Here is a 72,089-nt window from a genome sequence, read left to right as displayed (position 1 = left end):
AAATTTAATTTAATGAACAACTTTCCATCCAAATTCTAACCATTTGCTTCTGGTGAGTGATATAGATTAACAAAGTTTCCCTTTATAAATAAGATGTGGGTCCTGAATAATGACTGTTGTTGTTCAGCTCACCAAATGCTGGTAAAACTGTATAAAATAAATTAAAGTGTAAAACAAGAAATAAAACATGAACCTTAACATGTAACTCTAAGTGTAAAAGACACTACATTCAAGTTTTTTTCGTGAGCATTTTGTGTCAGCCACACTGTAGATGAATCAAATATACAATGCAGCTTTTGTCACAGTTATTCTTACTTACATTATTTTATATATCCCTGTAAAAAATAAAATTAAATATTGGGTCACAGTTCGCAATAATTTTCCAAGAACATAAGAAAGGTGATGAATGAGAAGAAGCTATTCTGCCCATCTAGCTAATTTGGTTGCTAGTAGCTAAATAATCCCAGTACCCTGTATCTCATCCAGCTGTTTCTTTGAAAAAAGACAAGATCTCAGCTTCAACAACATGGCTGGGTAGCTTTTTCCAGATATCCTCAACCCTCTGTGTAAGAAGTGCCTTCTGTTCTTTTTTAATGTTATGTTTTTAGAACTCCCTTGTAGTTTCCATTTTTGTTCTCTGGTTCATGTTTCATTGTTGATTCTGAAGAAATCCAGTATTTCCATTAACATCTGTGACACTGACATGGACTGAAGAAATGGAAATTTAGAACATCTATTCTGTTGAATCAATTCAACACTTGTAAAAAATACATAGCAAGGTTTTATGAAAGAAATAAAAACATTATGGTAGTATTGAGTGAAACCCCTGTAAAAGTAGTGTGCTTTTCGGTCTCCTTTACAAAAGTTTCTTGTACAAGGAAAGTAAAAAAAAGACATACTGTGTTTGCAAGAGAACATAAGAACGTAGTAGGACATACAAAAAAAATGCTATCCAATTGTTCTATTGTGTAGTTTATTTTTAATGCAATTAGTCATTTGGACTTATCTGTGCGGCTTGGAGGGTTTCCTCAGGTTATTTGGCAATAGTAGTGCAGGAAAATGGGATGCTTAGAAACAAGATGGATCATTTTGCAGTGCAGAAACATGTGACATTCTCGGCTACTGCTCATGGTGAAGGATTTACATTCCAGCAAGATAACGACAGAAACAATCTTCTAATTTGTCCATGATGTTTAAACTGGAAAGAATCTCAAAGAGTGATGAAAGTCTTAACTTGGCTCCCTTAGGTATCTGACCGTAATAGTATAGCTGGTCCCAGAGTCCATGCAAAAAGTTTACAAAACCCAGTATTATATGTTTCAAGTTTCAGTGACAAGCTATAGAAGGAATGCAGTAACATCTCCAAGTATGTAATCACTTGACTTAAGAGAATCATTTCCAGATTAGCCATCACAGCACTGAAGAGATGTATGGTTATAAGCATCGTTTTAAGGGGAGTGTGCGATCATCTTCATGTAGTATGTGAAAGGACCTTATGTTATGTTGTCCAAAATGGAGGAATTTTTACTGTTCCCTTATGGTTAGTTTGAATTTTAACATAATTAGAGGGAAATCCAGTTATACTTTCTAAGTGCCCATTTCTGTGCAGTTTATTGTGCAGCTCAGATATTTTTGGTTTGAGATACACACTGATAGTCACATGATGACAGGTTTACTTGTCTACTATTAGACACTGGGTCATGTGGAAATGTATTATCAAATCTCAAAGCAACATGCAACAGCATACAATGATTTGGTGCTATTCTACTTCAAACCTTTCACATCAGGTTACCCCTCCTTTGGTTAGCTATCATACCTACTCATACTCTAAGCATTCTTAACCCTCCTAACAGTTTGTTAGGACATATTAATGGTGTTTGGATTATTATCTTTCATTTTTTATGTTAGGTATTTCAATGTCAGTAGATCACAGTACAACAGTAATTCTGAAGAATTACGTACTGATGCAAAACACAATATATGTGTGAAACTAATAAGCATATTAGTAAGTTTATCTGGAGTAAGAAAATATTGCAACATAACTACCAATTATTTTGGATTTACAAGGACTGTCTAAAATTAGATTTTGTACATTTAGTTTTTTTTAGTGTGTATTTCATCACTAGTATGAGCTCTATTTTCATCTTGGTTCAGTTTTTACATTTTAAATGTTTTTTTTTTTTTATTGCCTATTCAGTACTTAATAGCCAAAGAACCAAAACCTGCGTGCATCATTAAATGCAGAATAAACAGTAAAATTCACTTATATTTTTTTAACATATTTTGGTTTTTACCAGACTATAAAAATAGGATAACTTACAACATAAACTTACTGTTAATGAATTGCTGTTGAAAGACTTGCTGCTCTTTACAAAATGTAATGAACGGTAAAGCAGGATGAAGTTTCTTTGCATTTGTTTTGATTTAAATTATCTGGACATATTAAAAAAATTACCATTATATCGGCAACTGTCATGGGAAATTAATCTTTGCAAATCTATGACATAGACTTAGCACATTTAAAATAGATTGGGGGGTTTGTAACATTACACCTGACTTACCTAATAAAGTGTTTATTAAGCAGCAGAACAGACACCAATTAAAAAAACAACAACTTTTAATGGAAATCAAACATAATGGCTAGAAAAGGTTCCCAACCCATATTTAAACCGAACGTTTTAGTACACTAGATGTACAGTGTGGCACTGTTATCACAACTCCAAACAATGGCATTTTAGTATTAAATATTCAAATTTAAACAAAGCAGTTCATCCATGCACCTGTAAATTTAAACTATATAATGTAGAAAGCAAAATAACCAAAAATAAATAATTCAGAAGAAATGCTCTATTAAGCCAAACTTTTGGTGTAATCATGAAACTATGATCTAGTGCAAGATCTAGAAAATGAAAACTTTTTTTTGTCACCTTCACCCCGATGCATGCAGGTTATGTAACCAGCAATTATAGTATAAGGTTTAGATGTGCTCATAAACAAAGCATTCGTTTATCTTCTCATTACTATTTCTCAGTTGTCATAAAGACAGCTCAACATGTGTTTTCCACATCTTGTAAATTGTATACTCTTTCCTTTAAACAATGTGGCCTGTGCACATTTAATTTGTTTCTTACTTAATGGCAGAATATTTTAGTGTAGACATGCATGAATGAAAACACCAAAGAAAGGTTGTAGGCCTGTCAGAGATTCAGTTAAATTATACACTGTTTTATGTTTATGTTGTTTTAAGTTTGCATCTGTGCTTAACAGGGGTTAAGTAATAGCGAATGTGAATCTACACATTGTTATGCTTTTTTACCTCATTTATCCTTCCATGACAGTTTTAGGAAGCTCAAAAACTTCATTATGGCACACAACTATTAAAGATAACACACATCAGTGTCTCGTATCTTCACTATACCCTCATCACAGTCTAAAGCATATGGAGCAAATGAAAAATTATCCTCTGTTTAGATTGTGACAGGGCACATAGGGTATAGGTTAACTTTGGAAGTAATCTAAATAAATTTGAATTAAACGTTTGCCTACTCTGAAATTTTGAATAATTTTTGCCTAATACTGAAGTGTAGCAACACTTTAATATAATAGACATTTAATTGTATGTTTTTCCTATCAATCTTAATTAGAAGGCCAAACAATGACAGACCTAAGAGTAGCAAAGCTTTCCATCTTCTTGATTACACCAAGGCATTTTCATAGGGTAACTACAAGCAGCTGCTTGCACTTCAACAGTAAAATGTAAATCTAAACACTGCCTGTTTATGTAGCTAAAGCTTCTAATCATGCAAACATATAATCCACTGACACAGAGTATATTTAAGAGTTTGATTTAAAGGCAAATCTCTTCAATTAGACCTCTCAGTAAGCTGAATTGCAGACTCCCTGTATTTTTTATTAACCCCTTCTGAAAAATAAATAATACAAGTAATTTTTCACTGTTGTTATCATGTTGATGCTGATGAATTCTGAATTTACTAAACGGTGATTCACAGGATGATTGCAGGATTGGCTGAACTGCAAATCAGACAGATTTACATGGGACTGTATATGATGTGATATGACCAATGCTGCAAGTGAAATGGAGAAAACCAAACTTGCACTTAATAAAAGGTTATATCATACCTTTTTTGTTGTGGTATGGGTGGAGATGAGTAGAGTACAGAGTACCTCGGTTTAAACATTTCTGCTTTGCAAGCTGACGTTAGGTAATGGTCAGACATGACTAATATTTTCATCTGCTGTTTATCTGTCACTTAATGTTTGGGCCTAGAGCTGACTTTCAGGACAATCATGTTCACTTGAGTTATTAGTTTGAGTTCATGGTGGAGGAGACCAAAATCTTTTCTTCAAAAGTTCCTGTAGTGAAATAATCGATCAACCACGTAAAATACTTAATTAAATACTTGATTCCATTTAAATCTGCAGATTAATTTGACTAGTCCAACACACAGTTTAAAAACCTGTATATGACCCAATGAAGAGTTAATGCTGTCATGCAGTAAAAAAGATTCAGGTTACTGTTTATATGATTTTCATGGTAGAACTTTCATAACATAGATTGAGAAAACAATTATGGATGTTCGTAGTTAAATGGAATGGTAACTATTTCATTCTTACTCAGTTTATCAGAGCACCTACTAGATAGGACATCTGTTCATCCGTTGCTTGATTCTTTCCAATCAGTCAAGACAGAGTAAGGAAAACCAAGGTGAGACAGCCATTAGCAAACTATCATCAAAATACAGCAATATAGAATACATAAAAAGGATTTCAATGAGTAAGGGGTTTACACATAAGGATTAGGAGATTCTGACAATGTCACCTTCACACATCAAAACAGAAAAGAATGTTATCTCAATTTAAACAATGTTTGCAAACTGCAGCATTTTCTAACAACTACAAATTGTATCTATTGTTTTAGGTACAGTACATGTCTAGACACATAAGAGAAAATACCCATTGGAGATCAGGAACCTGAATTTAAAAAGGCAATAGTAATCATTATTTTATTATTAGCCTTACATTTGTAACAGAGCCTTCTTATTATTAAATCAATTACCAATACCATCTATGTTTCAATTTCATTATTTCAATTTGTAAAAAGGTAATAGTGATTATATATATATTGGATATTTTATGATTCAGAAATTGCTGTTCCAATATTTGCAGGCTACTGTTATATTGGACATTATTGTCAATCAATGAGAATGAATAGAGTGCAGGATAGTGAGACATGTTATGGTACGTGCATAGTACTGTAATTAATATCACATTTCCAAGTGACATAACTAGAATATTTGTTTAAAAGTTCTTGACATCGCTTATTATATAATGGGTAGAACAAGTAGAAATCTTTAATGTAAGAAGGGTCACAATTTATGTATATATTATATAATATTCATAAGATAATGTGCAGTGTAACCCATGTTTTATCAGGGTACAACACAGCTATAATAAGAGAGATTAAAAAAGAATTGTAGGAAGAGTTTAGACAATGATTTGATGATTATGGCAGTGTTTTTTAAATTAAAGTACAATACAATTAAAATATAAATATATAAACACATTTAAATGGATTATATTACAGTATGTATAGAAGAAGTGACTTCTGTATGGAATTGTCATGGTCTTTACATGCTTATAGTGGGTTTCCTCCAGTTCATATGGTTTTCCTTCACTTTCCAAAGATTTTCTGGCTTAGTTATTTAGTTTTACTAAATTCTCTTTCGTTATTATGTGTGTGAGTGAGAATGCCCTGTGATTTACTGATGTCCAGGGTGTCATCAGGAGCCATGCATTTCTATGATAGACTTTTAGGTTTCCTGCAACTTTATTAAGAATGGGTGGCTTTTTGATAAGAATAGATGGATAAGTAACCAGTGTATGATGTAGTGCCAAAGGTAAAACTGCATACTGCACCTTAATTAACATAAAACATTGCAGTGTGTGTAAAAAGTGGTCAGTCTCAGTGCCTTGTCTCGTTTTATTTTTAAGAAAGAGGTATATACAGTAGTTGTATGGTCATCTCAGAATCTTTTGAAACATTTCACTATGTGGCTAGATGGTTGCATCAGCTCTATGTAACAAATTACAAATTTGAAACAGCTTCCATCCCAACATTAAAACTGAACTCATTATTGGTTGCACATGTCAAAAATATATTATTAGTTAAGGGCTAGTGCTAGTGCACACTGCAATTACAGATGCAAGTAACATCAATGATGTCACTAGTGTTTAGCTAATTGCAAACTAATTAGAAACTGTTTTGCTTAGATTGAACAAAATCAATTAATCAGATAACACAGTCCACCAGGTAATGTTTTCTAAATAAATTGTAGTCAGTTTATGTTTTATGAACTGTCTTTGTGAACAATCCTCTATGTTTGTTTATCATGTGTAACACACACCTACAGTATAACTGTAATATTGCAGAAGTATTCAGAATGAACAGTGAAACAGAATTCAGAGGTCACATGTGGAAATTATGTGGAAGTGCATTTAGAATTGAGAATAGGAGGCACTGTGCAATATGGAACGCACTTCTAAGCCATGTTGTTGAAGCTGATATCTGCTAACTATCAAATAGCCTTAATGGAGTGAATGGCCTTCACTGTTTTGCAACTGTTCTTATGTTTTGTAAAATAAGAAAAACAAATGGGAGTATCCTGCCAAATGCAAGTATTATTTTGAAAATGCAGAAAAGCAGAAGTTTTCTTCAGCAGTATTGACATAGCTTGATTCAAACATGTTGTCTCATTCTGATGAGGAACTTTCTTATGCTCATAACAGGTCATCCTAGAGCACAAATATCCAATAAGGATTACATTGACATAGGCTCTCAGTCTGCAAGAAAGACAAATCAACACCAGCCACAGACAAGTAATTTTAATAGAAAAGTGAAGCACAGCATTTCAGATTTTCTGAAAAATGTATCTCAGTTCAGTTGGTATTTAATGGCACATTGCTTGAATGAACTCTGTCAGTTGATTCAACTGACAGGAAACATAACTGTCAGAAAACATAACTTTAAGAAAGCCAGCAGTGTAAAAGCTTTAACTCAGAGGTCATATGTAAATCCTTAAAAGTAGGTTAAACAAGTTAAAGGACATGTCACATTGGGATTTCTTCTTCTAATTGTGATATCTATGTGATCACTGGAAAAGCATACAGTTTGGACAGTCTTGACAGCTGAAATGAAAGTAAATTAATTTTTGTAGCTGCAGTAGCTAACCTCTTCCATTCTTGTCCCATTTTGTTGAATAACTAATGTTGTGAAAGATAAATCAAAAGCTAAAATGTGTTGATTGCATAAATATTCACTCACTTTGCTAAAATAAAGTAGTTCAGATGCACAAAATGATTTCAAAAAGTAACACAATTGTGCAATAGTAGTGGATTGGCATGATTTCCCTCAGTCAGGAAGGGCATTTCAATTGAAGATGTAGACACAGATCAGGGATCAGAAGAAGGCCAATGAATATCCCTTTTGAGCATGGTGAAATTTATCATGAATTTTTCAACAAAGCATTTAAGTAATACAGTACATGGTAAAATATTTTTAGATCAAACAAGAGAAAATCTGACTTTTTTGGTCTAAAATGCAAAACGAACAGTCAACATCATTGCTACTGTGAAGCGTGGTGGTGACAGTATTACGTTATTGCATTGCATCTTTTCAGGAGAAACTGGGAAGCTTGTCATAATTTGGGGGAAAATGGATAGAGCAAAGTTGGAAAATAGGAAGATCTTTTTATTCTGGTAAAAGCCTAAAACTGCACTTTCAGTGGATTGGGCTACCTGATAAAAAGCTATAAGGTAACTGAAATTGTAGAAACGGACATTTTTATTTTATGTTTTGGTATTTAGTATTTTCTAAGTTGAGATCTGTTTATATGCTGTAAAATTCTGCACCAGAAACAAAGAAGCCATTTGGACCAGGCTGTAATTTTCCTGACTATAGGAGTAACCAGTACTATATATTATAAGTAGTTCAGGTGGGTAGCTGCGTAAGGTGTTAAGACACCTGAAGAAGGCTCCATGGCCGAAACGTTGTGTTTTCTTTCTTCTCTCTCAGCATAGAATAAACCTATTACTTGCTCCTATAGTTGCTAGGTAAGGTGATGTCAGGCCCTGGTTTCTAACTTTTACCATTATTTGTTTACCCTACTACATTTATCCTATTTCCTATCCTAAGTATGTGGTGTTTGTGCTTATCCCAGAAGAATAATATTTTAATATTAACTTTTAACAATACATAGTCAAATGAAGGATAATTTTACTAAAGTTTTAGAAAGCACTAATAAGAGCCTGTTTAGAATGCAGCATTGGATGTTAGTCATTTCACAAAAAAAATATTGCTCTTTTGAAATCCATCCTGAGGAGAGCAAAAAAATACAATTCTAGGCTTAAATATATGTCAGACACTAATGAGATAAAAATGCGGAAGCTTTTTAGTCTTGACCAAAGAAGATTATAAAGGGAACATATTCTGATTTTTTCATCATCCTCAAAGGCAACCCAATAGGCTTTTTCAAAGTGAAAAACCTGAAGACACATTTGGAAGCTAAAGGGAAGTGTAATTAAAACTGAGGAGAAGAGACACAAAGGCTTATGGGAGTCCTGTGCAAACTACCCAATGATGTTGTGGAAATTAATAAACTAGAGTTAAATGGGATTTGTTTATAACCTTTGTTATGTTTTTTTTTTTCCTGAAATATCTTTCTTCATAACATTTTTGTTTTATTTTCATTCATATTTAATACATTAACACATACCCTATACCTCTCCATATGGGAAAGTCTGAATGTAGTCACAAAATGGCTTCTCTATTTGTATTTTGTGATTTGAAAATTTGCAAAATGTAAACATTATTTCTTGTCTGATTTAATATGTGTTTTTTTTACATGGTATGCAACAGTATTTCCCAACCCTGGTTGTGAACACTGTGCCTGCTGCTGTTCATTCCAGCTGAATTCTTGGATTGCAGGAGGATAAAACACCATAAAAACAGTTTACACACAAGAAAGTCCACATCACTCAAGCAATGAAATCCTAGCACAATTTCAATACCAGGAGCTTCTCCCTGGCACCCTAGCAACAAAAGTGAAATGTGTTACCTGGCAACAAATCCCAAATGGAACCTGGACTCTCCAATGAATTCTCCCAGCACTTAAGATGAAGAGACTGAGACTGATTTGATACTTTAAACTGTAAAAACAAATTATGTCAAGTCATATGTGATAATGGTCAGATGTACATATAAAGAAAGAAATGGAAGTGAATGCAGATGCAGCATTGTCTGTAAGCTCTGGAAAACTGTACCGAAATAGTTTAAGCAAGTCAAAACCATTTAATTTTTTTTTCAGAATATACAAAGTGCAGCCATGATTTACTGGGGAAAATACTTTGCCTCAAAACATAGTCTGTAAATGTAAATTTATACCCTTCTAATTTCCTGTGGTATACATTAGACCCTCATGGGATGAAACTGGATTCAGCAGCTGAATGTAGGCTGATCATGAGTGGACCGTGCATCTGATCCAATAGGGCAGGGGTGCAAAAATATGCCACTTTTTTCAGTGAAAAATTGGGGCTGCTTAAGAGAATTAGGTATGAGCTATTTGTGTCAGAAAGAGCTGTTTCCAAACTCTATTAAGTCAATCCAGTCCACTGTATGTTGAGAGATGCTGTTTCAGCTATTTTAATAAGAGATGAAACACTATGGTATAATACCTAATAGTACATGAATGTACCTGAATAGTACAAGAATGAGCTTTGCCCAGGATCTATATGCCCAAACCATATGGAGGAGTGCAGGTTGTAAAGTAACCAATGGCAAGAGTTTGATCAATACCAGATACCAATATTTATCCAGGATCTGCATTGTTGAAGACATGCATTTCTGAAAGAGAAAACTGAAGCTATTCATAAACCTCTTTTACAGCCATTAGCTTTTTTAGCAGTGATTGTAAAAGGAAAAAAAACGTTTTGTTACAAAAGTATGCAAACTGCATAGTGACCCCATAGGGATGACATGGTACAATGATTTTGATCATTCAGATAAGTATGTGCTGTTTTCTCTTTTGTGTTCTTTCTGTCACTCATTAACAGTTCAGGTCCCACCCAGAGCATACACTGACTGTGTCAATTGATAGGTGCCTAGGCAAACCATGTGAAAATTGCTGTTGCTAAATTCATCACATTTCCAGTTCTGGTCCACAGCTGATATATCTGTCTTGACTGTGTGTGACTTGATGAGACCCTAGGCAACCAATCTGTGACAACTGTTACCGCTGAACTAACTAAAACAAGAAGACAGGTGATCCTTAATAAAATGAGTCGCCGAACAAACACAAGGAGAGAATGGATCTTTCTGTAAAGCCTCTGCAGACCTGGAAGCAGGCACTTTTTCTTTTGTTAATTTTTCTTTCCCTGGGACAAGTTACTTTGGCATTACCCCAGACTAAAGAACTGAGACTTAAGTAGAGTAGTGCTAGGATCCACAAGGGAGGTTTCTCTTACAGACTGGTTTTTGGCTTTATTGGGATAAGCCTGTCGTTAATTTTAAAGATAATCATGAGGCCACTTCCTGCTTTGCAAATTGCACCTGGTTTAATGTTAGTCTTATATTCGTATTTGTGCTGTTCAATCTGGTTTCGCTACATAAGCATGTGTTTGTGTTGTAACTCATGCAAATCGTGAACAATCTTGGTGACCTTGTCATGTATGTTTTCATTAGAAGAACAAATACTAGTTTGACTGTTGAGAATAAAGCTTGTGGGTTTGAATGTTGTGTCTTTTCTGTCATTGATACTGTGAACTGACAACTATACTTTGAGTCACCCTAGTGCTAAAATACTAGGTTGTGTAGTCAGAATACACTTCCTCTTTAATCTTTTAAGGCTGTAGAATTGCTGCCATATGATTAACTGTTATGAGAAGTTCGATTCTTAATCTCTCAATTTTGAAAAAAGGGTGACAGAATTGTCATAAGACATATAAGCAATCAGTAGGTAATGAATGGCAAAACCTTAAACAGATTCTGCGTAAAGCACAGAAAAAATTTATCCCAATGCATCGTAAATCCAAAGTTATTAAAATGTTATCCCACAAGGTTTAACAAATCAACTAAGAAAAAAAAACAAGATAAAAGAGATCTCTTTGTAAAATGATTAAAAAAAACAGGATCCAGATGGAGAGAAATATTTAAGGATTATAAGCACACGTAAAACAGGATATTTGAAAAGCCGAGAGAAATTGAAGGGAATATTGTAATGTAAACTAAAATAATAAAAAGTTGTTCAGTGCTTCAATGACAAAAGAACCATTGAGGGTAAAGTTAAATATACATTAGGACAATGAGGAGATACTGTACTTCAAGACAATGAAAAGAAAAGGATTGATGCAACAAATGTGTGTTCAATAAAGAACAAGTCAGCAACATGTGGCCTGCAGTGGAATGACAAGATTTTATATTCAATTAGTACTAAAAGCAGAAGTGTTTCAGGTACTTGAAGGGCCTGATGGTATCTTACCAATTGTATTCGGGGAAACAAAAGATGTTATTCAAAAGCCATTGACATAACTCTTCTAGAAGCTGTTCAAGACAGACATAGAACTCATGGACTGACACATTACTAATGTGGTGCCCATCCATAGTAAGGGGGACATAACTGAACCAAGCAATTATACACCAATACGTCTGACTTCTATTCAATGCAAAGTTATAATTACAATGATTAGAACTCAATTAGAAAAAAGTTCCCAGGGGATGGCCAACATGTACTTATAAGAGATAGTTCTAGCCTAGCTGACTTGTTAGAGTTCTTTGAACAAGTACAACAATAATGGATTTACTCAGAGCGTATGACTCAGTTTAGAATTTCAGAAGACTTCTGATGAAGTTCCTCATAAAAGATTAATTCTCAAATAACAGGCCACAAACATTAAGGGAACAGTGTTTGAATTACAAATTGGCTAATAAATATTAAAATAGATAGTACATATAAGAAGTGACTTCTCAGTACTCTGGAAAGATGGATTGAGATTAAATATGGAAAAACATGAAATAACAACCATTTTCAACCATGTTCACATTCTGGTTAATTCATGCTTGTAATGGATATCTTGCATTTCCTGATTTCACTTCACTTTATGAGGATGGGCTTGAACATTCTATTGCAAACCAACCTGATGAGCTGTCCTCATAAACATTCTAATAATCACGAAGAGCCCATTTTAAAGTACCATATCCAACTTAATTAGCATTCATATCATAGGGATGACCCGTCATTACAGACATTTAATAAAAAAGTATCCCACCTTGCCATGTATTTTTATGTTTAGCTGTACAAATGTGAAATTAGTTCCCATGAAAGAAGGTGCCTAGTGTTCAGACAAAAATATCTTTGTTCATAATTTCAGAGGCAGCAGTTTAAAATTGTACACACTAAGACTATTTTCCAGTTTTTTTCTAAATATGCTCAAACATTTTAAAGATGCAACTTATAACAGTATTTACAACAATAAATGATTAACTTGTTTCAATTTGACTTGTTTAAACATACTGTATGTTACATCTATAGCAAATGTTAGATCTCACATTCACTTTTTCCAATTCCAGTCTCCTCCTAAGTGTAAAATAACAAAAAGCATAACACATGTGGTAAGTAATGTGTGCTTATGCAGATTTGATATTGGAAGACATACTGTAAAAAGGCACATGGATATGCAAGTTCTAAACACAGTGCAGTAACGAAAGAGGGAGAGAACTATCCATCATTACTAGATTTTAGCAACTAACAGGAAGTACTTGTGATCAACACACACAAATCCAGGTTTTTGGCAAACTCTGTTGCTTTCTGATGAACACGGTTTTTTGTCTCATTTGGCAATTGAGCAAGGTATGGATAAACAAAAAAATGATGCTGATCTCTATGCAAAGATACAACATAAGTTTGGTATAATGGTTGAGATTGTCATTAATGTCAAATTTAGCTGATAATTTCAGAAAACCCCAGCTTGTTTGGAAAGCGAGCGCCATAGGCTGCTTCAGTAACACCAATGACAATATAATCCTCTCAAGCTTTGATCTGTGAGTGCTTGTGCTCTAATGGTAAAGGATGATTTTAAACAATCTTGAATTAATATTACACACTGTTCCACTGTATTGCCATATCTTAACTAAACTGAGATTTTGTTCTACATTATTTATTTACATAGTCTTAAGTTTCTCCTAGTGTGGTAGCTGCCTAGAAAATGTTGATTGGCAGACAGTTTAGCTCTAAAACAACTACCATCCATTAACAATCATGATAAGATGTGTTGTAGAACTAGGCCTAAATAAAGATAAAGCAGGTTAAAGGAAAATAATGTGATTAATACATTTTACCTGAATTATAGTAATGTATTAATTGGTTATCCATTGCCGTCAGGGTTTAATGTCTTCTATGAACCAAAATCTGATGATAAGATTAAAAAAAAGATCTCCATACTGTCTAACAGGTTGAGTTTTCTGAGGAGATATCTGGCTGAATGCTGCAGAATCCTGTCTTAGTAAGCGCTCTTTGATACTTTCACTTCCAGAATTTCCTCATTCTGACACCTTGGGGTCTTAATGTTCTGTAGTCCTTCCTAGCATTGTAGTAAAATACTTTACAAAGGGAATGTGTTCTTCAGTAAATAAATTTCATTGTCTTGGACAGGATTATTTTATTTCTTTTGATTTTATTTTTAAACCTGGGGAATTTGGCATCCTTATCTAAACACACAGAGAATAATCAAGCCCCATGATATCCCTTCTACTACTACAAAAATGGGGTGGTGAAAATTCCAGTTATTTGCAATTCCCATTGGGGGATACTACAAAGGCATATATCAACAAGAACAAACCATTTTTGATGTATTCATTTGCTAAATATCCATCAGTGGTTGCGATCAATGCCAATGTGTCTCAAGATTGACAAGATATTATTATTGTAGTGCCAAGGGGGAAATGAACAAAGAAATGTCCTGATCCTTCCTTAACAATGAGGCCCTATTCTCTTACAAGGCACCTGGGTTCCTACGTCTCTTCACCAATGGGTTTCTATTATGTTTGAAGAGAGTTAATGATATATATCTACACACATATACATATATGTGTGTGTACATGTGTATGTGAGTATACATAAGCAGGTTTATTTTCCAACCAAGAGCACTTTTTAATTTCCCTTTGCTCACTCTCATGTATTGCAGTGTTATTTGAACTGAACAAATGATGCCATAATGTTCAACCACAATATGTTGAGATGTCTTTCTTTCCCTTCCCCTTTTTCTTTTATTCCTTTGTATTTTAAAGGCCTCTTTTCTGTTATACCAGTTCCAACAGACAGAACAAAAGTTTCACTTGTGAAAAGCAAAGATTAGTACTTTTTGCTCCAGGGTCTGCATGCAACACCTGTCTCATTTTAAATGTGAGCAATGTGAAGGATTAAAATACAGAGAAATAAAGAATGAAACTGAACCCCAAGCTCCGTCTGCATTATGCCTTGAGTTTATTTTAAGTAGATAATGTGCCCTAATAATAGTTTGCTATTAAAAAAATGTACTGAAGTCTTCTTTGTTTATATTTTTTTGTAGTGGCCATGGTTTCAACTGAATAAATAAATGTATTAAGTATTATTTTATTAAAACATCTGCAACATCTGCTAACATCTCTGAGCTGCCTATTTTTAATGCTTCCAAATATTACTGTCCTTACGAGTTGAAATACTGTTTATTGTTTTAAAAATTGTAAGTATAGTCAACAAATACTTGTAGTCAAAACAGTATGGACCAGGAGAAAACTAAACTTAAGGGATCTAAAATAGCACTAATGTTTTCATTCTAGATAGTTTATGTCATTTCAGTGTTTTCTCCTGTAATTCTGTATTAACTGCTATAATTAATTCTATGTGCTGTTTTCTTTAATTTGTATTATATACAAAATACAGATTATATCACACTGTATTATTATGGAACACAAACAACATAAAGTGACATTGTAATCGTGTATTGAAACATTAAACATCTAGAGCTCCTTTAACACAAACAAGGGATATATTTTTAGCATAATATGTATAATTTTGGATTCACTTTTTTGCATGTTCCAGTCTTCCAGCACTTTTTGATTTTAAGATGTCTGTTTTTTTTTAAAAAAAGAAAACAATAATCTATATTTTTAACACTTTTCAACATATGTGCTTACAAAAATAATATTAAAAATTATATTTTATTTGAGACTTTATAATTGTAAAAATTAGTGTAGGATCATTAGAGAGGCTTTTCATTCATATAGGATTGTGGATGTCCTTTGATGGTGATTTTTGCTGTTATTTTAGTTTTGTTTTCTGGTTTAATCTTTTTAATTTATGAAGAGTCTAAGGTATTGCAAATACTTTATTTTTCCAAATTCCAATTTGAACTCTTACAGTCTCACTCTTAGACCCCATTCAAGAATGAAAGAGATTTAGAGCAGATTGGTTTCTTTTGGTTTCATTAACATTCCAGAGCCTCCTTCAGTTGATGGAATCATGTTTGACTGTGGAGTTTGGAGAACAGAACTCAGCATTTCTAGCCACCTACTGAAAATGGTCCAGGATGAATCAGATTAAAGCAAACAAATATTCCTCCCTTTTCATGGCTATTTTCTGGCCAGTTATGTTCATTCACAGTCATAAAGATTTATTTCAAAGCAGTAAATGAATAGTTCAATTCAAAGCAATCAATTAATAACAGTGTTTGAAAAACAAAAACTATTCTTTTCATTGGCTTATTACATAGTCTGTATAGATCTTTACAAATCATTCTGTCACCATAATGTTCACAGGTATTAATAATACTTATACTTCTGTAAGAAGATCAAAAGCTAAGAATTATTTTTCCATTATATCCATAATTACATAAGATGCTAAAAATAAACTTAAAAGTATTAACCATCTTTTGTAACAGATGCATAGAAATGTTTTTTATTACTTAACCAACAGATTCACTTTCAAAAACAAAATGAACTTTTTCAGAAGAGTAACACCCAGAATAGAGCTGAAGTACAGTAATTTTACTGTGTTACTCTTAAAAGTCCAAATATGTTCTCACATATGGAACATCTGGTCAAAGAGGAATTTCATCCAAAGTGTTTTAGTATTTCCTCATAATTAATTTCACATGTATTTAACAAGAGCTACTGGCTTTACAGGCCTAGTCTACAAAAAGCCTTCTGTGTTCCATCTGAAGAAAAGTGATCTATAGCTCCTGATTAAAATATAATCCTTCTTTGTCACCTGGGCCCACAAAAACTACTCTTTTTTTCTGTGAAGAAATTTATATCTCAGAATGTCTGAAGAAATAGCCACTATTCATGATGTAATCGAAAAAAGAAAAAAAATGAGTTCATGTTTAGGGCAGACATAATTTTATTTTTCATGTTTTGTCAGAACTACAGACTACTGCTGAAACACTTTGTGATGTACAGCAAATATTCTTAGAAAAATTTATTTATATAATGTTAAGCAAATAAAGAAAACTAAAACCCCTTGTATTTACTTTTATATTCCATGTAACTCTAGAGAGGTTTAGCGATGGATTTCTCTCAAGGCCTCAATGTATAACTGAGCAGATTGTAGATGGCTTTTCCAGTGTTGAGTTACAAATCTTTCTGTGAGCCTTACTTCACTAAATAAGTACAAACTGCCTGCAGATGCAAGAAATAAAATAAAATTAGTAAATTAATTTCACACATCATAGTTCTCCCCAATAATAAGGGTTTGGAACAATAGTTAGTCATGTACCACTAAATAGACATAAAATAAATTAAGTACTTAACTGATACACATTTAAAATGTATCTTGATTATACAATTGCCAAGATTTGCATATCAACACAATGTTTTTTTTTCAATTTTTTTTCAAGTGAATTTGTGGATGCAAACCAAAACTTTTTTTTCAAACAACTCTACATATATAATATAATGCCATACTTGATCATCTTCCAATAAACAAAGTATAAAAAAACATTCTTAAACTACACGAGGACACAATTGAAATAAGCACATTTTATTACCAAGGGGATAAAATATCTTAACAAACACATTGGAAAACATTTATGACATGCTGAACTGGAAAAAGGTCTAGGATTAATGGAAACCTTTACGTCACTTTTAATTCACTAATGATATAATTACATTTAACAACAAATCCAGAGGAAATATGAATATAAACTATATCCCAAGAAACTAAAAAAAATAAAAAAGTAAGATCTGTAAGTAAGAAGTAAAATCTGTAAATTCTTAGGAGTTAGCTGGATAAGGACACTCAATGGCAGATATTAGTAGAATAGTCTTGAGGATGCCTTCTCCCAGCTGTGAATAAAAGTTGAAAATTATAAATGGTAATGATGCTTACAATAACTGAGTGATATAATGAATGATTTTTTCTAATAATAGTTAGGGACAGGGTTAGTGACACTCCATTATACAACTGCAGTAAAGTAGCTTATCAAATTACACAGCACATTTCTTTTAAAACACACTGCTTACAATGTAGATTATAACCAATTACACATTAAAGCTTCCTAACAAAAAGTGTCTAGAAATTTATTAAATTCAGTCTTTAAGTGAAATAAACAGTTTACCTAGAAGTGGTGAAAATACTACAGTGGACTAAAAAACAAAAGTAATACTGGTGTAGCAAAGTAATACATCTTGGTACTGTAACTTTCAAATAATAACATGGGAAACCTTTTTGATAATTTAAACTTTATTTTGCAACACAAGTTTCTGTGTTTATCTCGTACAACCTTTTCTTGGTAGAGAGCTGAAAGGCCAAAAGTGATTCAGTTTGGATGTGGAGGCACATAAAAAGATGACAGAAGAATCAGTTATGCTGCTTTGACATACATGTCTTGGACCAAGATGTGTATTTTTCCTTCTTTCAACAGTTTCAAAGATATTTTTTTTGTCTCATACCACAATACAGAGATTAAACACTGCACATATGTAATTGTCATTAAACATAAACCTACAAGGCATGCATCTACGTCTTCCTTCTTTTGTATTTAGGGAATGATGGGGCTAACCTGGAGACAGGAGCATTTCAAATAGCAGAATAGCTTTTATGTAGAAAGGCAGAAGCATACTACTGTCTGATGTATGTTTCCTTTCTTGGCAAACTGCCTTTCATATTTACGCCGAAAGGTTTCCTAGGAATATAAAACATAACAAAGTTCCTGTTATTACTTGCACTGCAGTCATTTTAAAGTTTTGCCTTGAATCACATACACACTGAGATTAAAGTCTGATGTTATCAGATTGATCATTAGGAAACACTTTCACATTGATTGCTATACATTAAAAGATTTTCTACTCATCGAAGGTGTAGAATAAAGTGTGCAGGACCACCAAGTTAAGTCATAATATTATGCCAAACCACATAAATCACTAACAAGAATGTTTTCATAGTCGTACTTCTTTTACTTGACAATTCTTTCATCTTTATCACTGTTTCAGAAGCTTGAAAACATGAAACATATTGCTACCACAAATTGGATCCTGCACCAGAACTATACACAAAAGGAGCAGCAAAATATTTTTGACACAATTGTATTGCTATTACAAAGACAGGTGTTTTTTTGTAGGACTTTGATGCCAAAATAAACATACATAACATATACAGTAAGTAAATCATCAAAGATTCTTTTACAATTATGTTTTACTTTAATTTCACCATGAAAGTCACAAGGAAAAGGAACTGTATAAATACATTTTAGTAACCTTTTAAAAGAAAATGAATTACATTCCTGTCTAATGTAAAATATTTTATGGCCAAATTTCCTGATCTATGCTTATTGTACTACTTGATTTCAGAATCTGTTCTTCTTTTTTGTTTTCTGGTTACTTCTTATCCCTTAATGGTCATAATCTGAGTTACAATAACACATAAAATGTATAAAATAATTACTTCAATATCCCAATATAGGTGTCTAATGGGTTTATGAAGGTTTTTTTTCCAGTGTATTATTATTAGTAACAAGAAGGGATACACCTTAAACACTTTACTAGACTGTTGCAATACATTGTCAATTTAGATCAATTAGAAACATTTACTTTACTTGCATGTCTTTAGAAGTTATAAGGAAACCAGAGGCCCTGGACATAAACCCATGCAAGCATGCAAAGAACCTGAGTTGTCAGAAAGATACTCCTGTGAAATTCCAACACAGGGTCAACATCACAGTTTCTAGCTTTCATCAGCTATGCACAGTTATTCATCAGTCAGTTGTTGTTAACAACAACTCTCAAGACCCCACACTTTACAAAGCTAATGTTGCCTAAGAACATAGTCTCAGTCTTATCAAAGTTTAGGTCACAAACCGTTGTCAATGGATCTAATGTATCTTTATCTTAATATCATACAGAAAGAAACCAGAGCAGTATTATCTAATGAGGTCTTATCTAATGAGGTCTTAACCAGCATAACATTGAAACCAACTCATTGATGAGTCAGAATAATTTGACAAAAATGCAAGATGTGAATCCAAAAAAGGAAAGATCATAGCACATAACCTTGTGGAACACCCTAGGCAAGTAGGAAAACAGCAGATTAATGGTCCCTGTTAACCAAATAGGACCCAAACAATGAAAGTACAGTAAGTACCACTGATTCCTAGATAATTTTTCCTTTTAGGGTGTGATGATTGATAGTATCTACAGTTGCACTTCAGTCCAGAAGTAGAAAAATTTTAAGTGACCCAGATATAGAAGCCATCTGTAAATCATGAGCTATCTTAAGAAGGGCTGTTTCAGTACTGTGTCTCTGTCTAAACTCATACTGATTCAAAGAGGTTGTTAAATGGAAGATGAGCTTATAACTGACATTGACATTCCTGAATTGGCAAATTGGAAATAGGATAGTAGTTATTAAGTACAGTGGGGTCCAGGCCAGTTTGTTATCGCAAGTATGATAACAGAACACTTTAAGGCAGGAGTGTGAGATTAAATTCTTGGAGAGCCCAGTGTCTTCTTATTTTTGCTCCACCAAATCTCTCAATGACATAGTTGGTCTAATTATTTAACTGCATAAACATAATAATTCTAGCCTGACTCCAAGGTGTTTTATAGCCAACTATAACTTTAATGAAGTGAAGGATTTAAGTAATCATCTTTAAAAGACCTTATGAAAAACTCTATATTTAAGAAAATAATTTGGGTAGTTGTTTATTTGACTGAGGTTGGAACAAATACCAGAAGATACTAGGCTTTCCAAGGAATTGATTTTGTCAAGCTTGTTTTAAGATTACAAGAAGACCAGATACATTTATGAGCTTAGTAAAACAAAATGGATAACGAGCAGAGACACTAGCTTTGAGCAGAGGTCTAGGCACAGGGTCCAAGATTTCATTTTAACTTCCAAATCAGATACATAGCATCAACAACAATAAAATGAAAGAATCAGACCAATGAAAGCAAGAAAGCCCAGTGTCTGCAGGAGATGTCAGAAACTGGCTGTTTAATATGTATTTTGTTATAAGAGAACAGCATGATTGTGTTACATTTTAAGAAGAAAGTGGAAAAGCAGACTTATAACCTGGTTTGAGTATTTTATTATGGTGGAGCAAAGGACTGTTAGGTGTTGCTTAAGCAAAATGTTTTTGTGATCTCCTGCACTAACCTAATTGAATTAACCAAATTCAGTCTATAGAATGTAATTTACTTTTAATAGGACATGGAGAGATTATTCCAATAGTTGTTGAATCTGCTCTCTATTAGCTCAGAGACTCCACAGCAATAAATGTTTTACAGATTTTCCTAACAGAGGGGGTCAAATCAGGGGGCTGTTTTTATTAGATTCCATGAAGATAAACTCAAAAATCCTCAGTTCATTCACCTAGTCTTTCACTTGTGGAGGAGACAGTACTGGAGGTATATCCCTCTCAGACCTAAAGTTATCAGTTCCAAAACTGCCAATTTGGTTATGATGGAGCACTGCACTTATTATATTAAGACTGTTGTTATATTCCTATGATTGAAAAAAAAAAAAAAAGATCAACCTATTACTCAAAAATGCTCGGACATCAAACTGTATACCTAACTGCTATCACACAACTGGAGGTTTGCAAGATGAAAGTGGTGCACCAATGACAGACAGACAATATTAAAAGATGTCTAGCATGCTTGCTGCATCCTTCAAATGATACATGTGGCTACAGATGTTACTTCCCCTTGAGTCATTGTTTCATTCAGTGCTGAGAAATCTTTTGACTTGATTAAATGGGAATATCTATGTTCAGTTTGAGATTGGTTGAAATGATTGTTTCACGTTTGCATACCTGCCTTTATTTTTGCAATGGAGAAAGTTGACCAACCTTTGATTGTGTCATTGGTCAAACACCTCAAATAAATATCTTGGTATTGTGTAGGTATTGTATAATATTACTTTTTAAGAACTATCGTAATTAACAGTAATTAACATAGTTAAACAAGAGGACATGGCCTCGAACAGATGAACACAATTTCCAAACCTCTTCAAGCTTGGTCTTTAAAAATAAAAATGAATATGTTTCCTTGACTGGTTCTATTTACAAAATACATTTAGCTTCCAAAATCCTAATCATCAAAGATCAAAGCTGTGAATCTGTGCTGATGATAGATTGTGATATGTAGGGATCAGATCAGATGCAGCAGCATGCATAGCACAGCTGCCAAGGAATATGTAATGATTAACCCCTAACTCTTCCTTATTGTTATATGCAGATGATATTTCCCAATCCCTGCCACATCTGCTATCTCTTTTGAGTCTGTCCTAAGGTATGAAATTAATTGACTTCAGTCTGCATTGTTACTGTTATATTTTGCAATGTGAGTCAACCTACATTTGATTCTGCTATGGATCAAATACTTAAAATACCTTATCATTGAGATTTACCCTTTTTTACAGGCCATTACAATAAATCATTTGAGTAATATTTTTAAGTCAGGTAGCCACTGACTTGAAGCATCTGATGCATTTCCCAGTTCTCTTGTTGCCATTATGAGAATGAATGTCTTTTCTCTATTGAATTTCTTTTTGCTTACAATTTCTCTTTCTCCAACCACATTTTCTGCCATTTTATGTCTTCTACTTGGTTTTTCAGTTACAGTCACCAAAAATACAGGATCATATGGTTTAATCCTGACCCCCCTTATCATGACATCCAATTTATGAAAGTCCCATCTCTCCATAAAGACGTCAACATTTTTTAACATTCTGGCCCAATAATTACACAATTAGTTACAGCTTGGTGTTTGGTGAAACTTACAATGTCCCAGAAAATATGACATTTTCACTTTCCTGATTTCCATAATAAACTCCTTACAACCTTTACCTTTTAGTTGCTTCAGTATGAAATTGTAAATGGCTTCACATTTTAGTACAATTTTTTAAATGATCGAATACTCAGTCCAGGACATGCAATCTTAATATGAGCTAACTAGCTGTACTTCCTTTTAACTTGCATCTTCATTCTGCAGTATAGTGTCTCCTGGGAGCTGAGGTTGTGCACACACCCAGTGCATAGTCTACTGGAAGTCAGTGACAAAACAAATAGATTGGCCTCCCTTATTTACTCTATTGCCTTCCTTTACAGGCTTAATAAAAAAAAATCAGCAGCTGTCACTATTTGGAGTAGGGATTTAAATATAACAGATGAAGTCATTTCCTGGGACAACATTTGGGGTAATATAAATTCACCTTCCAAAAATCCAAACCGTTGTGTTAATCCACAATTTCTTCAGTGTTCTTGACCCCTAATAGATGATTTCATATAAAGGTCATTGTCACACATCTGGTACCTTCTCTCACATTTTAGGAGTGTACGGATGTTCTTAAATTTTGGAATCTTTTTCTCTGTCTATTATTCTTAAAATGAATATTCTGTGCTATTTTTGCTAAATTATGTTTCTGCTCCTGTCTTCTTGCAGCAGCAGAAATAGATATGCTTCTTGACTGGTGTCATCATAATGAAAAAGATTGCATTAGGATACCTTCCCAGAGCGTGACTGAATCCTGGCCATCTTTATATACTGTAGTTTATAGAGATCATTCTACTGCTCACATCCATGGGCTGGGGTGGGGTTGTGGGGTTGTGGTATGATGGACGATGTGTCAACAAAAACAAACCATGTTTTACTACCTGCATGCAAAAGCTTGCACTTTTGTAAATTAAACACCATTGACAAGTTTATTTTGAAATGTCATTTACATCTTCTAGACAACAAGGGGAAGCAATTAAAAAGACAAACAAAATGATAGGGGATATCGTTAAAAGCATCAGTATTAAATCAAGGGATTTTATGTTAAAAATTGTACAATGCACTAGTAAGGCCTCATTTAGAATATAAAGGATTCTGATCACCATATTATAGAAAATATATCACTGCTCTGGAATATGTCCAAAGAAGAGCAACCAGATACTGTACATTCTGGGGCTTAAGGGAATGTCATACACTGACAGGCTGAAGGAACCGGTCTGGTCTCTAATTTTTTTACAGCTAAAAAACAGTTCCCTCCTAGCTACTTTAAACAGTACAAGGAACTAGAGAAATGGGATGGTAGTCCAATATTAGGCAATATTTTAAAAAAAGCATATATTTTAAACTTGTATATAGAATATTTGCAACACAGTACCATCAGATCCAGATGAAGGCTACTCTTAAGTCTTCCTGTCGCAGATGCGCTCAGGGTGTGACTGGGACTTACATATGTTATGGGAATGTCCTTTGATATAGTGCTTTTGGATATATGTGACTGATATGCTCTCAGATCTAAGTGGTGTGACTGTGCTAATGAAACACAGACTTCTGCTCAATGACAATCCCCAGGTTACTGTCAATCTTCATGCGCAATAGCTTTTACTAGTCAGCTTTTACTAACTGTAGCTAATAAATCTATTTTGCTGGGCTGGGTGGAGACTGAGATACCTCTGACTCATGTTTGGTTACATCCACTTATAGAAAATTGTGTTTTTAGAATAAAACAGAGCTAACATCTTTGTGTTTAAACCTTATCTGGCTGGACAGAATTTTTTTTTAATTAAAAAAACTGTTTAATCACTTTTCTTGTTATATTTTTGCATTGGTTAATTTGTTATGTTTAAAGCATTTAAGTTCTAAAACATTTAAAAATAATATGTTCAAAACACCATAGAAAATGGTATGTAATATATCGTATTCTAATGACCAATTCACACTTAAACAGTTCAGCATTTTTTTAGTTCTTTTCTTATCTCAGTGTGCCTGTATAGTATAAGCGCGTTTTTTGCTTAAGCCATATAATGCTTTCTTTATAGCAACTGGCCTCCTAAAATTTTGGTAAATATAATCTAGAATCAAACAGGAAAACATCCATCTGATAAAGGTTCTCATTCACAGTCATTTAGTTCAGAAATCCTCAAAGGCATTGGCAAAGTTAACCCACTGGATTTCTTCCAAAAAAACTAGTGAAACATGAGTCTGAGGGCACAGGTGGAAACTGTTTTAAGTGCAATTGAAAACAAGATTAGGAGGATCTTCTTTTCTCTAAAGATGGTGAGAGTATGGAACAAGCTACCATCACCATCAATGTTGGTGAAGCTATACTCTTTCTAAGATCCTCAGTTAGCTACTAACTAGCAAAGAGGTCAGATAACCATTCTTATGGTCTCAGGGGTTTGGGTTATGTTATAAGGTGGCTGGGACCAGGATTACCTAGCAGTGGCTCACAATTGACCCAGAACTTGGTGAGTTTGATTTGGATAGGGTATCCTCAGCAGTCAGTTAGTTCACTAATCCAAGTGCTTCCAGAATGAAAACTTTTCCATGCCTGTTAAGAGTGTCACAGCAGTAAATGTGGTTCATTTAACAGTGATGGTTCCACAATAATAAAAATAATAAATAACACTTTAAATTTTTTAAAATATAAAATGCTGTACTGAAGTACAATGTTGTTCCTGTTGGCACAAAGCCGATAAATATTTTTCTAAAAGTGCTGTAACTTGTCTGAAATTGGGCATGTGCTTCAGGCAGTTTGTCAAAGGAAAGATCTTGCCATGTAAAAGAGGAAGACAAATTTTAATAATTTTACAACAAAGCTGTCATGTTTTAATCCCCTCAGAAATCACATATGGCTTTAATTCTGTTGAGGCCCCAACTCCAACAGGTGCAAATCTGACATATAGTATAATTATTACCAACGTTCTGCCATAAAGAAAAAAACGCTTTCTTTTCTTTGTTCAGTGCAAAGCAAAATATGAAATACTTTACTGGATTATCCTTCATGCCAACCTATAATCTATCCTGACAGATTAAAAGTAGGCTTCAGCTTCTGCATAAGTTTTAATTCAGCTTGATAGGTAAAATAGGTAGTTTGTAGACCATGTTTCAGCTGCCTGTCACAAGTTGGCTAGGAAGCTGCACAATTACTACAATATGCAGTACCTAATAACACATGCTGTTATAAACCACACTGAAAACAATGATGGCTCCATTGCCAAGAATGTCATAATGAAACCATCATTCATTCATCCGCTCAGCACACTGGAGGGGAAAACCAAAAAGTGTTGAAATAGTTGTGTTTTGAATACATGTAAGATGTCGAATATACATAAAGTCTTTTTACAACTATTACTACCTTGCATATTGTTAAAGTATGTTTTAATGTCAATTTATTTTCATATTTGTTTTAAGTATGTAGTCAATATTTGATGTTGTTAAGAGATGTTGTTTTACTATTGTTGAATTAAAAGAGATGGCGCGAACCTTCTACTGATTTATTTACAGAAAAAGCAGTTAGGATATGATTTGGGTTGATTAGGCTACTTGTAAAACTTACCTTGTGTTATATTTAAGAGTAGTACTTAAATTTAATGTTATGTTATTTTTTGTGAAATCTGTAGAATAGTTCTAGGAATTCTGAGCCTTGTTTAATGTTGGAGCACATCACAATGTGAAGACAGCTAAATGTTTTTTGGCAGCGATTCACTCACATACTTCACTGTGTCATCTGTTACACACAAGGTCTATCATTGTTGTCCACACACTCAAGAGGCAACATTTTCTGATTGTGTTCTTCTATTGTGACATTTTATAATGGGAGAACAGAACAAAATACATAAACTGAAAAATGCCCCGGCCTTAATCAAACTTAATACATGGGTCTTCAAAGGCTTGTAAAAAAAGCTATTCAATATTTTTTTCTTTGCAATTTTGTAAGACTTTTGGGTGCTTACAATTTAAAAAGCCTCAATCTTAAAGAAAATCATCCTGCTAGCCATTTGTGAATAAATATTGTATTTTACAATACACATGACTGGCATGTGGGAAGAATTTAAATTATCTTTCATTGAAGGCTTAGCAGTTTTTGGGAAACTATTCCTAACTAATTAACAAATTATTTTCATTGTATATTCTAAGTAAATGGAGAGATTATTAAATTATTAGTCATTTATGTACATTAACACATTTATTTCCTTTTAACCTTTAGAATACTTCTTAAGTATTCTAAGAAGACATTTTCTAGAAAATGTTACTTTTATAGGCTATGTATACATTTTTTTCAATATATATTATTTATATGAGTAAATATGAGTAAATGGGCTGCATTTAAGTGTAACATGTTACACTTGTCAACTGTTTTAAGTTTTACACCACTACTAATTGTGTAAGTATCTTATTTAAGCTACATTTTTTAATAACAAGAAAAAAGCCTGTTGATTGTCTGCACAGCAATTCTTCTCGGAATGGCAAAATAAATATTGAGGTCAAATTGTATGATTTCATTAAAATGTCAAGTGCTCAATGCGGAGTTGCGTTTAAATTGCCAAAATGGTCATTTTAGATGTTTATGATTCTCTTCCAATAGCCATTCAAAAAACATATTAAATTAATGCAAGAACAGCAAAATGCGATCCAAGCCCCACAAGTAATTAAAATTATTTAGTTTTCAACATGAAGGCAGGGTGTGAGAATAAATGTCTTGCTTCAACTATCAGCAGACTGTCGGCTCAGAGAAACTAGCAAACTGTCTATGGGAGGGATAGGCCATATCCCAGAAGGCAGTGGGTCACCACACTGGCATTAGGAACTTCACATCTGTCTGATCCATCTGCTTAATTATTTTCAGACTGCAAGGACTATAGCATGAGAAAGCCCAAGAGAAAAATCATTAGTATAATATCAATGCTTTAAGAATATAATGTATTATTGGCATTAAAATGATTTGCATCACATGTTGCCATTCGGTGATAATCTGTAGACATCTGACCCACAAAATTACTGTCTTTTTTGAGCCAGACAACATCTGAAGTGGTGGGCAAGTGAGGGTTGGAGTGTAGTAGACCCAGATCATCTATGACAGTGCAGCCACTTGGATGATGCACAGCAATACTTAGAGCTAGCAGCCCCACTGCACACTAAATCAGGTGACGGAGTGAAAAATTACATCATTAAATTATGAGGGAAATTTATGGAGACCAGGTTGTGCACGTCCAAAATGAGATTTAGACAGGATACTGAAATTAACATCTTTATTTTTCCAAACAGTGTCATGGGATATTTAATAATCAGGTAGTCAATACCTTAGTTTAACTACGGTAGGGTGGCAGCTCCTACAGCACAGTGCCTCTTGTTGTCGTACTGAGGAATAGGTTAGAAATTCTGGTCCAAATTCAAAAGCCTCACATAGAGTGTTCACAGTAAAGTAATTTGTATCTGAGATCATGAGATTAATATGAAAGATAAGTACAATATAGCATATGTTTTATTTTAGGAAATGCAGTGCATACATTTAATAATTTTGAACAAAAACATTTATTGTTCAATGTTTCATATGTTTCAATGTTTCAAGTTCATAAGAACAGGTACACATTCTTTAAATATCAAAGTGTAAAAGTTAGTAAGGAGTTAGGCAGTAACTAAATGAAGTTTACAACACATTGAGATCATAAAACTCTCTGTGTCATCACTTGAGGTGCTTTGCCAAACTTTGGGGTGTTCTGAATTACTTTTTAGTCAGCATGTAAAATGCATATTCAATTGGATTTAAATATGGAGACAGGCTTGACAAGTCCAAGATTCTCCATTTTTTCTCCTGATGAATTCCTTTGTAACATTGACCAAATGTTTTGGGTCAATGTCATCCTGAATAGTGAAGCTTTGCCTAATATGTATGGAAGTATTTTGCTCTATATAGGAAGACATTTTTCTGTAACTTCAGAGTTTACTAGTTTGATCATCAATAAAGACTAGTGAGCCACCTCCAGAGAAAATGTCATTCTTGCCCTGACCATGGACCATGGCATCACGTTTCAGATTTTGTTCAGAAGAACAATGACAAGGTAAGAGAGTTTTGGAACAAAGTTCTATGATTAGATGAGACCAAGATTAACCCTTACCAACATAATGGAAATGCTGAGGTATGGAGATGCATTTCCAAACAACACATCCTGATCTGTCAAACATTTCATGAAATAAGAAATATCTGTCCAGTATGAAGCTCCTCTCTATTGAAAATCTGTATTGGAAAAAGTTACATGATATTTACTCAGTGTATTCTCAATAAGGACCAAGATTTTGCAGAGTGCATTTCCACTACTTTATTGTATATTGAATGCCTAATATTTTCCAAGTCTTACCGAAATCCCACAGGAAATAAATAACAAAACATGATTAAGTTTTGTGTATCTTCGTTTCCCAATTCATTTCAAATCATTCCCAATAAAATATCATGTTAGCTACATATAACATACTAAGATGTAATTTTAGAAGCTCTACAAATGTACAGATTTGTCTGTTGGCATGGGTATGAATATACCACCAACATCGAAATGCATAAATAGTGCATTAAAGAATCTTATTATGAAACCTATCAAGTGGATCTGAGCAATGAGTTTCCCCACCCTAAGCAGTGCTGTGCATTACTGGAACATTGTAAAGAGGGGGGAGAGGCTTATTTGGAATGCTTCTGGAATTCTAGGACATCTTGAAAAACTCAAGTTGCTCAAGTTAAACAAGCCATTAAAACAATAAGCTATTTTTAATAAATGACACAGTCTAAATGTTCTCTATTTAAAAAACTTGAAAAAAATAAATAAAATGTTAAATAATATGACACTGCGAAACTCACCTCTGGTTGCTCCAGGGAGTATTACAAAGGCGGTAAAGATATATTTAGAAATATTCTGCAAAATGATACCGAGATTATTTATTAAAAGAGTTCTCTAACGAAAGTCTACTTGGTAAGCAAAAACTCCCCTTCAGAGTGAAACAGCATTTGGAGAAAAGCCTGAGCTTTTACAACAACTCTCACCTAAGTTATAAACAGACTGACTGACAAGATCAAGGGTGCCTAGATATAAAGTTTAAGCCTTGCCCAAAGCAGCCCCTGACAGGCTGCGCAAGACTTCATTCTAGCCCAGTCAATGTTAGTAATCTCACACAATATAGCAGACAATAAAAAGACAGGACAAAGGCCAAGACAATGTTTTCAGTAACACATCTGATGACTTAAAAAAAAATAAGTCATTTTTAATTGTTGTCAAAAACCTTAAAACATTTTTCCACATCATTGCATTTCCCAAAACTGTTAGGAAATGATCTTACCCTCCCTTAGCTGAAGAAAATGAGAAAATGCAATAAAACATGGCATCAAACCTACTGAGAGACTTGCCTCCTATTTGTATTTTGCTTGTTTCACCTATTATTGGTCACACATGGTCAGATATGGAAATGTGCCTCCATCTTTAACTGATTAACTTCAGTACTGTGTGTAATGCGGCTACAAATTGTTCTTGGTTTTTTTTACTGGAATTTAATAGTTCTTTTCATTTCAGAAATGAATCGGGTCCAATTAAAGTTCAGCCAATGAAATTTAATTAAAGAGAAGTGATGCCATCCTTTTATTAGTTGGCTTTCCACATAGGTCAAGAGAAAGTGAACAAACAAGGAAAAATAGTTGTATTCCACTCAGTCAGCACTTTTGGTGGCATGTGGCTGGGAAGTGACATTGAAATGGCATACCTTGATTTTTCGTTTCAGGCACTATACACAGAGTGTAAAAACAGTGGCGAGGAGCACATTTTCAAATGATAGTTTAGGATTATAAGTTGTTTGCATCAAGCAAGTGTCATTCCCTGTTTCTTTTTGTAGCTAACTAAAAGAAAGAGCAGTTCTCTCATGCTAATTAGTTTAAAAGAGGATAAAATTCATAGGTCATAAATAAAAATGATTAATTTTTACATTGAAAAGGAGAATAAAAAGCCTTCATCTTAAATGTTGTTTTTCTTTCCTTTCTTATTACAGTACGTACATTTTATAAGAAAAGGTAATAGTGTCAAAATATCCTCCTGTACATTATTGTTTTCTTTGATTTTCTTCTGTGTACTATGGAACCTAATGAGTCCTGCACATGGACAGAAGTAGAACATGAACTATATTGAGTTTTAGAAGAAACTCCTCGTCAACTTACAGTATTAAACACATTTTTGTGTTTTCGGTCTTTTTCTATGATTGAGTAGTGGCAAGTACACTGTCTCCCTGTTCAGAAACGTCTACTGGTTAAACACTGAGAATTATCAAGTCATTTTTTGTCAGGGAAACCTTCAATGAGCACAGCAATCTAAATACATAGCAAATGTAAGCAAATAGCTTACTACTCTCTTGACTGAAATGTTGTGGTCATTGAAATTATTGCTGTAATTATATGAAAAAATGTAATGTAATAATGGAATGAAAAAAGATCAAGCAAGTCCACCTCACTGTTTTTTCCCCTTTGATCACAAGGTGTCCAAAAATCCAAGGAACAGGAAGCCCTTTTATCAGCAGTTGAAAGTTCTGACAAAGGTAAAATTCAAACAAACCACAAAATAAATATATCATAACTTTGCATATAAAGAAGTAGGGCCTGCTAATATTTTTGAATCCAAAATCTGACACTTAGAGTTACAGCATTACTTGAATATTAGCAATTTAAACTGAAGCTCCCTAACTACTTTGAAAAGTGAAGTAGCTGTTAAAAGCCCTTGCTCTCATTAATTACTGACAGAGCTGCATACCTTTCATTGACAGCGTGCACCACTAGTCCTAGATCTGGGTTTAGTACTTTCCTCCCTTAAGCTATACATCTGGCAGATGACTACACCTGCTTCCCCCCGCCAATGTGGGTTTCATATTCCATTTCCATCTAGACTTTTATGGTTTTAGAAATCATGCTGATCATTTATCGTTTCTTCCTTACTTCAGAGGATTATGGTGTTTATAACTGATACTACGAGTGATTAGACAAATGTGTGCCCTCAAGGGAGTTAATGGGAGGAGGGTCAGGGGGAAACTCTTTGCTTTGAGAAAAAAAAGAGGTAAAAAGTAATGTTTTAATTCACAAACATTCAGTGAACCACCCTTGTTTGAGGCTTCAAAAGGATTTTATACAGTGGCAGAATTTCAGTCCCTTTGTACTAGCGTTTTTTGTCAGAGAGTTGCTTCTAAAGTGCTTTATTTCATTTTGCTCTCCAAAGGGACACATGCACCATGCCCTAAAGTCTAGAGTTACCTTCTGAACAGAAAAGACACAAGCTGACACAGAGAAGAAAACCTACCTGGCAAAAGCAAGCAAGAGAAGCAATTATTACAACCTGATGACGGACAGGAAAAGGAGAGTATCTGCTTGACTTAGTTCCAACAGAAACACCAATAAACTGGGGTGGGAAACAACAGATTAAATGTATCTAAAAAGCATTCTTCCCACTGCATCTTGCTTCTAGATTTATTGAGAAATAATAGTTCTGAAAGGAAGCAATTTAAAAGTGCTTTGATCAGTTTTCTTTTGCCTAATAGATTAAAAGACTTACAATTAAGGTTCCTTGAATGATCAAGTAAGCATGAGCTTATGGGAAAGAAAGTTTAATTTATTCCCTAACAGTTCTCAGGCAGTTGGGTCTGAGAATACATTTCCCCCTATTATATTTTCTGATCTTTAAAGGTCCTCATTGTTAGCTCCATATGTCCTTGGTACAATATAAATATAAATTGTTTCTATGACTACAATTATTATTGCTGTAATTCAAATAATGTATGACAAAGTTAAAAAGTACAGGTTTTGTTTTACTTTTCTGAAAAAAAGAAAAGATATTGTAAATAAATTATTAAATAGGTTATAATTGCATTTATTTAATGGGGATTCTTGTCTACATTTATGAACCACATATACAGGCCAATGCTTTAACTGTTCAAGAACCATTGACAGGTGATGAAAAGTCATGTGTTTAAGATATACCATTTTAATATACAAAAAAGTAGATAAAACATTCAACAGTGCAATGAATATGCTCACTCCCATAATTTTATTAGCACCCATATTTCATTACCTCACATTAGTGTTTTTACTTAGCAAGAGAAAAGTCTGATTCTCTTCTTTGCATTACTTGATATAGAACTGTATATTTGCAATTTTTCATGATATTTGATGTATGGTTACCTGTGAAACATTAGTTGCTGTGATGCGGTTATGCTGAATCTTACATGATATAGCCTTTTGTGTGTTGTAAACTCCTAATCCTTAACTCTTCACCACGTGTACTGAGGCTCTTCACAGAGGATTGTGCTTAAAACATTCAGAATCTCAAACTTTGTTTATCATACAGTTCATAATCTTTTCTGTAATGCCAAAGATAAGCTGTCTTTTTAAGCTCTAATTCAAATTGTTATGTTAAGGGGAATTAAAAAAGTGTTTTAAAACAAAAAAACAACTGTTTTTGAAGAAAACCTTGGCTATACAGTAGTTACAGTACTATAAATCTTAACTGCACCTTAACATGTCTAACTCAGTTATCTTTTTTAAACAATCTAATCATATCACATATTTAATAAATAACATGAAAGCTGTATACTTATATATCTGTATCTCCTACAGTCATATCTGTATCTCCTACAGTCATTTATCACCCATAGGCAGCTCAGAACCTGAAATATCAGTACAATGTATATACTGCTTTTTGGATAACTGGTTCTTTTATTTACTAGAGGGTTTTAATGTAAGAGCTGGGAGCATACAAGTTGTCTTTACTTATAATGCCAGGCAAAGTACAGTATACTCTGTAACTGATGAGCAGAAATCAACCACATATCTCTCCTGTGTCACGCCCAGTACACCTAGAGGGCGCTCTACTTCTCTCCTGTTCCTAGTTTCCTGTGATTATCCATGTCTTTCTGGTGTGTCTTGTTGTGTAACCTATTAACTTCCTGGTTCTGCTCTGCTCCTGGCTCAGCATCGTTCTGATGTCCTGAAACCCGCTTAGCACCAGGTCACCCCACGTCCGCTACCTGAGGGCATAGGTTTCTATATGACATTTCCTATACAGCTGAGCCCGGGTTAACCCCCGTCTTGCCACTACGCATAGGGTCTTTTTCGCTCTCCTGTTTCATTCGTCGTTTCCGACATCCCCGACATCCTGCTCCCGCCCTCTCTCCACTTCCTGCTTTTGTTTTCCTAATGCTTTATCAGCTGTCGATTTCCCTCTCTCTCTCACACCCGAAGAAGACTCCACAGCTGAAACGTTGTGGTTCTTTTCTTCTCTTTTCAGTATGAAATAAACCTTTACTTGTTTCTTTGCAGACTACGCATGCCACCTATTTACACTACCTCATAAACAGTACAATAATATAGCTAGTCAGTACTGTGGAGCACAGTGACCATAAATGACAGAGTGTATTTTAATTTGCATTCCGTCAACATTGGAAAGAAGACCCAAAGTGATGTATATCTTTTAATAATCCTAGGATATTATAATAGTTATAATGTTTCAACATTTTTGGTATTTTTTTTTTACAGTAATCATAAATATAGAAGTCCACAAGGTTTTTGCATGGTCTTTTCATCAGACTATAAAGAAACTTCTAAAACTTAAGAAATTATGAAAGGTGGGACCCATGGGACATTCATTTATGGATCAGGCTGATGTGAATTATACAAATGTTTACACTTTCAGAAGAACTTCAGATAATCAAAGGCCAGAATTATTCATCAAAACAATCGTGCAACACATGAAACTTTCAATGACCAACAATTACATTATATCTTGATACTGATATTTTTTATTGATTTGGTGTTTTACCAATCACAGGGTGTGAACAACATATGGGCACTATATATCAGGCAAGCATAGTAAGTAAAATTAAAGAAATACTGTTTTAGTATGTCATCATTGGTTACATGAAGTACAGTATATGGTTATCAAAACCTTTAAATATAGATTATTATTTATTTATTTTAATGTATACTGATGGAAAAAAGAAATGCAACATTTTCTGGAATGAGAATACTATAGCTTATGTACTTTCACAAAGTTATCAATTTGTTTTAAGCCCTCTGACCAGCAATACAGCTTGTGCAGTGAGGTGTTACAATATACCAATCACAGGAAAGCTCCTTAGGTGCACAGATGACCTTCCAAGATCCGGTCACCCTCGAGTGACCACACCAAGCCTTAGAGCAAGGTGACCTGTCAGAGGCCTTCTGCTCACAACTCCTAGACGTCCGCCCGACTGGCTTGGGCCAGACAGAGGCTGCAATGGACTCATCAGCAGTGGCATCAAGTCCTCTCACGGATGAGTCACTCTTCAGCCTGTTCCACACAGACCGGAGGGCCAGAGTGTGGAGGAGGAGGTGTTGAGTTTCTTTTTTCCATCAGTGTATTTCACAATAACTGAAACGCCTCTGTGGGGACGCAGATGCAGAGATCAGTTTGATCATGGTTGTTAGATGTGAAATGTTGAACTATGGGTTTGAAGCACAATGACATCTGTAGAAGAATAGGAGGTGGTTAGAAAGCCTGGTCTTGGAACAGATCGCTGTAAAGAGCCGGAATGCCAGTTTAGTTAAAGAAGGGGGCAAGTAGCCCAGGGAGGAGGAGAAGGAATGATGAAGAGATCTAGAAAAAATGTAGATCTAGATTTATAAAATAATTATTTGTAAGAACATAAGAATGTTTAGAAATAAGAGGAGGATAAACAAGGACTGTGTTTGGGCAGCCCAAACTTTGTGAGCTTGGTCTTCATCATCCAGATTAGTTGGATCATGTCATGCCACAATTAAAGCAATTTAATTCTCTAAAAAAAGAATAGCTGATGCTCATCAGTTCAGAGAGGGTTACAAAACCATTTGTACACATCCATCCACTGTCATACTGTGTAGAAATGGAAAATTTCTCAACACCAAGAATTTCTATCCAGAACAAATCATTCGGTCAGTATTTTGGATGGACCAAGTCATAGCCTGGATCTAAACCCCATTGAAATATTATGTCAGTACCCGAGTGAGCTGTTCATGCAAGGCAACCCTCACATGTCAATGGCTTGAAGCAGTTCTTTAAGGTAAAAAGGGCCAAAATTCCTAAAAGCTGACCCAAGAGACTGATAAATAGTTACTGTCCTAGTTGATGCTCAATGAGTTGCATCCAGTTACTGAATCTAAGGGTTCATATTCTTATTCTTACAATGATATTCACTGTTTGGATCATGTTATTAAATAATCCCAATACATTTAATGTTTTTATGTTTAATCAAGCTATCCTTCAGGTAAAATAGGTTAAGTCTTTCATGAAGATCTAATTACATTTTAGGTCTAAAATGTGAAATATACTAAAATATACTCTACAAGAACAACCCAAAGGATCTACAAGTTTTCACTCATCAATGTAGTAATGTCAAAAGTAACAAAATTGTGTTTATAATTAATTTTAAAATCTGATATGAAACATGGACAAATCTATTAATGTATTTAAAGTTAAAACTTCTTTACAGATTAGTTTTTTGATGATTAATTTAAAACTATAATCATGTATAAAACAGAACAAAGAAAATTGAATTGATTTATGTTTTCTAGATTCTAGAATTTCTAATTAGTAGATTCTAATTATTATTGTTTGAAGTTTCTAAAGCCAACAAGTTTTATGGTGTCAAAAAATAAATATGTGCTGTTGTTCTATAAAATACACATAGATTAATTGTTGTTTTATGTTATATTCCCATAGATTTTGTTTTCAACTTAAATGTATCAAAAATGTTGTGGGCACAAAGGAAGTACTGTAATCTTCTGTTGGGACTGAGTTTTAAAAATCATTTCACAGTTCTCCTCATATTCACCTTTATAATATGCATGTACATTAGTCATAATTAATCGACAGAACAAGAAATGCAATGACTATGACAAATGAGGAATTTGTCATTTCAAAATGGTATAAAAATGTCTTTATGAGAATGATATCCCGTTGGCTTGCTTCTAATGGTGCACAGGAATCAAAATGAATTATCTATGCAATATGACTCCTTAATGAATGTGCAATGCTAGGATACTGGGGAGCTAATGGTGCAGAAAGATGCACTGGATATGTCAGTTGGGTCAGTCTGTCACCCAATCCTGCTGTTACCACTGCCTGCCAGTCACTTTTCTTTCAGCTAATGTTTACCCAAGCATTCCTTCTTCACTCAGTGTCAAAATGCCACTTATTCCTGGTAAGTGACTTAGCACCAAGCCATTCAGATACATCTGGAAGACATATCTGAAACTGTATGGCCAACAGTCATAGATTTATTTAGCCTTATTAACCTTGCAGTTGTGATTTTATAAAAATCAGGATTTTTCCAGAAATAATAAAGATCAAATTATGAGAACTGAATCTCAAATAGTTTTGTTTCACAAGGATAGGCCTAATATATAGCACACTTCAAGTGATTATGAATATTAAAAAAGCTATAAAAACATTTTTTCTTTTCATTGATCTCATATCTGCAAGGTAAATCACTTGGTGCAGTGGTTCTCAAACTGTGGTACGCATACCAGCAGTGGTACGCAGAGCGCCGCAAGCTGGTACGCCATATGACCCTGGAGCTTTGTTCTGTGCGCTGAAAAATCGGAACGGGTTTTCATATTTTCTATTTTAATACATGTCGAATACGCAGCCTGCGTACTACGATACAGTGCGCGCTGATACTTTAGTGGACACAGAGCTACTATGTAATTCTATGCCACTCTATAGGAATGCATGCTACGGACGCAAGTGACCGATTGTATTTAAAACAAAAGCTATCTCCAGCAAATAGGGAGGTAGGAGAATGTGCATGATTTTGGAACAATGCCAATGTTGTAAACACAGGAATGTATAGAAATACGTGCTATGAACGCTGCTAATCTTGTGAGCAAAGGAAAGCGTGATAGATAACAGAAAAATATTTAAGAACTGTTCTAATTTAATTTGAGAAAAATATACCAAGTGTCTCTGTGTTTCGCTCCCATGCGCATGAAATAAAAACTTAAAATAAATATGGAAATAGAAACAGAAATGCAGAAACATGCAACTTGCGGATTGCTAAAGCAGGTAAGCCCCACACTATTTTTGAAGAAACTTAGTTACCGTTAGCAAAAGAGCTGACACGCATTATGTGTAGAGAAAAAGCTGCTAAACAGCTCTACCTGCTGCCCCCCCGAAAGACACAGTCACTCATAGAATTATTGACATGGCGGATTATATTAAAAGTACGTTGATAGAGTGCATTAAGATGAGCAGATGTTTTTTACTGCAACTAGATGGGTCTGTAGTCGATTTGGCCAATTTGCTCATTTACGTTAGATACAAGTTTGAGGGTATGTCCCATGAAGACTTTCTGTTCTGTAAGCCACTACCAACAGGAACTACAGGAGAGCACATATTTCAGCTTCTGAATGAATTTATCGAAGAGAATGGTATCGACTGGATAAAATTTGTTTGAGTTTGTACAGACGGTGCTAGAGCAATGACAAGCCGACATAGTGGTGTAGTTACATGAATTAGAGAGGTTGCTCCAGAAATTAATTGACGCATTGCAACATTCACCGTGAGACCTTTGCTGTCAAGAAAATGCCTGACGATTTAAAATCTGTTAGACTCTGTTGTGAATTGTATCAAGGTTTGAAAAATTTATTCAAACCTGCTTTGCACGACTAAACAGGCTCACCCCTCTCACTGAAATGGTGCTTTTTTATTATTTTTATTTGTTGTTGTTACTGTTTTTTTTCTGTAAAACGCTTTCAGAAGCCACCTTTAAAGGTGCTATATCAAATAAAGTTTATTATTATAATATTTATTATATGTATGTGTGAGTGTGTGTGCACGCGCGCTCATGTTGGTCATTGAGAATTTCCGGGGTTCCTATGAGATGATGACTCGTAGGTGGTACTTGGATGCTTTGGTTGGATTAGGGGTGGTACTTGGTCCAAAAAGTTTGAGAACCACTGACTTGGTGGATTGGGACTTAATATGAATACATTTTGTTTGAAAATAATATCTAACAATACATCCAATTTAAGTAATAACATGAGGAGATAGAAGAAACCCAATGATTACATAATTACATAATAACTACATTTTGTTCTGACAGCTACAGTATAAAATGAATTAATAGACATTAGCTTGAAAGCTCAAAAGAAAAGGCCCTTCTTTTATGAGACTAACAGTCCACATTTCACATAGTATTGTTCTTCAAATAAATATAAAATATTTTTCATAGAATTTCAGATTTTTAGAAATAAAGCAAATACAATGTTTAGAGGCAGAGACTTAAACGGTATATTCACGTGCAGTTCTCCTACTCAGCTCCAGAAGGGTTTGGAACCAAAAGAATGGAGGTCCCCAGACCAATTTATTATATTGTCCTGATTCTTTTTGGTAAATATCTTTCTGATGCACAGCACCATCATAGAGGGCATTTAGTGCTGCAAACAACGTCTTGTTTTCTAAGATAGAACTTCAACACCAATAGCAATCACTGGAGCTAACACAGCTCCAAGACATTGTGTATGTAGTCCTCTGGTGTGTCAGCCATTTTCTATGCTTAATATACAATACTCATTACACTTACATGTTAAGTTTCAGAATTTCTGTAGTATACTGTATATCTAAAAGTCCTTCTATCATACCTGAATACTATATAGACTATAACAACTTACAGCCTTTGGCTGTGCTCAAAAATAAGAATTTTACCAGGTTTGAAGGTTGTAAAAGTTTTAAAATACAAAAAGAGTGTCTAAATACATAAAGGGAACAGCAATTTTACTTCTTCATTTTGATTGTTAAGACTTATTTGATTGTTTAGTTTTGTTACCATTTATACCAGTAGTTAGGTTTTTATGTGTTTTCTTTCACCACTTCAGTACTTAAGCCGACTTCTGGTTGGAGAGCATGTCAAATTTAACAACTGCCATTCCTGAATCTCGCTGCCTTTTCTGTCATAGAGGGTGTCATATCATACAACTGGGAATCACAAGGGGTGACTAACAACTTTTTTCACAACTTTTCATCACAGTTCCAAATCTCGTATTGTGCCACAAAAGTACCACAAGGTTGCCTCATTTTGGCAGCCAATCAACATAGAGCACACCAGAATAAGAGGAGGAGCACCACACGAACGTAAGCAGACAACAAACACTAAACGACAAACACGAACAGACATCTGTGTTGGCTTCAAAGTTTGACGAGCCTCTCCTCCATTTGCACTGTCCAAAACACTCATTTTCCCTCTTTCCTTGCAGCCGCCATTGTTCTTCAATGTTTGTATGCATTGTACCGGTTGAGTGCTCACTGGGTGTTGACTATCGCAGACACAAGAGCCCAACCCTACGATTTGCGACTCACTATGAGAAAATCAAACCCATTTTATTTTGTTGTAGCGCTTCGCAGAGATACGTAGGGGCTGTTAAGAGCCCTGTGTATTTCTTAAGATTATGTAAATAAAGGCTATGACTGAAAATCCTAGGAAAAGCCATTTAGTGTGATGCTGTAGAGATCGCCTACCTGTAGAGATCAAACACAACTTTCTCCAAAACTCAGTAATTAAGGTAATTTCCATTTTACACCTCAATCCTGACAGGACACAGCCTAGATTGAAGAGTTCAGGCATGGAACCAACTATCCTTTTGGCTGCAACGCCTCAATGTTGTGAAGAAAAATAAAAAGCTCCTTTTGGATCGTTTCAGGCTTACACCAGCCTTATCTAAAGATTGGTGTTTCGTATATTTCATTTCCTTAACCTGGGTGATAAACTTTTAAGTACATGAGTAACTCAGAAGCCTTAAGCCATGCTACCTTAACATTTTCTTGACAATACTTTCTGTTTCATTACATTGATATTTTTAGGTTTGTAAAGAAAAAATGTAAATGGCCTTATAATGGTGTTCTTGACAATCATTTTCTTAAAATACTGTACAGATACCTTATAAGATACCTTATAAATAGCCCCTTCAATTTTTAAAATTGAAGGAAAATCAACAACTGTCCTCCAATGTTGCAACTGTTTATTCAACACTGTAAAAAATATATATCATTTTGTGATCTTTTCACCTCCTTTTTTCTCATCTGTTAGATATTTTAAATGGCAGAAATAGCATATTTATAACATATAACAACTTTCTGTACTGAACATATTTTTTCTCTACAAGTCAATAAGTTCTGGTTTGGGGTAAAGATTGGCTATCATTTTGAGGTGCTTCAAACAACTCTTGTGGGAGTGCTATTTTCAATATTGTCAAAAAGAAGGATGTAGTAGCTTTAACTATTACTTTAGATGTACAAACATTTGTTTAACATGTAGGGAATGCAGAAAAAAATTCTTCCATAAAAAGATTACTGGATCAAACAAAGTATTTCTTACTAAAGACACATCTAATATTTGAAATAAGGAAATGAGCAATATAATTTAAAAATTATTTTTGACAGCTGTATTTTATTTGCACCTTTTGTAGCCATGCATGTTAAAATACCACTGGGGAATATCTGCGTAGTAAATCTGGAGTCTGTCAGGAAGACAAAAAAAGATTCTTTTCAGGTGTTTAATTTTGTTTGCCTCCTTTGTACACTAGATACTTTAAGGGGTTGGAATCAACAGGCTTTTAGGTAACGGCAATCACCCACCTGCAAATTCAATGCAAACTGTTTAATCAGTGAAGCTTTAGTACATGCTTTGAAACCATATTCAAACAAAAAATTGTTTAAAAGGAAGGGAGAACTCTGTGAAATTTCCCATCTCATGAATACTCATATTAGAAAAGCTTGTCAAGTTATCAGGATTACAAGACTTTCAAAACAGCTTTTAGCTGTAATCCCAATAAAGAAGAATGGCTATTTGTGATGACATAAAGCATTACTGCTCTTTGATTACCCTTTAGGTTTTGTAGAGTACAATCTAGGCCCTTGTGTGGTACAAATTGTATCTTTTTTCATTTTCTTTTACAATACAATATATGTTCTATATTGTTATACTTTGAGGTGGAAGAATGCAGGAGGCTCAATGTAGGTGGTCTGGCTCCTTTCACTCAGTTGTGGAAAACCGATTAGCATGCTGAATGCCTTATTAAACAAGCAAATACATGTTTAGATTTGCTTTTTATGCCCAATGCTGAATCTTTTTTTTAATGAATTTAATCCATAATACTTAATAATATTATTGTACTACAGAATTATCAAATATTCTGCTTAAACCAAAGTATAATTAGATACTAGATATTAGGGAGTTTTATAAAACGAATGTACTGTACATTAAAAAAAAATGCAAATACATATTTGGAGTGATGCCAGGTGTCTATTTTTGTCTTGTATGAAAGACAATAAACATCAAATATGTTGTATGACCTTGTGAGATCTAAATAACTTCAGCAAGGAGTTATCACTTTTCTAATTAAGCTGAGAAGAGTTGTGATTGGAATAGTGATCTTTATTGGTTCAGTCACCACACTGAAGAGAATGACAAGCTGTCTGAGGACAGGGATGTCAGAACCTCCTACCTCCACCCCTAAATGAAGGATGAGCCAAGGGAAAAGATGGGGTGGAGGAAGGGATGTGAAATCGAAGTACATAAGCAGGAAGTGTGATTAGGTAAGCAAAAATGGACACTATTCAGGTGGGTAGCTGCTTCAGCATGCGTAGGCTGCAAAGGAACAAGTAACAGGTTTATTCCATGCTGAAAAGAGAAGAAAGAAAACACAACGTTTTGGCTGTGGAGCCTTCTTCAGGTGTGAGAAAGACAGGGCAGTAAGCAAGGGTAATGCAACATAGGAGATTTGTTTTGAACATATTGTAACACAACGGGGGCTCAGGCGGGCGCCCTTGCCGCATTAGGTCGGCCCCATCCCGACTGAGGCTCGAACCCGGGACTCCTGCGTCTCTCTGCAGCGACCTAGCCCCGTGAGCTAAAGAGAGATCTCTCTACAGCCCAGTAGCTGTAGTCCTGCTATCACAGGGGAAGGGCGGTGACATCACCTGCTCTGGTACGCCGGCTCTTACACAGTGCCTGTCGGCCGTAAGCGTTACACTATTAAGTTTTGACCTCTTTCCCAAATTGCGTAGCTCCCTTTATTTAAAGAAGACACATCTGGAAGTAAAAAAAATGCTGACCATCCATCCATTTTCTAACCACTTCCACCTAATTCAGGGTCTCAAGAGGTAATGGGCACAAGACAGGGTACACCCTGGATGGAACACCAATCCATTACAGGACATAAGCAGACCAGGTCTAATTTTTCCTGAACCAAGTTTACCTACCAACATGTCTTTGGACTATAGAAGGAAACCCCCAAAACACACAAACTCCACACAGAATACACCCCAGGTCTAGAATTGAACCCAGGATCCCCAGAACTGGAAAGCAGCAATGCTAACCACTGTACCAATAAGGTACCCAAAGTGCTGACCAACTTACCTCAAATTTTACTGATTTAGTGTAAACTACCGATATACACTGATATGAAAGATTTAAGTGTTATTTTTTATTTAGCTCATTCCTCTTTTTAATTTATTTTGTTAAAACACTAACTTTTTGGAAATTACTTGTTAACAGCTGTATGCTGTTATTGAAATGTTTGTATGCTCTGCAGTTTAGCCAAATAATAATGTTTTTCCATAATATATCCAGTGTTCTCTCCATTATTTATGTTATATTATATAAATTATATTAAATAAAACAGAAATTGAAAAAGTATATCAGTCAGATAATTGTATGGCCATTATTTTCAGTTTTCACAGTGAATAGTTTCCATAAAATAACGTTTGTTGAAAAGAGTGGATCGAGTGAAGCAAAGCAATATTTCAAAGAGAAAAGCCATTACCACCCATCGAATGCTGTCAGGAAACACTTCATAGCTTTTCTATGTGATATCTTTCATTTCAGCTAATGAAATGCAGTATGAATCCCTCGAACCACTACAGAATCAACTGTTGAAAACAAGCACATTCAATAAAAAACATTTATATTTGTACAGTATTAATTATAACATGCACTTCAATTACATACAGTTTTAACATTTAAATTCTTATTTTCAAAGCAGGTGGGCCTATATAGATGCTGATAAAGTATGCTAGGCATCAACAAGATCTTTAAAGAAAAAGGCTTAAAGGCCAATTGGTATAAGGTATATCTGCTGTGAGGTGGACACATCTACTAATTAATTACTTCTTATCAATGAAATATTGATACAGTCTATCTCAGAATGTGCTGAATCACACCAACACAGTAATGGAATTTATAAAAAAAGATTACCATTTTGTTTAAAAATAAGAGCACAATGAATTTGTTGGAGCCAGTAGGAAAAGTAAATATGGTTGAGGAATGTTAATGCTTGTAAGTATATAATGAATTATATTTAGATAAAATTGCATCATTGCCTTTATGAATCCATACAGTACTTATCTCTAAGGATTTCCTGTAAATATTCCCTTATCCATTGTAGTGTGTCATTTATTTTAGGAGATGCTGTCGGAAATATATTTTTAAAAACTTATAAACTGAACATTAAAAGCTCCAGTGGTATTAGCTGCATTCCTTTTACCATTCCTAAAATTACAAGATGTTTTTTTTATGACAAGTGTGTTTTAAGACATTTTATGTTGTTTGATAAAACTTGTTTTTAAAACAGGACTATTTTATTTATTCTATAGTGTAATATTTACTAAACCCCTCCACAAATGTATGTTTTGTTTTACCACAGCAACTTTGAGCTGTAAAACAAGCATACATCACTCTTACTGGCATTACCTGTCTCTAACATACTTTATATTGCTGGTCATTTAAGGTTATAAAACATATGTTGGCAGGCAGCCTAACTAGCAATAAGCTTGGTATCTGATAAGTCACCTTCTATACACAAAAACAGCATACTCAAAATAAATAAAAATAAATGAGGAACAAGAAAATTCATGAAACAAATATCACATAAGTTGGATCTCCTCAGTGACTAAACTAGAAAAGACACCTGTTTGGAGAACAGATTGGGCTCTAAAATCCAGGGATCAGTGGTTCAGATCTGGGCTATGTCATTTGCCAGCTGTGTCTGGGATTTCCAAAGAAGCAGATTTCAATTGCTTAAGTGCAGCTGTAGATGGGTAGGTGTGTATCCTCAGCTCAGTATGTAACAGACCATTCTAAATTGCTTATTGCTTATGATATCTTTTCTTACTATGTAACAAAAGGCATTAAAATGCAACAAATTTAAAAATTCCATTCCAAAGTCCAGTGATTCTCAATCCTAGTTACCGAGTATAACTGTGTCTGTTGATTTATGTTGCAAAAAGGCTTTAATCACCAGTGCTAATTACCAGTAATTTATGTGCTTGCTTGTTTGGGCTATTTTTCTGCACTCACACCTTAGTTTAAAAAAATAACCCAGTAAAGTGGTTCCCCAATAAAGTTCTCATCATGGATAACTTCTGTGCCTTTTGATGTTGCTCCAATTGATTTCTTTATCACAAGTTAATTTGTTTCAGTTGTTCTATTTGAATCATTAAAAAAAAGTTTTCAGCTCTTAAAAATCTGAATTAGATTTGCAATTGTTATGAACCCTTTTCTGACTAGTGAGCTTTAAGTCTGCACTCATTCAGGTGAGATAGCATTAATATAACCAATTAGACTTAATCATAAAGAAAAACATTGATTCACTGTGGGAATTTTCTGATACTGTGTCATTCCCACCTGAGCCTGTTCATCATCAATCAATGACCTATAAAGAAACATTCAGACATACGGGAATAAATTATTGTACTGTGTACTGTGTGATGAATTTTTTTACTCCTTCAAAGTAAAACAAAACAACTAAGCATTTTGCTTAACTTAACTGTACCATTTCTAGAGTACAGTTTAAGTCTGGAAGAAAATTAAGTAATTCTTCACCACACATCTAAGAAATCAAGATACCTAATAAAAGTACTTTTAAAAGTAACTTGCGGTAAAACCAAAAATAGATTTGTCTAAATCAGGATTGATTCCTAAGTTAAAGTCTCCTACGACATATGCGTAATCTGAAATAACCAATGAACTGAACTGAATCAAATTATCTACAATAAACTGTAACTACTAATATGGTTCCACGTTCTTCATTCAATTAAGTTCAGAAACCTTAGTAACTCAGTTTGTTTTGAATGTGTGAAATGCAAATAGTAAAGTATTCTAGCACTCTCGGGTTCACAGTATGAAATGCTAGTATCATGTTTGCAAACTTTAAAACAACAAAATGTGCAAGGGTCACGATACGTTTTTCAGGCAACGTAACTCTCGCTCTCTGTGATGGCATTTGCTCCTTGTTAAATTTATATTTACAAGACACTGAAGGTTATGTTAAGGAAATATTCCATGATTTGAATTCAACTCTTTAGCAAATGTTATACTATACAGTACATACACATACAGTACTACAGTGTTTACAGTCACTTCTATTCAACAATCGGTTCCAAACACCATCCATTTACATAATAGTGATTTGTTTACTTTTTCATATTGTTTTTGCTTCGAATGTGTAAAGTAGTTAATGTACATAACAAATATTAATTGCTACTTCAAGTGTCATGATTGCAAGTTTTAAATGAACAAAATGTGAAAACTGTGCAAGGGTCTGAATACTTTTGCAAGGCACTGTAAGGATCATTTAATGATGGTTCTGCAATATTTTTTACATTTCATGTATCATTAGTTGGTGTTTACAAAATTGTTAGTAGAATAGTTTTCATAAATCCAGAACCTACAAACGTTTTTAAATACTGTATTTCATTTGTAAAAAGCACAATAGCAGTGCTTTCAGAATTAATGACATTTGTAGTATAATTGGTATGTTCAAATCTCTGATGCAATTTATTTTTCATAATAATTCTGCATGTGATTCATTGATGATATACACTTTCAAAAAAATATCTTTCTCCTGTCTTTGCATCAGTGGATACTTCATATTACTGCCAAGAACAAATGATTAATAAATTATTTCACATACAAATGGATCACGAAGTAGGAAATGTTTTCAAAACTGTTTTAAACCACATTGAATGGTTTTATTTACTCATGTGTTCGTTTCCAAGGGAGGAATTTGGACATGAGAGTTGAACAATTTACAGCTGAGATTTATGTTTTTCTAAGAGTCATCCAAGCTGCAGCACTATTGTGCCTTAGAGAGGATAGGCTTCCATACAAACCTGACCTCTTTAGGCAAGTAGTTAACTGTCGGTTCCAGCTTACAATGGAATGCAGGGAATTAAGCTGTCATTTAGGATTCAGGAAACTGAAAAAGGGTAGTGATTATTTCCTGAGGACAGGATAAAAGACTACTGTACTCTACTCGGGTACCTTAAACAGCATTCTACAAAACTTGCATGCCAGATCCCTCCCTGCTTCCTCCTTATCTTTTTCTGTTGTATGAATGTCAAGTTCACAAGTTCTGCATTGATAAGAACAAAAAAAGAAAAGTTTGGTTGCACACTTTTTAACTTTTAGCACCACCTTCCTACAATGTTTGAATCAAATGCACTGTTATCTTTACTGGTAGTATTATTTTTTTTAATTTTTTACTATAGACCTCCCCTTATACCACAAGAATGAACTACAAAATTACAAAATGTACATTCATCAGTCATCTTGGCCACATTGTTTTGCAGATTATTTCTTTCAGTGCCAGAACGTTTAAAAGTATTTTTATTTCTCATCTAGGATGAATAAGATAAATATAATACCTTTTGTATTTTCAAGGGAAATCCTATAATTTGTATACAGTAGATTTATTTCTATTATTTTGCATTTCACCTCATTATTTGACCTCATCTCATTCTGACCTATCCATCAACAGCAAACAATTGATGTCTGCCTTCAGTTTGCCAGAGACTTTTTGCATTAATGTGATCAAGTATTGGGTTTATTTAAGTATTAGAATGACTTAACATAAACAGATCTTCAGAGCCTGGTGGTATTGTACCAATTGTACTTAAGAAAACAAGAGATGCTATTCATAGTCCATTAGCTAAATAATTCCAACAGTCTCTCAAGACACGAATAATACCAATTGACAGTAAAATTTCAAGCATTGTGCCCATCTATTAAAAGGGTGACAACACTGCACAAAGTGATTACAGACTAATATGCTTTACTTCTATTATATGTAAGTTTACTGACACAATAAGAACGAAATCAGAAAGAAGGTCCTGTATATGGAAATATAAAAAAGTAGATAACTTGTGTAACTACCCTGTTAGAGTTCTTTGAACAAGAAACTAGAGAGATGAGCATACAGACATTTGCAATTTGAGAATGAATCTTTTGTGCAATAGTATTTATAGTATCAAATAGTCAAAGTAATGCATGTTTGTATTGATAAGTTGTTATTAAAATAGTACAGATAAGGAATGAAGTGATTTGATTTTCTTTAAATTAGACAAATATAAATTGTATCACTTTAATCCAAAGAGTATTTCTATGGCTGCTAAGAATCAATTAAAATTGTGATAAACACACACAGATTCAAAGAATAGTATATTCCATTTCATTTCAGATTTCAGATTACTGTTTGAAATCTGAAAGATTATTAATGAAAATACTTGAATTAATTATACAGAAGACATCCTGTCTTATGGAAATAAAATTTGGAAATACATTTTCACGGTTTTAGTATCTGTATCTGATTTTCTGTACTTTGGGAGCCTCAAAGTAAACCTTTCTGATTTGTTTTGTTAGAATTGGGAAATTGATTATTCTTTACACTCATATAGCACTTTTCTGGACACTCCTCTCAAAGCACTTTACAGACAATGGGGACTCCTCTCCACCACCAACAATGTGCAGCATCCACCTGGATGATGTGCAAGCAGCCATAGTGCGCCAGAACTCTCACCACACATCAGCTATCAGTGGTGAGAAGGACAGAGTGATGAAGCCAATTCACAGATGGGGATTGTCAGGAGGCCATGACTGGTAAAGGCAAGGACACCAGGGTAACAACCCTACTGTTTTCAAAAAGCAGCATGGGATTTTTAATGACCATAGAGAGTAGGGACCTCGGTTTTATGTCACTTCTGAAGGACTTGACCTTTTTACAGTATAGTGTTCCCGTCACTATACTTGGGCAGTAGAACCCACAGAGTCCGCATTTAAGGAGCTAGCAAAAGCAGGACTGATATGTTGAGTATAATATTTGGGTGCACATTAGTTGATCTTTGTTGTCTCAAAAATGAAACATAATAAATATTCATAAAATAGATTATATGGTGGCACAGTGGCTAGCATTGCTTTCTTACAGTGCTGGCTATCATTTTACCCTTAATACAAAACACAAAAGTGAAGTTTGGGAATAAATCAGCCAGTATTAAAAATATACAAGAGCTTTTTAGCTATCTAGTACTATTTAAGTCTTTGAAAACAACAGAATTATATTGTTACAAGATAAACTAGGCATGTGAATTCTCCTGGATTATGAGCAACAAACATATTCGAAATATAACTGCTTTACAAATATTATAAATAAGCATTTAAGATAATATAAATCTTACATATTTCAATATTAAATTTGTCACTTAAGTGAAATTGTAGACCAGTGTGTACACAGATCAGTACACAGAATGTGCATTAACTGTTAAGTCAATTTGATGTAATTGCATCACACATATGTATTAATTTTTATTAATAAGTAATAGAACAAAAGACTAGATCAGGGTTACAAAGTTACAGTATGAAAGCACACTAAATGTTCTGTGCAAAAATTTGACAGTAAACACTTTTTCAAAGTTCTCAAGAAGATCCTGAAAACCACTTGCAAAAAATACAGTCAGTATTCCTGTGCATTATGGCAGCATATTTTCCAGAAGAAAGCACTGTCTGGACATTGAGTGATCTATTGAACTGGCACTGTAGGTGCAACAGGCTCAAAATATTCAATTCTGTTTATATATTTTGTATTTCAATATTGTGTCATTATCATTTTTTTCATTGTCATATGTCTGTTCCTGTTTGTGGCAAATGAATCAAATGGTTCATTTAACAGTTTATATTTCATTAATACATCACATTTATTAGGCCGGGGACTTCATATGTTGTTTGTGTACTATCTATAGGGAATTGTTTCTGACTTGTCTTACAGACTTGCTCAAAACCAATATGCAGGCACATTTTAATTTTATTATTGGTTTAATTCTATCTGTCTAAAATATTTTAGATATTTACTTAATGTAAATCATTTTCTGTGATATACAGTGCCTCACAAAATATTCACCCCTTTGGAGTTTTCACAATTTGTTATGTTGCAAACTCAAATAGAAATAGACTAATAAGGAATTTTGGTCTGTGATCCAAATTACTCTGTAATGTCAAAGTGGAATGAAGGTTCTGGAAAAAGAATGCACTAAAATGTCTTGATTTGATAGTATTCACCCCTTTTGCTATAATGCTCATAATTGAGTCCAGGTGTATCTAATTTTCTTATGAGAACATTAGAAAAATTGAATGTTTTGAAAGTTCAGCTGTGGTCAGTTTAATTAGTGAACATAATTTCAGAAGAAAAGCACCTGTCTGTATAAGTTCCATCAGCTGACAGTGCAAGTCTGAACAGAAACCATAAAAACCAAGAAGCTGTCTGTATAACTTTGTGAGATAATTGTGCCATAGATATACGGTCGATCTGAGTTTGGGTATATAAATAAATTAATATATTTAATAAAGTAATTAATAAAAAAAGAATAAAATATAGGCACTGTTCCCAGGGGCACATTCAGGTCCATCATCAGGAAGGGAAAGAATATGGAACCACACAGTACTTCCTAGAGTTGGCCATTCTCCCAAAATGTGCAACTGAGCAAGAAGAACCCCCTTGATCAGAAAACTACACTTCAGTCAAAAAGTGTTTTTACTAAGTGCTAACACACAAGATAAATATTTCAGTGAAAAAAATCTATCCATTTTGAATTTTTCATACAATATTGTTACACAATAAAAATATGCACTTTTACATTTTTGCATATCTTGTGTGAATCAAAGGAAATATAATTTCAGTGCATTAAAACTGGTCATAAAATAAAATAAAGGCAGGTGGAAACTGATGGAGAGGGAAGAGATCAGTCTTCATCTGTTGCCAGAAGCGTGTTGTATACATTCAATATGCAAGTCTAAAATGAATTTGTTTGCGAGTTCAGTTAAAGAAACAAAGTATAGTTTAGCAAAGTATTGGTATAGCAAACAGCAACAAATAATCAGGATAATCATCTAGGTCATCTATACATCTCTCCTATATAGGAGAATATTTTTGGCTTCATAATAATGCTAGATCATAGATATTGTTAATCCAAGCTACGTCTCTCTGTGATGTTTTTCTCTAACTGAATAGTTCTTATCGTAAGGGCACAATTCACTTCCTTCAAGACTTTGACACAACGAGCTATGACTGACATTTACACTGCTACCTGTTGTCAACCAGTTTCTTCAGGTGATGAATTAAGTGCAAGAAAACAAAGCCAAAAGAACACAGCATTGAAAAACCCAGTTGTTTCTTGAAGCAGTATAAATAAACACAAGGCATTTAGCAGAAAGCCTTTCAGCCACGTAATAACTTCAGAAAATAGACTACACCAGATAGGCTTTGACTAGAAAAGTGATAGAAGAATTGTTGTCATACTGGATTTCCCTTTGGGATTATTTTAATCTTCTGAAAGCCACTTGAGAGAATTCTCTTTCACTGGTGAGTCTCATCTCTTTCCAGGCACACATACATCAATTTCTATTAGGCTGTCACCCTATTTAAAGCACCACAACTATTGAAATAACCAACTACTGCAATGTGATGGGGATGTACAAACTGTTAGAGGTTATCAGTAATAGGATGCTAATTGTTGTTTAAAGTCTGGTTGTATTCGTTTTCATTTGACACAATTGTTCTTAAAACAAACTTTTGTTATATAAGGGTTATGTAATACTTGGGAAAAAATGTAAATACCAATGCAAACATATTTAACATTTTTATTAAAATAGTAAATAATGAAAATGTAAGTGTTCTTTATATCTTGACAATGTAACTGCAAAAACCATACTATAATTGTCCACATTTACACTGCATGCCAAGGCCATGTGATAATTTCAACATTACTTACTTTTATATAACTCTTTGCAGGTTAGCTTTTAGTTCCTCAGGGTTTACCCAAAAGTTCTAGTTCTGTTTGTTTTCACTTGATTATTTATTGATAAACTATATTTTTAAAAGTGTCAAAAAAGTACACTCATATAAGGTTCACAAAGGAAATACAAATTATTAGAGAGCCAAACAAAGACGTTTTCAGAGTCCTATTTTTATTATTAAGATCATTATTTTGGGGGACAGTTATTAAGTAAAAGTTATTTAGGCACTATGGCTGCTGTTTATAAAATTTCCAGTTCTTTTAAATACATATGGTTTGTCAAAAAATGATAGTTTTGTAGAAACCTACTAGAAATCCATGCAGAAAGAAGCACAGCAGCACATGACCTATATTTACTGTAGATGTGCTCAAGAGTAGTCAAATGGTCATATATGGTAGTTCGGTGGCCATATTGAAATTGTCAAAATATTTAAACAAACATTTCTCTGAAGCCATTAAGCTGTGTGAAGACAAATATTCCACACATAACTTTTGCGGTGATGTCAATCAAATTTCACATGCAGTCAAATACAGTAGTACATATTTCCATGTACAAGTACAGTTTAGCAGTATTCACCCATGGTAGAATATAGCAGGTTCATACATTTTTATAGCATAGCAGAAGAAAATCTGATACAATGTCTACAATTGAATTTAACTAATTGGAATGTTTAGGATCTTTGACCTCTCTGTAAGGACAAAGTTATCTCTGGAACATATAAAAGAACCTATATATGATGTAACAGAAAATGACAATAGACGTGACATCTGACCTTCCTAATAACCCAAATGATATTCTCTTATGCTGTGTTTGAAAACACACCTACTGCTGTTGTTATTATAGAACACAAATATGAACCCATCCATGATATACCATAAATGTCCTAGCTGTAGTTTTTGAACTCTTTTAAAGGTGAAAACCAATATATCACTTTGCTACTAGTCATTGTTGCATGCAGCTATAATTTAATTATTACATCACTAAATCTTTTAAAGGCCCTGTTATCAATCTCGTTCCATGAAAACAAAAGCCAAAATGCAAAGGGTTATAGTTTTCTACAAGTGCCACAAGTAAAGCAAAGGAAATAGGTTGAAGGACTCGCTGCTATAGGCTCTTCCAAGTTTGCTTAAGTAAAGTTACAGTAAAAACATGGTTAGGAGCCAATCAAAATTAAGATGTGATTAATTTGCATATATTCAACTGCACCGCATCCGACCACAAGGCCCTGCAGTGGGTGTCAAAAATGCCCAACACATCATCTGCAATGCCCTACCATCCATCCAGGAAATCTACAACACCAGGTGTCTGAAACAAGCCACAAAATTATGACTGACCCCACTCACTCCAGTCACAACTTCGTTCACGTACTGTACCAGCTCGTAGAAGGTTCCGGACGTTCCAATCGCACAGAACTAGACTCCAAAATAGCTTCTTCCCCAGAGCCGTCAAGCTGGTGACCCCCCCACTACCACCCACCAAACTATGATCTCTCCTCACTTCTTCCTGTACCACACAACAACTGTACTTCTACACCACTACATACATCATACCTCCAATAATTGAATGTAAGCCGAACTTGAAGTTAAAACTGTACTTTTAGTTGTACTATTTGATAACCGCTGTATTATTTTTGCACTGTTCTCCATATTATTTTGTACTGTTTGCTCTTTTTGTGTACTTTTGCACAGTTTTTAATAGATGGATAATGTAATATAACTGGTACCATACCTGTTGTTTGCATTGTTAGTGTTATTGTATTTACTGTTTATTGTCTTTTGTGTTGTTCTATGTATACTGCACCTGAGAGACTAATGAAAAACACTTTTCATTATACTATGCACCCAAGTAGAATGACAAATAAAGTTGAATTGAATTGAATTATTCTTTTTTGCATGTTTTACACTCACAAATCTTCACTGAGGGGTAGAGGTCATCATTGTGTAAGCTGACTTAGCCTCCAGTTATGGCTGGTTGTAGCTATGCTTAATATTACTACTGTTTTGTGATTCTCACATTATAAGACAAACATTGTGATGATATTAGGAAAGACAGAATATCTTAATTAATATTGTAGATTTTCAGATCTGTGACACATTACTGCATTGCCATAGAAAGATGGTTGTAATTTCATCTGTTAACAAACTCCATATACATTCATTAATACATTTATTCATTAGATACATGATTTAAATAGGGCCCCTTTATTACATTGTATGTGTAAAATAATAGAACATCTTTGAAAATATTTCATTCACTTGTCAAGTCTTTATAAAAGCATTGAGGTTATAATCTTTAAGGTTAGTATAAAGTTTTGGGACCCACAAATCATTATCCTCAATATCTGAAACAATCTCTAAAGAACATAGACCTTTTTAATGAAATATGATTTTCATTTTCACATTAAGTTTTATTACTTTATAAGATAAATTTGGTTTGAATTATTATATTGCTGACTGGATAGAAAACACAATATTGTTTTATATTCTGAGGGCTTAGTGAAATATTTTCCTTCACAAAATCACTGAACTCCTTTGGTTACATTCAGCTCAAGATATGAAAGTCATTCAAGTTCTGGTTTGTCTAACAACTTGGCAAAACTTTACTTCAGCCCATCCCCATGCCCTTGTAATTTGGAGTGCCTTTTATGATTAAAGTGACATTTGTGTTGGAAAGAAAACTATACATAATTTGTTTCTTTTCATGTCATTGTCACCTAGCAACAATAAGTTCTGATGGGCATAAAGGCATGAAGAATAACAAAATATTTTATTCCCATGACCTTTTACCCAGCAAAATCTTGGTATTGACATTACAAGTACATAGCGAATTAAGTAATGAGAAGTACGTAAATCACTGTTTGAAAACTCTTCCCTTCTAATTAGTTCACTTTGAAGGCTTGGTAATGATATACAATAACACCAAAAACCACACTTAAAGATGGTGTGAGGTAAGAAAAATTAGTGTGTTCCATGCGTGTATGCATATGTGGTTGTTGATAATTATTTTTTTTAGATTGACAGAAAAAAAACACTTTATGCCCCAAACAACATAGTGTAATGGAAATAATCACAGAAGAGAAACTCTAAGGAATCTGTTTCAATAATACATTTCTGAAACACAGCTTGCTCAGTGATTTACTAATCAATCTATTATGTACAGTATTCAAGAGAGAGTGCTGTAATAAGGTACCTCAAATAATTTTCTGACGACGGTGGGAAAGGTTAGTGATTTTCTATTGCTGATCTAAGATATAACTACACAAAACTTCATTGTACCATTTTTAGCACATAAATCATATGTGTAAAAGGGCAAAGACTTGGTCCAATGCATTTTCTTTTGACCCTATAGCTGTACAAGAGCTCCTGTCCTCAGATATCTGTTGTTTCTGGGATTCTGCTTTCAATTTCTTAATTCAAAATTATACACAACTGGGAATGTTACAGGGTTGTATCAAGATTTTTGTCTTCTGGTAAAAGTACCTGAACATAAGATAGTTTAAAAAATCTATTTAAATAAAAGTTCTGTAAAACAAAGGTTTGACTTAGGTCTTGAATAAGGTCTTCTTTCTGACCAAATTGAAAAAGAGATTTTCTTCTCAAAAGATTTTGACAGATCTTGGATATCTTGAAGAAATGAAGCAAAGCTGCTTCCAAAGAACATAAGAACATAAATGGTACTGTTGTATAGTTCTTATCTGTCAAGCAGTGAAATTGTTGATTTCGTAAGCAGGTATAGGCCAGGCAGCATTCCATTAAGGAATACACTGTCTACTTTGTACTTGCTACTAAATACTACTGTACTGAGGGCAATGTTATTTGGCTAGACGAATTTGGGTCACAGTAGGTGATCTGTAAGGCTGCTCAGGTAAAACTGGCTCATCAAATGGGCACAGGCACTTATTGTTACTTCTCTAACTTGGCAGGTGAGGGAAAAGATATTTCTCTAGCTGAGTGAAGTGCCTGTACTAGCGATCTATATTTCACCATGCTGGCTCAGGTAAGAGACAAATGCCACTAACTGTCAGATGTGTGTCATCAATACCCACTGCTTTTCATCACTCTTATCTTGCTTGTTGGATTTTATTATTATGTCATTGCTCTGCATCCAATGGTAGTATTCACTTACCAATCTACAGTACAATTATTTGTATTTTTAGAAAAAAATGTCTTATAATTCTCAGTTATTTATGGCAGTCACTGAATCTCAAATTCTTGTAATTGCAGGAAAATTTTTCTTTATTTTTGTAGCATGTAGAGAAGTAACAGTTGAAGAAATAGTAATAAAACAAAATAAAAATACTGTTGGTTTTCACAAGAAACCTATTTCCAGAAAACAACATATATCACTATGTCCTCTTAAAATATGTTTCTGTGAATGAACACAAATTCAGCATTGATGGCCTGAAGACTTCTCATGAACCAGTCTATTTTGTTTTCTTGAGTGAAGGGTGTTCCTGCACTTTTTTGAAATGTGCAATTTAGTTTATTTGTTTTCAAGGCTGGACAGAAATTAAAGCATGCCACATCAGATGACTTTTTCTTAAGACGCAGTACATTCAGTATGTGTGTTGGATACTATGAGTCAGAGTGTTAGCTTTTTTTAAAGGAAAGGTCCTGTAATGGAAGGAGTAGAAATTCTTCATTTTGTAATCTCAAATAAATAAAAAATGAACTCAGAGGAAGTTAGAGAAAATTTGGATTTAAGTGGATTTTTTGGTTTTATCTCCTCACTGTTTCAACTTTATAATTAAAACCTGTAACTTGGAGTAATAGTTTTATAATACCTTTAAAACAGATGATTTAACATTGATATGGAACACAATAAATGGCCCAACAAACAATTATTTTACATTTAACCTTTGTATGTAACTAATGTTGAAGGAAAATTGTACATAACACTTTTTTAAGTATCGCCTATTACCCTGTTACTTGTACAGTGAGTAACAACATTCATGTAAATAATTTTAAAGCATAAATAAGGCCTCAAGTCTTGTTATTGTTATTGTTATTCATTTAAACCATTATATATTAACCTGTGATTATAAAGGTCAAGGAAGAGAACCTACATTTCAGATGGAAGTGTTTGTTAACATCCAATAAGCAGATACTACAGTAAAAGTGGGAATAATCATAATAGACAACAGCCTCATGGATAGGAAAGCTGAAAAATGCTAAACACACTTTTAAACCTGGCCATGTATTGCACAAACCATGTGCAAGAAAAGGTGTGCATTTATGAACTTGCACTATTTTACTGGTAGAATCATAATATTATAATATTCCCCCTTTGAGCTCCCATTGTCTATTACCTACTTTAACGAGTATTAATTAACATATCCCTGCAGTGTATCCAAAAATTGCTCAGGGACAGTTCAACAGCAAAAAAATCATGCAAAAAATATAAGCTTTTTTCTCATACACTCATTTCATCCCAGATATTTCACAATTCCTTAATGAATAATTTAAATACTATATATAGGAGTGAAATTAAAAAAAAAATCCAGAAGGTTAACAATTGTTACAATCCAGAAATTTCAAACCCTCTGAGAGATAAATATAAAAATGTTTCATACCAGCACAAATGTCCATAACTTCAACTTTTACAATTATTAACTGAATGGTTTTTTTATGTTAGAAGTAGATATGTCTACCTAAATCACATTTTGCCATAACTGTATGCAAGAACAGCCATGGGAGGGTGATAACCATGAAAAATGATTGCTACAAATTGAAGTCAGATTCATCCATTATTTCAATACTATTATAAATACTCTTTGTGAAGAACTGGATTTGTCGTTGTTTTCCATTTTTAACCTTTTTTATTTGATGACATAGTTCAACATTAACAAATAAAAAAAACTACACATAATTAAACCTTTTAACTAATGAAATGTATTACTTTAGTTCTGATGAGTAATTTGTCTTTAATAGCCTTATAGTACACTCATTTATATTGTAAAATATTTTGTCCTTAGGCTTGTGCTGAAAAATGTATCTTACTTTTGGGAAAATATCTATTTCCCCTGTTAATGATAAAACTGTCATATAAATTCAGTACTGTGAAATGGAATGATATAATGAGTCATATAAGAATTGTTTTTGTATTAATGGTTATAAGAAAATTCATGGAATTACAGTAGTTTTAAGGAAAAAATGGAAACTACTAAGCTTAAAACATATTAAAGATAAGTATTAGGAAAATTATTATTACAGATCCATAAAAAACATAAGAGGAAAAGGGTTCCGTCTCCAGATGCTGGTCTTATTAACTAACAACATCTGATGGCAGGTACATGCTTTATTTTATTAAACAAACATGTTTCACCATGTTTTTCACAAAAAATCACAAACGTTAAACAGTGTGTGTTTCTTTCTAGTCAATAGGCTCCCCACTTACCAGCTGAGATGTGATCAGGATAACGGAAGGATTCAAGTAAGAAGTAAATACAAAATTCAAAAGAAAATAACTTCTGAAGTGAAGCAAAAGATGACTTATGTTCATTGCTCTTAAACTGTGCAATGCTTGCAGTCATCAAAACATAAAAATTCAGTGTATAGAATTGATTTTCAAAGAGAATAAAGAATGGCGCTTTTCTAAATTTCTTTAAACATGCCTCTAAATGTAAATGTTTCTTTGACAATTTAACTTGCACATTAAATCTAGCATTGTTACCATTGTTGAATAGGAAGCCTTTCTGACAGACTATAAAAGTCCTAATTACCTTTCTTTGGTTGGTCTGTTATGAGTGAATACTTTTTAACACATTTTTTCACTTAACTGTCATTACTGCCACTTCTGCAGGCAGCCCTAATGGGATAGTCACAAGTTGTGGAATGTTAACATGGCAATATTTTGACTGGTTGTCTGAGTAAAGTAACATGAAAGTAACATCGATTTCTTTTTGTACACATGACAGTTTCCCAAGTTAGTACCATTTGTATACCACTAAAGCATTAAATATTATGGGAAGTTTGTTTGAGGCCTTTTGTTTTTTTACTGAATATTGTTTCGCTATCTATAAAAATAATATAAGTGCTTGGATTTTACCTCTTAATGAATCTAAATCATCTAAACAGTTCCATAAATTGGATTTTTCATTAGTCTTCACTCTTGAACCATGTATACGTTTATTATTTAATACTGTACTTTGACGGTAGTAGGTTCCTATCATTGTCAATGCAAGTTTTTTAACTGCATCCCTTAAACTGTGACAGTTTTCCCATCACATGAAACTATGAAACTTGATTTGGTATAGCACTGTATCTAAAAGGACTTATTCTGTAATAGCATGGCATTTAAATACCAGTGGGGATTCAGAGCATGGGAGAAAGTATCAGTGTAAATCTGCAGAAATTGGCATGGTAATCTAATACTGGGAGTATGTCAGCATTGCATCCCACAGAAAAGAATATAGTCAAAACTGAATTACCATAGATGTCTAGACTAAAAAAATAAGTACATTCTTATGGCTGAGGGGTTAAATACATGCCATATGTCCACCACAGAGAGATCACATATACAGTTTTATTGTGCTGTAGAAGTCCAAGATTTGTCTCCTTCAATCTTGGTATGTCAAGTATATGATTTTTGACAGCATTCATATCTGCACTTAGGATCACATCAAACTCCACAAGTTTCAATAGGGCCTTGGCCAGGAGATTAAGAAAATCTGGTTCAAACTTTCTAGGGCCATAAACTGATGTAAAAGCTTTTGTAACCTGAAATATTAGTTTTCAAACATGTCATTCACCCCGACTCCAATATAGAGATTTGTAAATTCAATTGCAATCTTATCAAGGAAACCTCTCTCTTGTTTTGTTGTCTGTAGAACAGGACATGGCCATATTGTATTACCAAATTTGCTAACATCTTCCTTTTTTAAACAAGACCCCTGTTTCATGCCAACAACTATTTTACATACATATATATATATATTATTTGAGGCAAAAAATAAACTGCCTTAATTATCTGAGATTATATCAAAGTAAGAATGGAGTGACACAATTACAAAAACAACTTAGATTTCTGTAACATAACTCCAGAACAAGATATTGTTGTCCCTTCATCCCTTCTGTAGCCCCTAATCGAAAACATCAACAGAAGATAAAAACAAAATCCACCTAAAACAAAACATCCAAAGAATACAAGGGGATATCAGATGAAAATCGTCCAACCACCCTTCCACTCCAATCACCTCTGCAAATCTGTGATTCTGTGACTCTTAAATTGTCATGACACAAGCCAAACTACTCCCTACCTTTATGACTCAAAAATATCAGAACAAAAATCATCCCCCAAATCAGCAAGAAAATTGTAAATAATAATAAAATCATCTTTATTTCTCATCATTATACTGTTCTTTGATTTCATTTAAAGTGAGTTTCATTTGTTCCTCGGGGCATTTCCTGAATCAATACAAATGAAGAAAAGTACAACATCAGTGTTCCACCAAGTACTCCAGTGGAATCCATTACTCCAAATATAATACATTCTAGAGCCCTACCATCTCCTTCCATATGACTGCTCTACACTATCACAATACACGTGCAAAGGGGTCAAGGGTCATTTGAATATAATAATAAAAACAGAAAAAGTAACTGAAATCTAAATTCACAATGACAATGAATAAAATAATTTTGACACATAGATTACCTATAGTATTTTCTTTAAAAATGAGCTATTGATCAATCTACTGCAGAACTTTGAAAACAGGCACTCAGGGTTTGTTGCAGCCACCAGAAGAGCAATATCCATAAACTTTGTGTGCCCTCTGCAATGCCCATTTCTGCTTTGCCAAATCTGAAAATGACACAGCTGTGGGATTAATTGCTGGTTAATTGCTCACTGCCACCATCTCAGATTATACCTGCTGTGTTTGCTGCTGAATTGAGTGCTACAGAAAAGTGACCACTTAAAGTAGTTCAGGAGAATGTATTTGTGACAATGTTGGCACTTGTTCCTTTACAATCTTCACATACACTACATATTTCAATGGCTAATGTGCTTCCTTTTGGCAGTTGGCCTTTCTTCACTCTACTATGCTATTGGGACTCTCTCCAGGATCCTAGCCATCTTTTGTTGTTCCCCTTTCAGGAAAGACTGGATGTACTCCTCCAATTTGCAGATCTTCAAAGGTCTCTTCCCTCACACTTAGTTCTCTTGCTGCTTGTCACACTCACTCTGTCTTCTCATTCTTCACTACTTGACATTTCATTATTCATATACATTCTGAAGTCCAGCTCTCCTTTTTATACTCTTCAATAGCTCTATTTTCCTCATTTGGACTATAAACATTCTGACTCACTCCGTGGCACCCATATTTCTTTCTTCACAAAATCGGCAATACATAACTCTTCATTACTAATCTCCTTTTAAAATTATTATATTATCTCTCACACCTAATCCTGTTTGTCCAGGGACCACTTGTGTCCCCGGCAGAGCAGCTACTGGTTTGTCTTTCTTGATCTCTCAGAGTTTGCCCTAAGCAGGTTTTAAGGTGTACTCCAGACTCACCCGTTGTTATCTAGACACCCCTCTCTCAGCTGTGGGGAGAAGATATGCTGATCCCTTGCCAAATGATACCTTACTCCTCCAGATGCTAACACATCCTGTCATCCTTGGTTTAGTAAGTCATCCCTATACCTTGGCAGAACGTTAAATCCCCACTCAGCCTTGAGAACAAGACACTGAACAGCCTGTCCAGATCTGGTAACCAAAAAGACCAAAATGATGGGGCTGGAAACAGGAGATCCATCTCCAAGTTATCATCTTAGCCTAGGTATTGACCCGAATTAAAGTCAGAATTTGTCAGCTGTGAAGCACCTCTGCCAACAACTCCTGAAGCCCAGTGTATAAATATTCAATTTAACATACTATTACAGGAATGCACAAACAAGTTTTAAAATTATTTAAATTGTGATAAGGAATGTTTTGTTTCAATTCATGTCATATGCTCAATGTAGAACACTTTTATGATTTTGATTAACTTAACAAAATAATTTTCTGTATATGCTGACCACAGAGGACTTTCTTACTTCATCAGACTTTATACATGTGAACTGCTTTTTGGAGCATTTCTAAAGTCTTTTGGAAACCCTGGATGAACAACAGTCAGCTTGAATACACTTACCAGCAAGTTCCATATCCAAACATCTGCAATAGACAATAAGATCACATTCCTTAAAATAAATCTGTGTTCTAATTGCAGTATGAAATATGAAACATGGCAAACTGATTTGTACTCAAAATATTTGCAAAATAATGTTCCAGAAATTCAGTATTGTACTGGTTTATGCCATCAAGCTTGCGCCTGTTAATGCCTTACATGCCTCTAAAAGGATATTTTCCTTTTAACACAGCCTCCTGAAATATAAAAGTGAAATTGATACAATTCACTTGGTTAATTGGGGGCAGTCTTCAAGTGCAAAAATGTCTTGTGATACAAGCACAGTTTATATACTGCAGAATTCTTCATAGCAAATAAGAAATACCGCCAGCATTGCTAACATTCCAGTCTAATTGTACATTTCTTTCCTTCAAAGAGAAGAAGCTGAAGTCCAGATTCATGGAATCTGGAATAAGACAATATGCCACACATCCGTTCTGCCCATACCCACAGGCTATTTAAAGGTACAGTAGGCTGTACTTTTTGCCACTAAATTGAGCACCCACCCTTCCGTTACGGTACATATTGGAAACAGATGCTGTTAGTTGTAATGCTCAGCTAATTTCTGTGGATAAGGCTTGTATATCCAATGCACTTCTGTTTTACATTTGAGAAAGGGACAAATGTTTTCTCTAAAAAACACAGATATAGCTGTTGTTTTGTCCAACTACCATAGCAATAAAGCTGACTGCTTTCCTTCTGCATTGCTAAGCATGGTATTCACTAGTTTGTAAATGTTAACCTGTACAAGATGAACAGTCAATATCACTGTTACACTTCTTTCCTTATTTAATGTAATTTTTCTTACATTCTAAGAAACAAGTGTTGAAGACTGATATGAAAATATAAAGATACAATCCTTACCTTGACCACTTTTTTCTTAATGCTTCTGGTTTTGATGAATTAATGACATTTTATTCTTCTCAATAGAATTGAATCTGATGGAGTTGCTAATCCTGTTGACTTCTTGGAAGTTTTAGTTACTTGAAAAAGTGGTACAGGAGGTTGATTTTTAGGAATTTCTGAAACCTGATATGCTTTTTAGAAAGCTTTCCATTGGGAACATTTAACTGAGTTCATTTTTATCTTTTAAAACTTACAGATGTGTAGGGAAGTTTGCTGTTTAAAAATCACTGTGTTAATAGTTCGGTAGGAGAGACATAATCTTTTCCAGCAAAGAGCCAAATCTAACCGAGCCTTGTAGATGTTTATTAAGAGCACATTTTAGAGAATTTAATTTTATAATACAGAGAAAAAAATAATTTGATATGATAAACATGATAATCTATGAATATCCTGAAGTAGAGAACCATTGGTAAATCTTTGCCTATAATTCTATTTAGTTTTATTAAAGACATAACTTACCTCACCACTCTACCACAGATAGAGGCAGTTAAATGTCTGATAGAACTTTTTCACGTATAGAGTACGAATGCTATTAAAAATGCATGAATCTGTTTTTTTAATTGCATTACACAATTCGTTTACATGTGAAAGCCAGCGTCTTGCTTATGATTTGAGCTTACTGGAATAACATACTGTAGTTTTCCAGCGAATGCCACTTTTTTCTTAACAGGCAAAATCCTAAAGAAGGTACATTGTCTTGTCTTATTGATGCGTTCATGAAGTTTTAAGGAGACTTAACATAGTAAAAAGATTCTACCTTGAAATGTTTTTATTCATCTTGCTAAGTTTTAGGATTGCATTATAGAATTCCTAAAAATATCATCATTGTCATTTTAACATTTTTGAAAACATCAGTGTGAAATTTCTCATTTGCTTTGTTTGAAATCATAGAATTATTTGATGCCAAAGTAAATGTAACTGTGAATGGTAAACAATCAGGTTAAATGTGCTATTAATGGATAAGGATCTCATTTCTTTTGTTGATTTCTTACATCCACTTCTGGTTTGGTGACCTGCAGGATTAAGGGTATTATAGGTCTGCTTTGTTTCAGTTTTTTTTTCACCCATGTAAAAATGCCCATGTGCAAAAATGTTGTGCTTCCCTTGAAATGTTTCCTTGGTCTTTATGTTGCATGCACTTCTTTGAGCCTTTAAAATTTGGAATTCACAATTCAAGCATAAAGTGCTTTTTTGTTTCCCTATTTTGTCGATTTTGTATTGTTTGGTTTTTGTTGTCTTATTTCTGTTGTCTGGAAGTATGGTGGAACAGGGGTTAGCGTTGCTCTGGGGCCCTGGGTTCAGTTCCAGACCTGGGGTGCTATTTGCATACAGTTCATATGGGTTTTCATGTGGGTTTTCTCTGCTCCGGTTTCCCTTCACAGTCCAAAAACCTACTGGCAGATTAATTGGCTTCTAAGAAAACTGACCATGGTATGAATGTGTGTGCCCTGCAGTGGACAGGCATCCTCTCCTTTATTGCACCTCACCTTCCGCTCGTAAACTGGATAATCTCCAGGTCTCCTGCCACCCTGAATTGGATGAAGCGGTTAGAAAATAAATGGATGGATTTTGTGCTATTGATTTTCCTTCAATCAGCTTCTAAAGATCTATCCATTTTCTAACTGCTGTATCCAATACAGGGTCATAAGGGAGCAGAAACCTATTCCTGGCAAGCAACAGGCTCAATGCAGGATACGCCCTTCAAGGAATGCCAGCCTATCACAGGGCACACGCATACACACACTCACGCCAGGGCCAGTTATCCCAGAAGCCAATTAATCTACCATTGGAAAGTGGAAGGAAACTGGAGGATCTTTATAGGACAGTTTCCTCCACCTGTTCTGGGTAGTAGCAGGTAGAAGCTGTTCCATTATGTTTGATCTGAGGGGGAAAAAAATGTGGGTCTGTTAAAGACTAATATTTCAGTTGATCAGCCATTACAGGATTATTTACACATCTAATTCATGGAAATAATCAGAGGTGGTGATTAATTACTTAATTATTTATTGGTTTAGGTGTGACAATGGTGCATTTGGACATGGCCCTGTGAGCCACCTGGTAATATTGGACCTGTCACATGAACATAACAATCCTCTATAATTTGAAACAATTACAGTTACTTTTTTAGTTTTATTACTTGTGCTAATCAAAAAGCTATCATGCATTTAATTAAGTGAACTAAGAATGTTTGAAAGATACTTCTGATAGTGTGCCATTTTGTCTCATACAGTATATCTGTGCAGCTCAAGTAATAATATCTTCTTTCTGAAACCTCACAGCACTTTCATTTCAAAGGCAGGAAGCAGAAGGAATACCTGAATCTGTCTAATTACAGAGCTTTAGATATGAACTACAGGGTTTTTACAAATAAATTAGATAGATGAATTATCAGAGGGAGCATTAATCCAATGATCCACAAATAGCACACTAATCCCAAGTGTTTGTTTTGCATTCCTTTTGCCTTTTAAGATGACAGGTTGTGATCAATTGCTTCCCTTACTGTTTGGCAGCTCTCCTGCTCCAGTGTTTAATTTCTATTTGATGTTCTAAACTTTTGTGTCAATGCACAAACTACTGTTCAAATATATAGCAGCAATTAAAATAATTCCCCCAGCTGCTCTTAATTAAAAGGCCATATTGGGTGTAATGACAACTTTATCTCTTGAGCCAACTCTCGTCATGAAAGTGGATCCCACACCTTTAACAGAAATTCTTAATTTGTTGTAAAAGTTTATAGCTGCGGAACTATTAGAACACCTAATGAATCCACTAAAACTGCCAAAGAGGAATTCATAGAGTAGCATCTTCCAACTTTTTAAAATGCCAATTCAATATTAAACAATATAAGCCGCTCAGACATTACTGTAATTTTACCTTGCAGAAATGAAAAAATCTAAGACTCACTCATCTAAAAGTGAAAAAGAAAGAAAAAGAAAATGTGCCATATTCTTACAGTATACTGTAACACGAGCGGTTGCAGAGAAAGGTAACCATGGCTGACTGTATATAAGTTAATAGAATTATTCCTTTAAAAAATAGGACTTAATTTTAATAGTTTTCAGCTGCTTTATTCAGTGGCTTTGCATCCCTTCACTATTACAGTATCTTATGTTAAACTGTATTATTGGGGAAATTTTAAAGCAAGTATGTACCTATATGGAGCATTACATTATGATATAATGATAATAGCAATATTCCTCATTATTAACATTATTAAAAAGACACAAAAATGTAAGAGCCATTCTGGGGAGTGTAACTGCAGATGCCTATCTCCCTTAATCTTCCATAGGTTATCTGAAGCCCCCAACAGGAAGAATGAGACCGTGGGTTTCAGTTTGTCACATCAAAGAATGTTGCAGTAAGCAATCTTCCCACAGGAAGATGAGACAAGTCACCTCTGACTAGGCCAGTGTCCCCTTTAGAGAAAAAAAGTCAAAAGGCACTTAATATAGACAACATAATAGACTAAGGGAACTTCTTGGGAATTCTGGCTCAAAAGGTCATCCTCCCTCAGGGACCTCTAATCATCAAGCATATGCCTTCACCATTATCAAGAGAGTGGACAAGATGAAGTTTAAAGGGATTTAAAAGCCATCTGCTTCAGGTCCCTGAAGCTTTTGAATGTGAACTTGAGCTGTCAAATGACAAACCTGTTGTGAAGGAAATGAAAGCAAGGAATAGATTCAATCAAACCTATCACAGAGCCCTGGCCATTATAAAGGATAGCTATAGTGGTACAATTATAGTTGATTTCAAAGAGGTCAAAATGTTTCATCTAGATAAGATCCATTAAAAATATATTTATACTGCCATTTTTGCCCTACGGTGTATATTCTTAAACAAATCAAAATGTCATCAATTTCATAACAAAGCAGAAAAAAAGGTTACAACAATAGAAAGAACGTGTTTATTAGGTACAGTATATCAATCTGTTCATCCACTTTCTAACCTCTTCATCCTATTCAGGATAGCTGGAGACCTGGAGCCTATCCCAGTACACAAGGGGGACAAGGATACACCATAGAGAAACACCACTCCATCCCAGGGCATACAGTAAATCCGTTAATCCATTATGTCTATAGTAAATCCCGATCATTGATAATTGACAAGCAGTGTATTTTTCCCTTTTTGTATTTGCAGTTCATGGGTGACTCAGTTGTTCAGTCCTTTATTCATATATATTGTCGCTGACTTTTTTAACCTGTTCTTTGGAAATGAATATACATAGTGTCAGGAACTGGTGAAGTTCATGATGAAAATGTTATGTTTTTTAAAAAAATCTGTAACTGCATGTTATGTTACAGGAAGTAACTAATTTCTATGTGCATTTTTTTTCTTGCACTGGTGACTATATGATCTATATCGGATTAGCACAAAAAAGAGAGATTATTTAGTATAATATTTAGTAATATATTTGGCATTAAAAATGAATAAATGAATGGACAAACGCATTAAAAACTAATAAGGTAGTTTTTATTTATTAATAAGCACATGTACACAAAATACATTTTGAGTGATACTAAGATGGTTCACAGATGGTTTTAATGCTTCCTATACAAGGATAGTGGCTAACAGAGATAACTCTTATCTACTACTAGATAAAACCTACTATCTAGCACTGTTGTCTTTAAATATTGGTTTCAATCCTGGGGTGGACCACCTTTTAGGTGTAAGGTTTTCATATTTTTCTCTTTCATCTACAGTAGGTACTCTAGTTTCCTTCAAACTAGCAAGACATGCTACTAAGATTAGGTTGTGTATTTAGAATCTTATCCAAAGTGCTGTCTTGCCTGGAACCCTGTATTTGCCAGGTTAGGCTCCAGCTCACTGCCACTTTTCTTGGAATAAGGTTGCCATGGATAATGAATATATGGCTGGATGGAAGTACAGTGAACATACATTGAATGCGAATGTATCCTGTTACAGAATTATCATATCTTTGTTTTGAAAAACCATATAAACATTTTCACCAACATTTATAGTCAACCATAAAACACGTATCTTTGCATTAAGACGAGACCAAATCTATAATTTGTATCATTATACAATTTATCTGAGTGTTTTTGTTGGAGTTTGTTTTTTGCCATTTAGAATTTGTAAATTTCTTACAGGCAATTCTGAGGAGCAAATGTTGAGCAGTTTGCTGACTCTGGAGAAGGTAACTCCAGAGTTTCTGAACACATCAACTATTTTCGGACAATACTGTAGGTAAGAGATCCATTGCAACCTTTAGTGATAGTTTCTCTTCTTTTTGGCATTATATGTCTTTATGTCTTCATGTTATAATGATGAAGAGTCTTTTCAAATTTGGTTGTAATATTTCCCTTTAAATTTAATGGAAAACAACTATAAGTCTCTGACTTCTTATTTCCTCATTTTTTATGGGTATAACAGTTACATTTTTGTGTAAATGGGTTCGAAGTATTACTTTTATACAACTCCTGATTGAATGAACAGCTAGTTCATGATTTCCCCCAATCTTAATTTGCTCATTTTGATTAAATGCATCTCAAGAATGAATTGTCCATAAACAGCTCTTCACATCTGAGCTGCTTACAACAGATATTGAACAGATATTAGATGTATGTTAAACCTGGTTGATTAACATTTTCAGTTGCACGAAACCAAAAAAAAATGATAAAAATGATGCATGTGCAAACATAAAATAAATAAAATAAGAGAAAAGTCAAGTGGTCTAAGAAAAAGCAAGTGGTTATTGAATTGTATTGGACTCCCACATTTGTAGTTTCTTTTTTTTCTGAGTGATGTCAGCATAAAACAATTGCTGGATTAAGTTGGAAAAAAACATTGTTTTTAAAGTTGGGTACTCCAAAAAAAATTGAATGTATTTTCAAAAGTTACCAGAAATGTTTCTTACCTGTAGGCAAAGCACATAAGAAGCATTGGTTTTTAAACAAGAATATAATGTGCACATGCTAAAATACCTTAGGAGAATATAATGGGAGCTCATGGAACATTGGCAGTAAATTGATAATACATTTTTAGCTTCACAGTCCAGGTGTTTGTAGGAGTATTTAGATGAAAGAAAATTAGGAAGGACTTCTTCAGTCCTGGAGTCATTTCATTTACCATAAAGACGTGTTAGGATTCCTGTGTGCTCTATACCCCTCAAATATCTGGCAACCAAGTCCACCTATGGCAGAAGTGGTGGAAAACATTTACCAACTGAAATATCTCAATGGACGTTCTGGAAAATAAAGCAGACCAAACATCCATTCGTTTTAGTCTACATGTCATGAGATCAAGGTATGGATCAAGGTCTCTCAAGATATAAAGAAAGTTGAGGTACAATAGTTGCTCTATAATAAAATATGTCACTCTCAAAACTTTTCCATCCCCGCCATTAATTATAAGTTAAAATTATGTAATCACCACAGATGGAAGAGTTACAACTCTGGAATGGAATCATTGGCAAGGAAGGCTTTGGAAATGTTCTACCAGAATCTTTATTCTTACTGCTCAGAGCAGAGACCTGTCACCTCCGCCCCCTTGTTTTGCCAGAAAAACAGACACAGAGCAACCTGGCAACATCCATAGCCCAAACCAAGGCATTTGATTGACTTTTCCAATGTCGGTGCCCAGAATCACCAAGATGTCGACATCACTGGAGCAATGGCAAGAACTCACGACTGCTGGACCAATCACCTTCTTGTCCATTCAACTATACAGTATCTTGAAAACTGCCTGTAGAAGAAGCAATGCCCATGGGAGTCATGGGTGTGTCATCTGCCCACCTCTATTTTCAATATTTCTGAGTATATGTGATAACAGACAAGCTCCATGCTGAAGTACGAATGACTAACAGAATGAATGGTACGTTATTTAATTTCCAATGACTGGACCAAAACTTAAACCAAGCTGATATTGAAAAAGAAATCTAGCATTATTTAAAAAGGATCCAAGCATTTCAGAATTGCCAAAAAATTAAATGGTCTACCAAGAGTGATCATTCATATTGCTGTATATACTATATACTATATACTATATGTGCTATGTGCTATATACTCATAAAAGAACTGAAATTATTTCATAAATCTAGTGAAAGAACAGACACACAAACATCAGTGTTCTCTCTGAAGCAGGCACCACAAGCACTGAGTGTATCATAATTCACCAGTTCCATGGTGGAACTGGCTCACTTATCTTTATTGATGATGTTAACAATGAAGCAAAATGAACCCTGAAATGTACAGATTTTTTTTCTATTTTTGTACAATTAAATGCTTCCATGCTTATTGAGCAGCATGAAAATTATCCGAAATAAACTGCCTATGCAACAATGGCGTTCATCGGGAGAAAAGTGGAAAATCCTAGACTGACCAAGTCAATCTCCAGATCCATGTTTATTCTGATGCATATAGTATAAATATCTTATCTTTTACTCACTTGCTTGTGTGTTTCATTTTCAATTTTTGGCATTTTCTCCCACCAAAGACAGAGCTTAATCCGCTATTCTTTATGGGTCATCTTTTTCTGCAGTCTGCTTGAAACAAGTCCTGAAAAAAACAGTTGAACTCTAGCTGGTTTGAAAGTGAAACCAAATGTAAGCACGTCTACCAGCTGATGGTCTTGCTACATTAATTCCCCCCATCAAACTCTATCCAACCACAGCAGTCCACTCACAACTTTTCCGATATACAAATTCATCTTCAGTCCCAGATCTCTTCTCTAGGTGCATTATTTCCCAAGCAAGCCCTTTTTGTGTGACCTTCCTACACTTTAAAAACAACCTGGAGTGCCTTCTCACCCCAGGTTGAGACTCCTCATCTTGGTCTGTTTGCACTTCCATGGATTTCCAGAACAACTGCACCCCTGGAAACTAAACTGCATAAGCATCTCTTCGCTCTCTACCTCTACACTATTCACAGAATGGCTAGCTTTCTGTCCTTCTCTTCCAGCTCCTCTTGATGTCATCCCTCCTAGGAGCTACATACCTCCTGGGCTGTTCCCTGCTCCCTAATTCCTGCCTACACAGTGTCAAGAAGAACTTTGTAAATCTTCTAAGTTGGTTCCTATTCTTCTATATTTTAGCTCTAAAACACAATTACATCTTAATGAATGATTTAATAAAAGATAGCCTGATTAAATGTATAACACAAAGAAATAAGATATATTTGGACTATTAATTTAATAAAGTGGTACAGCAGTTATATCATCGTGTAAATAAGTCAGTGAACCCTTAGATTCAATAACTGGTGGATAGCATTGACAACTAGATCTTTCCTGCAACTGTTTATTAGTCTTTTAAAACCTCAAGGCACTTGAAAGTAGTAGAGTAGAAGAAAACTCATAAGGCTATGGGATTTTCAAAAAACTGTCTAATGATAAATGTTAATCTATTAAATCGTATATAACATTTTGGGAGTGGGAGGAGTCACTGCGAGCACTGGTAAAAAGTAAACGGCCCTAACTGAGGTATGGAAGCACCGGTGTGAATTAGCGAGAACCGCAAATAACATAAAAAAGGCAAAAAAGCTAAAAGAAAAATGTGACATGTGCACCGCGACATCCAGGCTGGGTTTACCCTATTTAACAGGGTCCAGTCTCCCTCCCCTTCCGGGATTTCCCTGCTCGTCCCTTCAGGCATGTTCAGTGTGCTTTCAAAGAGCTGTGGCTCATCCTCAAGCAGCCAGAACAGCTGTGGCTACAAAGGCAAAGCGTCGCCCTTCATCCAGGGCTCTGCCTCCACTCTGAACACCCCCCCACCATGTAATGCCACACATTTTATCTTCATTTTCTCCATTCAGAGAGACTGTTTATACTATATATTATATTAATGTTTGAATAATTATTTCATCATTTTTATTTATAATATGAAAATGTCATAAGTTTATACTTGTATTGTACAGTATATATTTTAATTTCATACACAGTTCAATACAGGCAGGTCCATTTACTTGTTTGTAATACTATACAGTACCTGCATAGGTATTAATGGATGACTTCACACAGCTGGGTTTACATCATGACATAAGGTGTTAAGTTTCTCCAGTGCCGATTTCCCTCAACAAGTACCTACAGTACTGTATTCTTGAACCTTCTTCCTTCAGAAAATCTCTACACCACTGTGTTAACCTGGGTGCCAGCTGCACAGTAAAATATGACTGTGACTCTTGCTCCTATAACAAAGAAATGGCATCAGTTTTTTTAATGACTGCCCTCCTCTCTCCCAAAGAACTCCAGGTTTTCACTGGCACGGCACTGTCCATAGGCTTAATGTTGCTGTGGAGAAGACTACTGTTCTGAATACTGTACCTGAATAACATGTCACCTACAGTAAGTAACATATCTCAGTAATGTGTAATGTGAATATAAATTTCAGTTTTTTTAATGTTAATGTTAAGTTAAAAACTGTATCTGCTTTTATCTGCTTACCAATTTTACCTGTTCTCAAGGTCACTTGTTATTTAATTGTTTTATCCAAAAGAGGATTGCCAGGGAGCTGAAGCCTATCACTGCAAGCAATGGCCTCAATCAGTAATTTCCTACAGATAGTACTTGCCTACTCATACAGTATATGTGTATCTGACATTATGT

This window comes from Lepisosteus oculatus, chromosome 2, assembly GCF_040954835.1.
Source record: "Lepisosteus oculatus isolate fLepOcu1 chromosome 2, fLepOcu1.hap2, whole genome shotgun sequence".
NCBI lineage: Eukaryota > Metazoa > Chordata > Actinopteri > Semionotiformes > Lepisosteidae > Lepisosteus > Lepisosteus oculatus.
The sequence above is the reverse complement of the archived record's forward strand: the minus strand, read 5'-3'. Positions refer to the sequence as shown.